The 52,119-nt window shown below is 59.9% G+C and overlaps 4 protein-coding genes, 1 long non-coding RNA gene and 3 other non-coding genes across 11 annotated transcripts; 3 read left to right on the top strand and 5 right to left on the bottom strand.

Annotated features, from left to right (window-relative positions):
* Window positions 1-1,075: 1,075 nt before the first annotated feature.
* On the top strand, window positions 1,076-15,284 carry ST6GALNAC2 (ST6 N-acetylgalactosaminide alpha-2,6-sialyltransferase 2). 2 transcript variants are annotated; one of them, XM_054593051.1, is made up of 10 exons: window positions 1,076-1,245; window positions 2,499-2,582; window positions 4,444-4,504; window positions 7,054-7,228; window positions 7,863-8,028; window positions 8,345-8,483; window positions 10,134-10,237; window positions 11,925-12,008; window positions 13,117-13,216; window positions 14,077-15,284. In XM_054593051.1, the coding sequence occupies exons 1-10, from the start codon at window positions 1,121-1,123 to the stop codon at window positions 14,242-14,244; spliced, it is 1,206 nt and encodes a 401-aa protein (XP_054449026.1). In that variant the 5' UTR covers window positions 1,076-1,120; the 3' UTR covers window positions 14,245-15,284. The 2 variants fall into 2 exon arrangements, with proteins under 2 accessions (XP_054449026.1, XP_054449027.1); XM_054593052.1 differs by lacking the exon at window positions 2,499-2,582.
* LOC129086507 (uncharacterized) lies at window positions 11,061-11,867 on the top strand (the record flags this gene model as incomplete). The annotated part of the gene is made up of 1 exon (XM_054593070.1): window positions 11,061-11,867. A coding segment is annotated over exon 1 (807 nt), but the record flags the coding sequence as incomplete, so codon positions are not given.
* A 346-nt stretch (window positions 15,285-15,630) lies between the features above and the next one.
* On the bottom strand, window positions 15,631-20,136 carry LOC129086689 (uncharacterized). Of its 2 annotated transcripts, XR_008530829.1 has the most exons (6): window positions 20,057-20,136; window positions 19,461-19,539; window positions 18,891-18,987; window positions 17,487-17,550; window positions 17,245-17,317; window positions 15,631-16,004 (listed from the first exon to the last, which is right to left on the bottom strand). It is a non-coding gene; the product is annotated as an uncharacterized LOC129086689 (long non-coding RNA). The 2 variants fall into 2 exon arrangements; XR_008530830.1 differs by lacking the exons at window positions 18,891-18,987; window positions 19,461-19,539; window positions 20,057-20,136 and adding an exon at window positions 17,656-18,703.
* On the bottom strand, window positions 17,130-17,202 carry LOC129086715 (small nucleolar RNA R38). The gene has a single exon (XR_008530837.1). It is a non-coding gene; the product is annotated as a small nucleolar RNA R38 (small nucleolar RNA).
* On the bottom strand, window positions 17,664-17,747 carry LOC129086714 (small nucleolar RNA R38). Its single transcript, XR_008530836.1, has one exon. It is a non-coding gene; the product is annotated as a small nucleolar RNA R38 (small nucleolar RNA).
* Window positions 19,073-19,150, bottom strand: LOC129086713 (small nucleolar RNA R38). Its single transcript, XR_008530835.1, has one exon. It is a non-coding gene; the product is annotated as a small nucleolar RNA R38 (small nucleolar RNA).
* A 10,456-nt stretch (window positions 20,137-30,592) lies between the features above and the next one.
* PRCD (photoreceptor disc component) lies at window positions 30,593-33,997 on the bottom strand. Of its 2 annotated transcripts, none has more exons than XR_008530814.1 (3): window positions 33,869-33,997; window positions 33,312-33,380; window positions 30,593-32,685 (listed from the first exon to the last, which is right to left on the bottom strand). XR_008530814.1 is itself a non-coding variant. In XM_054592924.1 (3 exons), exons 1-3 carry the CDS (start codon window positions 33,714-33,716, stop codon window positions 32,676-32,678), a joined length of 153 nt encoding a protein of 50 aa, XP_054448899.1. In that variant the 5' UTR covers window positions 33,717-33,720; the 3' UTR covers window positions 30,593-32,675. The 2 variants fall into 2 exon arrangements, 1 of the variants encoding a protein (XP_054448899.1); XM_054592924.1 differs by lacking the exon at window positions 33,869-33,997 and adding an exon at window positions 33,643-33,720.
* A 2,204-nt stretch (window positions 33,998-36,201) lies between these two features.
* On the top strand, window positions 36,202-45,404 carry CYGB (cytoglobin). The gene is made up of 4 exons (XM_054593067.1): window positions 36,202-36,560; window positions 41,205-41,436; window positions 41,729-41,892; window positions 44,142-45,404. The coding sequence occupies exons 1-4, from the start codon at window positions 36,418-36,420 to the stop codon at window positions 44,173-44,175; spliced, it is 573 nt and encodes a 190-aa protein (XP_054449042.1). The 5' UTR covers window positions 36,202-36,417; the 3' UTR covers window positions 44,176-45,404.
* Window positions 45,405-52,119: the final 6,715 nt, after the last annotated feature.

Genomic DNA, 52,119 nt, shown 5'->3' on the forward strand with positions numbered 1-52,119 from the left:
GTGAGGTGTTTTTTTTTTATTACAAGAACTGAGACTGAGCAATGCGTTCATAACCATGCGCAGACTGCAGGAAGCCTTTGGGGAAGTCTGGCAATTGGACAGACAGCAGACTTCGTCCCACATGGGGCAGAGCAGAACTGGGGTCCTTCAGAGGCATTTGAGGTCTGAGTCCAGGAGCACTGCCCAGCAGAGAAGATACCACCATCTCACCTGCGCGTCACTACCTGGGGGGGCTCTGCTTGAAGGGCATTGGTGCCGCGGCTTCCTTGCCCTTCCCAGAGACACCAGAGCCCCTGCTAGGCCTCTCCGTGGTCTCTCTGCTGCGGAGATCTGCAGGCTGGCCTTGTTTCACAAAGGAACGCAATGCGTTGCGGGCCTTGGCCTCCCTGGACCGTGGGCAGCAGTTTCTGCTCCCCCACCCACCCCACCCCATCCCATCCCATCCCGCAGGCGCCCTGCCACAGCCCCCGTCTGCCCAACCGGGCCTCGGGGCTCCTCGGTCCTCCCGCCTGCCCCGCTGTCCTGGTGAGCCAGCCTCTCATTACACCCGAATTCTGGAAGGGCCCGAGCTGCCACACCGACAAGTCTTGAGCCGCCCCACCGGCGTCTGGGAGCCTTGGGTGGGACCTCGGACGACACATGCTCAGCGTTCAAGGCAGGTGGCGGCGGCGCCCCGGATCCCCCAGGGTTCCCGGGACGGTCGGCAGGCGCCGTTCCTGGACCACAGAGGGGAAGAGCCCAGCCCAGCCCCAGGCTCACGGCGTCCCGGGACCGCGCGCCGGCAGGAGCTCTGCGGACGGTGCCAGCCGTGCAAGTGCCCCCGGACAGATGGCAGCGCCCGAGGGGCGCAGGCGGCTCGGGGGCTGCGGGAGACACTCCCGCGCCCGGCGCACCCGATGGCGCGGCGGCTTCCGCTGCCCGGCTGCAGCCAGGAGGGGAAGCGCCAGCGGAGCGGGGGAGGTGGGGGGGCGGGGGGTAGGGGAGGGCAGGGCTGGGCTGGGCAGGGCCGGGCTGGCCGGACTGGGCAGAGCAGCCGCTTCCAGGAGGCCGTCCAGTTCCCCAGGGCCGGCCCCCTCCGCACCGGGACCGCGGGAGACGGAGCGCCCGCCGGCGGGGCTGCATGGGGCTCCCGCGCGACCCGCTCTTCTGGCTGCTGCTCCTGCTCGTGGCCTCCTGCTCGGGGATCCTCCTCGCCCTGTTCTCCTCGGTGGGGAAGCCGCACCCGGGGCCCCGGTCCGGAGCCAGGTAGGGGCTGCCTCGCGGGACCTAATGGGGAGGGCCCAGGGACCGGGCAGAGCGCCCAGCCCAGGGTACGGACCGCCTTCCGTGCCAGCCTCTAAAGGGGGACCCCCGGCGGCGACGCCGGGTGCGGCCCTCCGCCCTGAGAACCGCCGCTCGGGCGCTCCACTCGCGCTGCCCCGGACGCTGCTGCAGCCTCGTCCGGCCAGAGCGGAGCCTCGCCCCTGACGCACGGGCCAGCCGCCCGGCACAGCCTTCTGGGTGCATTCCCTCCGGCCCTGATTAGAAGCGCTCTCTCTAGTCCAGGCTTGGCTGGCTCCTGTGAGTCCGCTGAAAGCGGGCGTGTTTTTGTCGGGAACTCGCTCTCGGAACGTCACCTTTTTCAGACTCTACTGTCGGGGCAGGGAGCCAATCTCTCAGTTCCAACTTTGCGGGGATCCCCAGCTGGGCTGTGACAGGTGGCCGTTCCCATGGGCCCCTGTCCCTCTCCCCCGGAGCTCTGTGCTCTGTGTATTTGATAAGCACCGTCTGGGCGCGATCTGACAGAGAGGCAGCCTCCCGGGGAACAGGGCCGATTCTGGGCTCCAAACAAGTTTTCCTCGCCCAGCCTGCCCTGCTGCTCCGCTCCCTCGTGCTGGCTCTGGGACCTTCCTCCTCTCCCGCGTGCCCCAGGAGGAGACGCCTGAGAGCCTGCCTTTGGTGGCTGGCGGCTCCCGTTCCTGAAGAAGCCGCCCAGGATTTAGCTTCGCTTTGGGAAGGCGGTCGGAGCTGGGCCCACTGTCTGCATGTGGGAGGCTGCAAGGGCACCCAGGGCCTGCGGAGAGGCCTCTGGGCCCAGGCTCCCTCAGCGGTTCCCTTCCTCGTTGAGCCTCGCTCTAGGTACCAGGAAACAGAAAGCAAAATGAGTGTCTGCTCTCAGGGAATGAGGTGAGAGGGCACCCCAAACTGCAAAACAGTATCAGCTTGCAACCCATCAAGTCCCATCCCTTTAGAACGAAGCGTCCTCTATCTAGCGGGTGACGGGTGAGCTGATGTTATGGCGGAGCCTCCGCGTGCTCAGGAATTGCACAGGGAGAAGGGCGGGGAAGGGAGGAGGGTATAAGAAAGGGGATCCCTGTCAATTTTATGTAAAGATGTTTTAAAATACAGTTACGTGTCCTTCGAAAGTATCGAATGCAACTTTAAATATGAGGTTTGTTGGACATCCATGATACCTCAACAAAGCTTTTTTAGGTCTTTTATTTTTTTAAAAAATCTAGTACAGCCCAAGAACCTGTCTGTTTCCCTGACGTCTGCGCTGTAGCCAAATCCCAGGAAGCAGGTCAGGACTTGGCCTGTTGGAGGTAGGGAGCAAGGGGGAGGTGGCGCTTTGGGAAGGGAGAGCAGGTTGTGGGAACTTCCCAGCCGGGGACAGGAAGTGGGCCTGCCTGGCTGCCTGGAGAGGCCAGGGGACACGGGCCAGGTCTCCGGCAGAGACATGGGGTCTCTAACTGCAGGTTCTTATTCACAGAAGAATCCGGGTCAGCAGTTCCCAGGCATGGGGATTTCTAAACTTGTAAAAAAAAGAAGTGCTGTATTTTGCTGTTGTTTTTTTTAATAGAGGAAGGGTGAAAATAGATACAGGGTGCCAGTTACTATCTACTGTCAACATTATTTTGTAAAAGAAAGGACATTTTAGAGCCAAGAATTCCTAAGAATTTGATCTAAGTGGAGTAAATTTCATTTTATGAAAACTGCACTGCATCGTCCTTCCTTATTTCCCCTGGATGGGGGGACTTCCCCGAGGGGCTGGGGCAGACTGGCTCTCCCTCACTCCGTCTGCCTCTGCGGACAGGTGTCTGGAAGCCCTGGGAGGTGTCCCTGAGGACTGAGGGTACCTTGGAGGTGAGCTGGCCTCCCGGAAACCGGGGGAGGTCAGGGCGGCAAAACTGAATGGAGCCGGGGGGTCCCTGCCACCTCCCCTGCAACACCCCCCCCCCCCCCCCCAACTCTGTCCCTCCTGTCTCTGCGGGGCCCTGCAGAGCGGTCCTTCCTCCGGCTCCTGTCTGGCCCCAGGTTGGAATCACCTGGGGAGAGGCCAAACCAATCAGATCTGAATCCCGGGGTGGAGCCTGGGCCAGGGTGTTCTTCAGAAGCCCTTGGGCGTTTCTAGGCTGAGTGATTTGTCCAGGTTGCTCCTCAAAGGGGGCTTTGTGTGCTCAAGGGCAGGATCTACAGGATTCGGTGGGTGGACATGTGGCTAGAGGGGAAGGGATCATTGCCCCTCTCCCCGCCCCGCTCCTCCAGGGCCTCACAGAAACCTGAAGGGACTCGTGACTCAGCGCAGGGAAGCAGCTAACAAGAGGCCTTTGTTTCCATTGCAAACTGCTCTTCCCTAACCTCCCCACCTTCTCCCCATGGCTGCTGGGGAGGGCGCAGGAGTCTGCCAGAAACCTGACACCCCTCCGCCTTCCTGCCTTTCAGGTTGCCCTGCACCGGAAGCAGGGGCCACCTGGGAGGTAGGGGTGGCGCAGCAACCTTAGCCCCTTACCTCCCAGCAGAAGGGACACTGTCCTAGAGACTGTCACCAAGAAGTCCTTTCCCTTCTTTAGGTAGCCAGAGCTCACAGTCAGTCAGAGGACACGTTTTATAGGAGATACCATAGGTCCTCCGAATCTCGCAACAACTCGATGACATGTAACGTGATTGTCCCTGCTCCCCGGATGCAGGGACTCCGCTGGGTTCTGAGAAGTTTAGTAACTTTCCACGATCATGGGATCCAAACCCAGGGAGCCAGGCGTCAGGCCCAGGCCCTTCCCCAGGCCCCTCGGGGCAGGAGCCAGCCCGGCTGACCCCAGGGGGAAGGGGCCCGCGTCACCAGGGCGGGCCACAATGCCTGCCCTGCGGCGTCGGCCGGGAAACCCCTATATGGCCACGAGGAGCTGGCAAGCTCTCATATTTCATATTTTGACCTTTTAACCACTGTTCCTCCACATTTTTGTCGCTGGCCCCGGGGTCTCTTGATTTCTAGGTTTATACAGCTTGTTAGAACATAATTACGTGGCAGTACTTTGTGCGCCTGGGAGAGACACGGGCAAGAATCAGAGCCTAGAAACTGGGAGGGATCAAAGGAGCGGGCACTCTGTCGGCCCGGGAGCGGACGGGGCCAGGCGGAAGGCTGCGCAGACGGCCCGAGCCCTGCTTGACCTGCGCCTTCTCCCCCAGGAGCACCACGGCACCCCAGGCGTTCTCTGGACCCAAGGCCACGAATGCGAGGACAAGCAAGGTACAGTGGTCAGCTACTCGGTATTTTGGAGCATCCTCGAGTTAGCAGGGAGCGGGAAAGAGAAGAGCAAACACAGGAGAACACTCTCATGACACTGCTGGGCTCTTTGGAAGCCTCCCCCGGCCCCCAGCAGGAAGCAAACAGCGGAGCAGCCGCCAGGGCTCCTCAGCCCTGGCCTCTGGGGCCCGCTGCACCCCCATAAAGAAGGGTGAATCAGGAGGTACCCTGGGGTATAGCCGGCTGAACATTTCTTGGAAGTCCTGCAATTTATCTTTAAAAGGCCTGTGAATTTGACATTCTACTCCTCCAAATGTCTTTTTACTATGAAAGTCACATTTAAGCTGCTTGCCATAGGGGAAACGCTAAAGCCTGGGAAGACGACCCAGGTTTGCCCTGAGGGCTTAGGAACCTTCCGGGCCCTGCCCCGGACCGAGTAGTGGTGACGGTGGGCTGCCGTGCTAGCTGCACCCCTTCCCTGCGCCTGCCCCGCTGGGTGGCTTTCGTAGGCGAGCAAAACGAAGCGCAGAGGGGCCAGGTGCCTCGCTCAGGGCCCCTCAAGGAGCAGAGGTCGTCCTGATATTTGAGCCTCTGGCCTGCCCGCAGCGCGCGGCTCTGAACCACTGGGCAACCCAGGCGAGGAGGACACTGGGCGGCGGGTGGAAGAGAGCCCGCCGGCGTCTCACACATGTGCAGCCGGGTCATCTTCACACGCCTCGAGTCCTCCCCCCCCCCACCGGCGCCGCGTGGTGCTTGGTGACCCCACTGGCTTAAAAGAAGGATTCGCAGTAGCTTTTACATACATATCACAAGGCAAAAACATAAAATAGAAACAGGTGAAGAAAAATAAGATGACGTCAGACAAGCACGTGAAAAATGTGCCGCAAAGTGTCAGACAGGCCATAAATCTGTCTCCGAGCTTCCTGGTGGCCACGGTGGAGGAGGAACTGTGCCACCAGGTCCATGAGATAAAAGCATCGGCCCAAGGGAAGCACGGCCTTTCCTGATAGACAGACCTGGAGACTCTCCTCCCAGCACCTCAGAAAGAAGGCCCCGGGAAACACGATGCTGACAAACGGAGCAGTAGTGACACCACTACCTTCTGTCCTGCTCTAGCCCCTGCTTTGAAAGCACGCATTTTCCAAGTTCCAACGACTTTCAGAGTTGCAACATCAGTTCCAACAAGACTGGTATCTTAGGAAACAGTCTGAGCATCATACAAATTTTGTGTTTGCATCTGAGCGAGTTGTCAGCGAGAACACTGGGTTACATGCAGGGCACCACACCCAGCCAAAGGGAGCCGTTTAAGAAAACGCAACATGCGTGCGTGCGCATGCGCACACCCCACCTGCTTCGCGTCATCTGTCATAACCCCCTTTCCACCGCTTCCCCGTAACTCACAAGCTGCTGCCCACTTCCACAGTGCACGGCAAGTCTTTTCTACGGTCACCTGTCACACTCAGTAGCACTTGTGCATTGAACCACTGAATGTGTGACAACTGCGCTTCCGCCCTCCCTGGGTCCCCCTGTGTTTGCTGCGTCGCTGACCAAGTTTTTGGGTGTCGTGTCCTGTGGCTTTGATTGCAGTTTTGCTTCTGTGTCACATGATAGCAGAAAAGGCTACCCACAGCTCCTTCTCGCATTTCCTTTGATCACACCAGCCCCTTAACAAAGAGCCCCTCCAGCGGTCAGCGTGGCCCTGCCCGGCCGTGGCTGTGTGGGTGTCTGCTGCGGGGGCTGCAGGCAGCGGGCCGGGGCCTGTGCAGCACACGCCCTCCTTCAAGGTCCCGGTGCGTGGAGGTGCCGTATCGTTTCCTAGGGCTGCTGGAACCAATCACCAAAAGCGGGGGGCTTAGAACAAAAGACATCTGTTCTCTCGCGGTTCCGGAGGCCAGAAGTCTGAGATCGAGGCGCTGGCAGGGCTGTCTGGGGACCCCTCGCAGCCTCCTCCGCCTTCTGGTGGCTGCAGGCTCTCCTTGGCCCATAGCTGCGCACTCAAGCTCTGCCTCCATCACCACGCGGCCTCCTCAGGACGCTGAAATTAGGGCCCGCCTGAACGCAGTCTGACCTCATCTTAACCACCTGCATCTGCAAAGACCCTGTTTCCAAATGAGGTCACCTTCCGAGGTGCTGGGAAGGCATGAATTTGGGGAAGATGCTATTGAATCCAGTCTAGGCACTGCCTGGAAGAAAGACGGTCACTCTCTCCTGGCAGCCCTGTCCCCACGGGCCCCACAGGGAGCACCTCGGGAGCAGGCCGTCAGAGGCAGGCCGACGGATTCCAGGGTCCGGGCTGGACCACCTCCACCAAAGGGCAGGCCGGTCTCACCCATTGGTGGGAAAATGCCCCCAAGTTTCCCCAAGAGTGAGATGCAGGAGGAGGGGGCCAGGGCCCTCCGGCTGCAGAGGCGTGGCATCCATGAGCAGGCCCGGGCAGCGTAAATCCAGAAAGCCCTCCCCAGTCCAGAGGGAGAAGGGCCGCTCTGCCTTCCCAGCCCTCCCGCGGGCGCCGGAGCTCACGGGGCCTCAGCCCCCTCCCCTCTCACCCACAGGGCCAGCCCTGCAGACGCCCTCTGGCTCTGGCCGCCCGGCGGCACCCGCACTTCCGGGACCTGTTTGACTTCTCCCAGCCAGTGCTGCTCTCCGGGGGCCTCTTCACCCAGGAGCTGTGGGACAGCCTGAGCCAGCGCAAAGCCCCCTACGGCTGGCAGGGTCTCTCCCGCCAAGGTAAGCCGCGGTCGCGGCTGCTTGGCCAGCCCTCTGGCTGCCGCCCGACCCGTCGTCCTGCTTCCGGCCCTCCCAGCGCCGCGATGCAGGACCCCGGCGTCCCATTCCTTCCTTCCAGGAAGACCCCCAAGCTGTGCGACTCCTGCCTTAGTTACTGTCCTGCCCCCACAGCGCCACGGCGTCAGCGAGAGGGGCTTGGCTGCCCCCCGCCTCCAGAGCTCTCACCCTCCTGGGGCTTCCCTGGCATCGAAGACTAAGATGCTGGTGTCCAAAGGTGGCCGCAGACAGGGGCTGCAGCTCCCCAAGCCGCCCACTGACTTTTGCTGCTATGGGAACCACACTGACCCCCCCCCATTAATTCTGCCCCTCCCTCCATGGCTCTGGTTGGTTCCTTCTGGAACAACCTCCAGAGGGCCAGCTTTTGAGTTCTTGAGGCCCTGCTGGCACAGCAAAGCCCTGTCCCCTTTTCTGTTCTCATGGCCCCATGGACATTTCATTTCCCTCCCTGCCTCTGTGCCTCTTGGGAGGGGCTGGGGTCAAGCCTCAGGCGAGGTGGGCACCGGCACGTCTTGGGAAGGTCCCTGGTGAGCCCAGGCGGCCTCTGCATAACGCTCCACCCGCCCCGCACCCACAGACATCGCCTCCACCCTGAGCCTCCTGAATGGCTCCGAGAGCACCCAGCTGTTCGGCCCCGCGAGGCCGCGCCAGGGCTGCGTCCGGTGTGCCGTGGTGGGCAACGGGGGCATTTTGAACGGCTCCCGCCAGGGTCTGAACATCGATGCCCACGACTACGTGTTCAGGTACACGGGGCAGGGGCAGGGCGGAGTGGGCAGGGCGTGTTCACTGGCCCGGGCGGCAGCCCTGCCGTTGTAATGGGCTGACAGGCATGGGCGAAGGCACACGCAAACACGCGTGCCACCGGGCCCGGGGAGGAAGGGACTGCAGGGCCAGATGTGCCCGTTTCACGGGGACCCCTTGAGGTCTGGAGGAGCGGGTGCTGTGCTGTGTGGGCAGAGGGGGTGTCCGTAGAGGCCTGGGGGCCGGCACCCCAGGGCTCAGGCGCACACACAGCACGGTATACCCGCCCGGAGGCTGATGGGCCTCTGCTCGGGCCAGACTCAATGGTGCTGTGATCAAAGGCTTCGAGGAGGATGTGGGCACCAAGACCTCCTTCTACGGTTTCACCGTGAACACAATGAAGAACTCGCTCATCTCCTACAAGAAGCTGGGCTTCACCTCCGTGCCACAAGGACAGGTGAGGCCTCTGGTGGGCGCCCGCTCCCCGGAGCACCTCCATCGGGGGAGCTGCAGGGTTCCTAAGCCGCGGTCCGGTGTGTGCGGAGCTGCACTGGGACCTTGGGTGTGGGGGTAAAGCCCTTGAGGAGGAGTGTCTGGGCAGGGGTGCCCCACTGTTTCAGGCAGCGCCACACCACACGGCACCAGAGTGTGAACGGCTCGTATTTACGAAGAGCTCATGGGGTGCCAGGCCACCTCCATGCACCTGTCAGCGCCACTGTACTGGCGAGGAGGCTGGGCTCAGTGCCTTGTGCCCAGCAAAGCGGCGGTGGGGCTGGCGTTCGCATTCACACTCCTGCGCCAGAGCTGCACACAAGGGAAGGGCACTCACCAAGTGCTCCCCGTCCCCGGCATTGCCCCAACGGCAGGGCTGCCTGTTTCCAGAGGGCAGCATGTCCCAGGCCACCACCCAGCTGGAATCAACGAAAGCTCGGCCACATCCACGTCGGGCGGCAGGTGTGGGGTTGTTTCCCGTGTCCCACACTGCCCACCAGAATAGTGGTGTGTGCGTCCTGAGCTCTCCCAGCAGCCTGTGCAGGGAGCCGAGGCTGGGAGGCCGAGGAACATGCCGGCGCCAGGGCTGCCTCCAGCTTCCTTCAGCCGCACCCAGTTGCTCTCACGAGCTTCCCCTTAAGGAGGTCTGGGTGCCACGTGCAGGGTCAGGGAAATACCAAGATAAGGGATTCCATGATGCTCAATAGGGTTGGGTTTCTAGAAGCTTCCTCCTCTGAAAAGGGAATTAAGGAGAGTCCTAGCCAGAGTGTCTGTGCACCCAGGCCTCAGAGCAGGGCCCCTCCTGGCTCAGGAGAGAACAAAGCAGGGCAGCTTTATTTCTGATGCGGCCACAGAACCTGAATAAGCTGTGTGGCAAAATGCCCCCAAACTTAGTCGCTTTATGATCTTACAGTTTCAATGCGCCAGGAATTTGGAAGCAGCTTAGCAGAGCGGTCCTGGCCCAGGGTGTCTCAGGGGGCTGCACTTAGAAGGCCCTGGTCACAGGGACCCCTCTAGGGGCTACTAGAGTGTCCACGGGACATGGCAGCTGACTTCAGCCAGAGCGAGTGATCCCAGAGAGCAAAGAGATGAAGTGCTGTTTATGACCCTGTCACTTCCATTGTTTTCTTGTTCCTTAGAAAAACTTTATTTTTTAAAAAGATTTTATTTATTTTTACAGAGGGGAAGGGAGGGAAAGAGAAACATCAACGTGGGGTTGCCTCTCAAGCGCCACGTACTGGGGACCTGGCCTGCAACCCAGGCCTGTGCCCTGCCTGGGAATCAAACCGATGACCCTTTGGTTCACAGGCCGGCGCTCCATCTGTTGAGCCACACCAGCCAGGGCAGAAAAACTCTTCTTAGTCGCCCACCCGGTCCGTACTCAAGGAGGGGGGGTGGGGTGGGTAAGCTTCACCTCTGGAAGGGGAGAGCACCACGGAACTCGTGAGCAGGTCCTGAAGCCACCGCAGTACCTGCGAACGGCAGTTACAGGCTTGGAAGGGAACTCCTCCTGTGGGGACAATGGCGGGACTGGGTGGAGGGCGGCCCCTTCGGAGCAGGAGCTAGACGCGGTCTTGTCCCTGCCGGGGCTCAGTGTTGCTCTTGCCCCGGGCAGGGCCTGCGCTATATCTTCATCCCCTCCGACCTCCGCGACTACGTGATGCTGAGGTCAGCCATTCTGGGGGAACCTGTTCGCAAGGGCCCTGACGAAGGGGACAGGTGAGCAGCCAAGCGGGGGCAGGGCACTCCCCCTTGACCCACTGTCTGGTAGGAAGGTGGGTGAGGGCAGCAAGAACCCACGGAGCACTCGGGAGCTTTGGGAGATGGTGCTCCCTTCTGCTGCCTCCGGGAACCCCAGGGAACCCTCCTGATCAGCTGGGCTGTAGGCCGTTCTGAATGGAGCGGGCAGGCCTGGCTCCTCAGCTTCAGGCTGCTGTCCCCAACACCAACCCAGCCTCCCGGCCGCAGCATTTCCACGGCCTGTCCCCAGCTGGGTCTGCTGTCCTGCTGGGCGTGCAGGGCCAGTGCCCATGCCCCGCCCCTGGCGGGCATCCTCCCAAGCCTGTGCCCATAAAAGGGGAGAGTGGGCCACGTGGGCCCGGTGCCCTGTGCCGTGGGAACAAAGGGCACTCTGTCTTGGCTGCCACCTTCCTGGGCAGCAGGCCTGTGCTCAGCCCTCTTGAACTGCGACCTGGCCCTCAGCCGACCCTTCTCCCGGTGGCACTGAGACAATTTCTCATCCCTGAGTCAGGTCCTTAGAAATCTCCACCACCCTTGGGCACACAATGACCAGTGCTCCCTGCCAGCCCCTGGAAAAGAGCTTCTAAGGGAGTCCTTAGGCGTTAACCCCTCCAAGGCCAGGCCAGCACCCGCAACCCAGCCTACGCCACGCCCCCGCGCCCGCCCCCACCCTGTAATTACCCAACAATTGCTTACACTGTTGCAGCTGGTTAGGAGGGTGGGCTTTGTGACATGGGCCAGGTCTGGGTTCTAGAGGGGGCTGGCTCAGAGTCATCCGGAGCCCATAAGCCTGCCAACACCAATGAGCTCCCCTTCCCAAACCCCTAATCCGTCCCCTACCCAGTCCCCCTCCCAGTCCCGAACCAACCATACCAGCAACCCTGCCAACCAGCAGCCCTACTCCAGCTCGGGTGGCCCCGCCCCTTCCCCACCCCCCATCCGGGGGTCTACCTCCCGCTCCCCCTCTCACCCTCCCACCCCGCCCACCTCCCAGCCCTCCTCCCGGGCTCCCTCCCTGACCCCCAGCCCTCACGCCCAGCACGTGCCTCGATCCTCTGTCCAAAACCCCACTCCACCGGCCTCCAAATCTCCTTCCCAGTCCGGCTTGAAATCCGTCTCTCGAAACCCCTCCCAGACGCCCACCTTGCCCCTCGCCCCGTCGCCCTCCCGGAGCCCCGTCACCTCGGCCTCCTACATCGGGTGCATCCCGAGCATCCCGGCCTACATCGCCCCCTACGTGTCCCGCTTCCTGAAGGAACCCCCCTTCTTCCAGCCCCCAACAGCTCCGCTGCCCCTGGGCTCCAGCGACCAGCGCCCCCGCTCGCGGGAGCGGGCGCTGCCCCCCGACTCCCTCTACTTCCCCCTCCTGCCGCCCCCGCCGGCCTACCCGCCTGCCGGCGTCTCCTACCGGACCCCGCCCGCCCTGCTCATGCCCCCCTGCTCGCTCACCTACACGCCGCCCCCCGAGGTGCTGGTGAGCGGGAAGCCGCCCGTGGTGCCCTCCGTGCTGCCGGCCACCTTCTACACGCCCTTCTCCCGCTACTACTCGCAGCCGCGCCCCCACCGCCCTGCGCCCCGCCGCCGGCCCAGCGGCTTCCCCTTCTCCTCGCCGCCCCACGGGCACTACGACAGCCTGGGCCGCTCTGTCCACTTCTTCTCCAAATAGGCCTCAGACCTACTTTGGACCGGAAGCCTCTGCCAGTAAATTCAAGCTCCTCCACCCAGGCTTCATCAGCTACCTGACAGAGAGGTAGGTGGTCGGCGTGGCAGGGTCCCGGGAAACACAGTGCTGCGTCCCGCGCACCGCAGGCCTTCCCTGTGCGCCCACCACGTCTGCACCCCAGAGCCAGAGCCACGCGCTGGGCAGGGCGCCTGACCTCGAGTATTGGCCCATTTACTACATGAGAATCTCCGTGGAGGTGGCGGTGTGTCAGTCACCAGCAACAGGAGTCAGGAACTCAGGAGAACTGGAGGTTTATTCACCAGGGACGTTTGCAAAGGCCCAGGCAGGACACGGGGGCAGCGCTTGGTGCAGGGAGGTCATGGGGCTGAAGCGGACTTGCCCTCATGTTTAGGCCCAAACCCAGCGGCCCAGGCAAGCGCCGGAGGGGCTCGGAGGACAAGGGCCCGATCTCACTTCCCGGTCCCTCCGGCCAATGGTTCTCCGTGGCAGGGAGGGGCGTCATGAGCGGCCTGGCCCTCTCGAATGTCCATAGCGTAGGGGTTGGTAGAGAAACCCTGTTGTAGCCCTGAGGCCAGCACCCCAAAAGCAGGTGAGAGGTGCAAGCGGACCGGGCAAAGGGGCGCCCAGCAGTCACCACCCCAGGCAACAGAACAAGAGGTGGGCTGAGGCCCGCGGTCACCCCGCCGTGGCCTCACTCCCGGACCCCGCGGCCGTGTGCACTCAGGCACCGCCTCAGCAGTGGCTCTAGTCCCCGGACCCGTGCACCTGGTCCCCCGTATGGGCTTCCTATTTGACCAAGTCTGCGGACAGAGAGAAACTTGGGTCTCAGTGCCCTTGGCATTGTGGTCACTCACTAGCTGAAGGCAGGTGGCTGCGGAAGAATCAGGCTGGACCCGGGCTTCTAGGAAGGGAGAGAACGCAGGCTGCTACCTGTGGATCTCCGGGACAGCCTCTTCCTCATCCGCGCTCCGTTATCCGAGGTGTTATTGCAACTGACGACTGTTGCGTGGAGGAGCTCATTTGGTTTTTTCCCCAACCAGAGATTTGAATTGCGGTAGAAAGGCCAGAAATTTTCAGGCCTTTTTGAACTGGTCACTGTAAAGCGCAGCGGCCCAACCATCAAATGAGTGGGCAAGCCCTGAATGTCTGGCTTCTGATGTCTTTTTGCTTCCAGGTTTTTGAAATCTAAGCTGATGAACACAAATTTTGGAGACCTATATATGCCTAGTACTGGGGCCCTCATGCTGTTGACAGCTTTACATACCTGTGACCAGGTAAGAGGCCGACAGCGGAGGACAGGCGGGAATGGGACCCGATTTGATTCACTAGATTCCTACAGACCTGTCACCCCTCCAGACCTGCCTGGGCCTCCGTCCTGTGGGGAGGGGACCCCTCAGCTGCAGGAAAGGCCACTTGCGCCAACAGTTCCTTCTTTTGCTCCCTTGTCCCCGAGGAGGCCTCTATATGATGTTTAAGGTTCACACTATCAAATGGCGCTTCCGAAAGCAAAGGACTTCTCAACAGACCTGGGCAGGGACACCCTTTTATGAGGACATTCCAGAAGCGGGGTGGGACAGCAGGGTTAGTCTCCCGCACACAATCTCCGGTCACTGCCAGAGACGTTCCTGGTGGGAAGTTGCCCGCATGTGCCACAGGGGAAGGCTGAGAAGCCTTTCAAAGAAAGGCGGTGGCCCACACGACCACCAGCCACTCCACCGCTTCCCTGTTTTAAAGCAGGAGGCTCCGTTTGAGCCACCAGTGGGATGGGGTACTGGTTATAAGGGGGTTCTGCCGCCCCCTTAAGCTTCATGATGATCATGTCTTTAGTCACAGATTTGGGTTCGAAACTCAGCCTGCCACTCACTAGCTTGTGACGAGGGACACATTTGGTGACCTGAGCCCATGCCTCTATCTATAAAATTGAGATTATAGTTGTAAAGCTGGGTGAGAAAGTATGTACAAAGAGTACATGGTGCTGGATGTTCATAAGCTACCACCGTTGTTCACCTGCACCTTCACACAGGTGGAAAGGTGGGGGTCGGGGGGAGTGCTTTCCTGGGTTCATGTCACTGTACGTAGACACATAGCACAGAGTGGCTCAGTAAATGCTGACTCAAGGTTGATCTCTGTCCAGGTTAGTGCCTATGGATTCATCACGAGTAACTACTGGAAATTCTCTGACCACTACTTCGAACGAATAAAGAAGCCACTGATCTTCTACGCAAACCACGACCTGTCCCTGGAAGCAGCCCTGTGGAGGGACCTGCATGCGGCCGGCATCCTTCGGCTGTACCAGCGCTGACCCTGGACCACTGAGCCCTCCGCTCTCGCAGAGCTGGGGGCAGAGTCCCCCCAATCCTAGATCCACTCCTTCCCCGCCGATGACAGGGGTGGCTTTGTGACTGTCACAAATGTTGTGGAATACCCCATCTTGTCCTTGGCTCATCCAAGAAAACTCCCCTGTGGCTCTGAGACAGACACTCCAACGTTGGTCAAGGGCAAATGGCCGCTCCACTGGATTTGTTTAAAACTGAAGACGTCACTCCTGAGATGTGAATGTCAGCGGGCGGGGCTGAGTGCCTCGAGGAAGCGGAGGACCCTGAAGTCAAATGTTACAGGCAAATGCACACTTCCCCGGCCCAGAGCCTCCATCACACCGGGCCCCACGCAAACACCAGGACACGCCTTCACCTTCCTGAGAACCTGGCCAACCTACACCTGCCCCACGATGAAGTGGGAGTTCCACAGGCAGGATATTAATTGGAAACTAGGCAATGGCATAAACGATGGACGACCATTCCGTTTTTCCGTGTGTTGGGGGAGGTGGTACGCCACGCAGGGGCACAGCAGGGAGAGCACTCAGAGAATTCGAGAACACGGGGATGTTCTGGAATCCGGGTGGGGCCAACCACACAGAAGGCTGCCTGCCTCTGAGGGAATTCCCCTCAGACGTGGTGCCACCTCGTTACCAGGTGAAGAACCATTATCAGGTACGAAGCATCGTGGCTTCGCTGATTTGAACTGGACAGGCAGTTTCGTGTCAGACACTACACAGGACTTTCCTGGAGGCCAGCCCTGGGGTTTACCGTCGTGATGCCTAGTAGCTTTTGCACAGGGCAGAGTGGGGGACGGGGTTGTCTCCACAGGGCCCGCCAGTGGGAGCCTCCCCCGGGGGCAGCCCCCGCCCTGCTCACTTCTCCGGGCCCAGCTCCTGGCCTCTGGGATGGGAGGCTGATCCCATCAGCCAGGGTAACAAGAGGGAGGGGCTCTGTCACTGGCATCAAAATGCTGCCACCTTAGAAACTCAGACACTACGAGAACGGGCACTTTGGGCTGGAAGGACCGCAGCAGCGTCCCGCTTCCCACGCCTCTTGTCCACGGTCCTTCACCCATCACGCCTGCAGGTGTCAGAATCTTTGTCACTCCAGCAGATTTGGGAAGTGCTAGTGATATTTGACGGTTTATAACCCTTTGAAGGGGTAGATAATCAATTTAGTGGGAAACTTAAAACCAAAACCCCCCAAACATCTGATTATGTCTTGTGTACATGTTAACCCCAGTTCTTATGGTGTGAAACTTTCATTTATCCAAAGCTGTTTACTGAGTCCCAGTATAAAATGGTGTGTTTATGTGGGCCTCAATCTGAAATCCACAACAGTCGTCATTTAAAAAATGGTTTATTTGTGCTCCAAGATTTTAGCCCAAGACACACTGACTTAAACAGGAACCCACGGAGAGGCGTCCCTAGGCCGCGCACCTGTTCCCCAGAGGGGCGCGTCCACACGAATCGTCTTCAATGTGCCGTGACTGCAGGCCCCCGGTGCCCCAGTGCGGCCCGGTCGCCCGGGCTGTGGTGTCCCGCTGGTTCTCGGTTAGGCCTCAACTTCAGTAGCTGCCCAAGATTTTCCAGGATAAACTCCCTGTCGCCCAAATTATTTGGCTACTTTCGAAGACGAGGTCCAGAGAACTCTGAAATGATTCTCCTTTGGGGGGGATCGCCGTCGAGGCACGAGCGCTTGGCCCGTGGGCTGTGCTGACCCTGTGCGGCGCCGCGGGACGCGCCTGTAAAACCAGAAGAGAAACCACCTGACGTAACAGCCAACGAAATGCTTCAACACCAAAGGCTAAACGTAGTGTCAGTTAATTTAGAGAAAAGGCAACCAGAGAGGTACTCGTGACACCCAGCACGCCTGTGCGTGCTGAGGGCCTAAAGGGTGCAACTTGGGGAGTTCCACGTGGGCTGGTGAGGCTCCCAGATGACCCGGAAGCTTGTTTTCAGGACGGTACTGAGGGGGGGGGGCGCAGTGCTTCATAAGTGGCCAGTAAAGACCAACCATGAAGCACTGGGGCCACCTGCACCCACCCGCCTCTGGTGGTAAACTTTGTAGATTTCCCTACCTGCTAACACGCCCTTCAGTCTGTCGGGCTGCAAGCTGCTGGGGCCGGTTTTCAGGCTCCTTAAATCCGGCCCCACATACAGCTGCCCCAGGTACGCAACACACCTGCGACCTTACACATACAGAGCACACACACCACCCAGTTTCACCTGGCAATCTGTGCCCACTTGAAGCCTGGCATTTAAACAGGAACAAAGCCAGGTGCCCTGAACCTTCCACCGTCCAGAGCCACTTCGCTGCTTTCTTGCCCACGTGGCCAGGCAACCCAGCCCTCTGCTGCCCAAGAAGCCCCACGCCGGCCACGCCGTTCAGACAAGCTCTCAGCCTTTGCCTCAGGGGAGCTCGCTGGTGGTAACAAAGCCCCTGGAAGCCAAAGAGCTCTGCTAGTGCCACAGGCCGCCCTTCTTCCTGAAGGTCAGCATATGGGCAAGAGCAATAACCCAGAAGCCCCGAGTGCCCTCACGCTGCCGTGGCTGGCGTCCAGCCTACATTCCCGTCTGTGTGAAAGAGCACATTCATCTTCTGAAATATGTGACAAACACGCTTTCATTCCACACTAAGAGCCTAAACCAAATCCAGGCCACTTGCCCATTTCTGCCACCTCGAGGCCTGGACCCTCAGAGATATCAATCACGGGGCTGAAGGTGCGACAGGGGCAGTCGCACCATTGGTTTTCAAGTTGCAGAGGGACGTGCTAGCCTGGGTCTCAGCGGGGTATCCACTTCCCTCTGAAGTCTGTCCAACTGGACCCCAAGGAAGCCCCAACTTTTAGGGGCACAGGGCCAAACCCCTAAGCCTCAGAAAAGATCATTCTCCCTCAGCCACGATTTTCAGACAGGGATAACTGACCATCACAGGCTTGTGGGGCTCCTCAGGGGCGTGCGAGGGGGAGACAGAAAACTTACAAACAACAGGAGAGGGGCTGCTTCCCTTGCTTCCGGCAAAGCAGCTCCGCTCTGGGTCTCCCACGGCAGACATCTAAAAGAGAAAATGAAAGTCTATTAAAGTCTCCTCGCCACTTAGCATAACCCTCAGTCCAGGGCAGGGAAGCAGAGCGCACACCCCGCCCAAGCCTGCTGGGAAGGTCGTCACGCACAGGAGAAAAGCCCCACTTCGGGGCCAGGGCAGCTGACACGGCACTACTTACTGCTGGTTCGTGTCTTCTTCTGGAGGGTCCGTTTCAGCCTCAGAAACCAAGGCTGTGACTGTCCCTGGCAAGGAGAAATTACAAAAGAAAAACCTGTTCAAGAAGATCCATGCAGGTATCTCTCAAGTTACTCACTTTCAAATCGAGTCTAACTTTTCTATGAGCAAACCTGGGAAACCGAGTCTCAGACATCCAAGTTCCACACCGAAAGGCCTTTCTCTGCCTTCAGACAGGGATAACTTTCCATCATCACGGACTCAGCTCCCGCCAGTCCCACAGTTCACGGAAATGACGGGATTTTTTTGTTTTTCCCAAATTCTGCTTTACTTCCCTGGCGAGAACGCTCATTCAATCTTGTCTACTTTATTACAATGTACTTTCCCTCAAGGGCAAAAACAGACCGTACCTAGGGCTCGATGTACACAGCGTCCCAGACCCGACACAGGCAACCCTACCCTTATTAAGGCAGGGCCTCCTCAGCACCACGTGTCTCACAGCAGACCGTGGGGTATATACTCTGGTGTCTTTCTAGTATCGGTCAAGTGTGGATTACCCCTTTCAGCAAGCCTACTGGGGGCCAACACACAAGATCGTTTCTCTTTCTCTTATCTCTGTGTGCAAAATGATCCTGCAGCGCAAGAGTGTGGCTTTCAGTTTTTTAAGATAGAGGATTATGGATCTGCCCTGAGAGCTACTTAAAATAGCCAGGACTATAATCTTGCTGCAATAAAAATCCTAGCTAAAAATAGATCCGATCACCCTGGCCTTCTGGCTCAGTGGGTTGGAATGTGGTCCCATAAACCGAAAAGTTGCAGGTTTTATTCTTGGTCAGGGTACATGCCTAGGTTGTGGGTTTGGTCCCTGCTCGGGGTGGGTACAATAAGCAACTAATCAATGTCTCTCTCCCTCTCTCTTTCCTTCCCTTCCTTTCTCTCTAAAGATTAATGAGCATGCCCTCAGGTGAGTATTAAATAAATAAATACGTAAAATGGCTTAAAAAAGAAATAAGGCTCTGTTGAGGGTCTCTGGAGGCAGACAGTCCAGATCACTCAAGTTAGTCTAACATGGGGTTTCAACCTCAGCTCTACTGGCATTTTGGATGTACAGTTCTTTTTGTCAGAGAAGCTGTCTTGTGCACGGCTGGACACTTAGCAGCCTCCACTAGATCCCAGTAACACCCTCTGCCCCCGCTGAGAACCGCTGGTCTAATCTAATCCAGCAATTGTTGTAAGAAACACTGTGAGACTGCTTGTCAAGGAGCCTAGTGAATGAGTTCCTTAAGCACCTCCCTTGCCTGCGCAGTAGTGATCCTGAAGGACCCGCACATCTCCCAAAGCTGGCAGACCAGTACTTAAAGAGGTCATGCCCAACGCAAGTGTGTGGAAGAGCCAAAATTCTTCTTACCGTTTACAGAAACCTCATCACGAAGACCTTTATACTCAACATCTTACATGAGGTTTTCATGTGACTTTTTTCAAAGTCCTCAGGTAGCATCTTTAACCTAAAAGAGGAATATGCATAACACACTTTTCATTCTTACAGAAACAACCTTAAGGTAGTTAGTCTCAAGACTGGTATTGAAAATGCTGAGCCTCAGCAAGTCAGGACTCTTCACAAAAGATGTCCTTTCAGACAGGGATAACTTTAAATCATCCTCAGCTCAGCCTGTAAACAAGCATTTCTAAATCCCAGCCAACCAAAGCTCACTTTCCAAGGCTCCCTTTCACCACCGCCCGCCCCGGCCAGGCAGGGGTGTCCATTTTGGTTTCAAACAGTGACACCTAGCGGCCCCCAAATGGCACTGGCACAAACCCTCTTTCACGGAGTCTCGATTTCTGCCAACATTTGTTCTCAGGATTGAACCTAACTTGAGAATGAAGTATCAGGCCGCTGCATGTGACAGGCCCTCACACCATGACGGCTTTCTCAGTTTTGGTGCCCACCCAGATCCTGCTTCCACCCACTCATTCTTACTCATTTCGTAGCCCCATTCATTGCTTTGAAGCTTCAACCTGCAGGTCTGCTCCCATCTCTGTACATGCCAAAGGCTGGCCTGTGGGGAAGGAAAAAATGAGCATGTAAGGTTCGTTGTAATACTGCGGCTTTCCGAAGTCTACAGTCCCACTGATTACTGTCTGTGGAATTAAATGAAATCTGATCGGGGCCGTTCTCAAGGTGCTCCAGGAGGAAGTCAAGTACCCAGACGCTAACACTCTCGAGATGTGAATTCAGAACTGCCACTATCTGCCCGCCTCGGGGGCGGCCCCAGGAGACCCTCAGGGCCGCTGGGCTGCAAGGTCAGCCCACACGTGGCTGTGCGGCGCACGGGGTTGTGTAGGTGGGGAGGATCTCTGTCAACAGGACTGGCCCTTTGAGGCCAAAGGTGGTCTTGAGCTCTCTCCCTTCAATCCTAAAAACTTGCGCCGTTTGGAAACGTTCACTCCTCCAGCATCTTAACTAATCCTCCCAACCACCCTATAAATCGGTTTACCGGTTCATCGTCACCATTTCGCCTCTGAAAAAGAAGAGGCCAAGTGTGCTAGCGCCGAAAGGAGACCCCATTTTCCCACCTGCTAAAGGCCTGAGGATGCTCGTGGCGCTGGACCGAGATAGAAAACCCCATGGCCCTCAGCCACGCGGCCAGCCTCGGAAAGAGGAAGGCATCGCGCCTGCGCGCAAGTCCGCCCGGCAGTCTCGCTGGAACTCTCGCGATGTTAAGAAAAGGCTGATGGGAAATGTAGTCTACATAACAGTCGCGGGAGGTAGCCGCGTTTTCGGCGCGACTCTGGAACCGAGTAATGTGGTGGCCACCACCAGGGGCAGCAGAGGGCCCTGGCTGGGAGGCCTGCTTGGTCAAGAGCCACAGCCGTTAGAAAACAAACGTGGACTTCAGCTACCGAGTGCACAGATTGTCCCTGGCCGAGACCGGGGGAAAGAGGGGGGCGCAGAAAGTTCTAGAGGGCCTCCCGAGGGGGACCCATGAGGAAACTGAGGCACGGCTGGATTTCTTCTTAATTGCTCTGTGGGTTTCCTGTGGGGTGGGGCGGGGTCCTCTGGGGTGGTTGGTTGCTTTAAAGAAGGGGAGGGAGGTTCCCGGGGAAGCGTTGGACGTCCCGCTCGGCCGCCGTTGAGGTTGGGGCGAGTGGCGAGGACCGGGCGGCAGGGGGCGCCCGAGAGCGGGGGGCCGGGCTGCTCCGAGTTCCCCTGAACCCGGGGGCGAGCCCGCGGCCGGTGTGTGGCTCTGATGCTGGGAAGGAAGAATAATTACGTTATGAAAAAGAACAGAGAATAATGGAACACCCACGGGTACTTCTGAGGGCCCTTTATCAGGCAACCGCACTGGCTTCATTTTTGAAGCAACAATAGGACAAAACAACTAGAACCAGGGCCAAAATTTGCGCCTTTCTGGAAATTAGTTTACGGAAATTAGTTTAAATCTGCGCGACCGCAAAACCTTTCCGCATTACTCGCTCCCCGGGCCACACTTGAGCGATGCTCTCGGCGGTATTTAGTCTGGATTGGTCTGCACACGGTAATGCGCAGCAGGTGCTTATTTTCAAGTTACCACATTTGTTTACGTTTGACTCCCTTAATTTGATTGTGAACACTTCAAGGCAGGAGAAGCCTCTTTTAATTATTATTATTTTTCTTTTTAATTTCCTCACAGTGCCTCCTTGCTATTCCGCTGCCTCCGCTCTTGGTAAGTACTTGACAAATAATCATTAACTCACTTAGCAATGACTTCTGTCATGTGAAATTGGTCATTAGGTTTCTCTGTCTTGCCCTTGAAGGCGTTATTTTTGCATCATACTGAGAGAAACAACGGGTTCTCTCCCTGCAGACTGAGCCCCTTTCATTTCAGACGCAGGGAGGAAATTCCAAGTGTGGAATTCGCCCAAAGCCCTGGAGAAACCGCAGTAGTAGGCAAGGAGCCTGCGCAGGCAAAACAATCGTGGTAGCTGATTTCGTAGCGCTTACTAGGCGCGGTTCACTACTTGAGTGCTTGATTTTGGTTTTTATTTTTAAATTTATTTATTTTAATTTTATTTACTTATTTTTAGGGAGAGGAAGGGAGGGAGAGAAACCTCAATGTGTCGTTGGTTGCCTCTTGCGCGCCCCCTGCTGGGGACCTGGCCTGCAACCCGGGCCTGTGCCCTGACTGGGAACTGAACCAATGACCCTTTGTTTGCAGGCCGGTGCTCAGTCCACTGGGCCACTTGAATACTTCGTACGGTCGCTTAACCCTCCCCGTGGCACTGTGGCCCATGCTGTCACCTCCCCCACTTTACAGTTGAGGGACTGGAGTCAGGGTATGAGCGCAGCCTGCAAAGTCTGTGCTTTTACCACGAAGTTGTGCTGCACCAAGAATACATGGCATCCAGCAGAAGTGACGCCATTGCGTGTGGAGCGTGGTTGGTAGGGTATGTGAACATCTTGCACAAGAGGGACAGCCATTTGAACGTTTCACCTAAAATGTCCTAGGATGTGCTTGACTGGGATATTGTTATGTTACCGAATGACATGCTTAGGATTTTGTAATAAAATATTTTTTATGTAATGAAAAAGGGGCATTATTTGTGCTGGACCCTGTATATAAATCAAGCTTCTGTATAAGGGATTTTGGTTTGGGGGAAGTGGGAAGGGAGGGAAGCAGGTTTTTGAGTGTTTGCCACTGTGGTTAGGGGTGAAATTTGAGAGAGGATTGAAAGTGGGGGTGAAGGGCACTTTCTTCTGTGTTTGAGCCACTTTCTGGCGGGAGGAGTGAGGGTGGGGGCCACGGAGCTGATGCCGAACGCCCGCACGGCTCTGGGCTCTGGCCCGGCTGTCTTGGGCCCCAGGTCAGTCGCCAGCGTGCGGTGAGGGCCATTCTTCACAGCCCAAGAAGGGCCGCCGTGTAGCTCGTCCACCTGACCGGGCACTTAGTGGGGGAGCAGCAGGCTCATGGCCAACGCAGTGTCACAGGCTGCTGGGCAGTGGCCAAGGGGCGGGAGCAGAATGCAGTGGGAGGCCTTGTGCCTGAGCACCTGTATGGATGACCCAGGAATACTGGGGGACACCCCGAGGAACGCACAGGATTCCCAGCCGGGCACGCGAGGGCTGTGAGCTGTCGGGAGCGCGTGCGAAGGCTGCTGTGCTTCGTCTGCACTCAGTTGCTGCTGAGGCCTAGGACACTGGAGTTTTACATCTGGTGGAATTACGACGTAGCTCTTACTCAACTCAGTATAGACCTGGGGTGGCATGGGAGGGGCTGCAAAGTTTAGCAGTCAGTGGCAGAAGCAGGTCCCGGGGCAGGAGTCCGAGCGCCAAGGAGAATCCTAGTCGGCAGGCCTGCCGTGCTCGGGCGCTCAGCTCCTGGAGTTCCCTTCGCCGACAGGGTTTAAGACACGGCATCCCAGACCCACAGTAAGAGAAAGCAGAGTCTTTGGCATATCATGGTTACTTTCTCAACCTGGAAAGGAGTCTTTAATTTTATCAGTAAGAACATGAAGGGGGCCAGGTATATCCCAAGCAGATGGCTGCTCACACTGGGACAGTCACACCAGTGTCAACTGCGTGGCAGGCACTGTGAGTTGACAGTCCCGCAGCTGCTCTTCCTCAGCGTCACGAACTGAACAGACCGAGTGCTTCAGAGGAATCAAGTTCCTCCCCAGCCGGAAGGGGTGAATCTTCGTTGGCCTGCCCCAGACCCGGAGGATAAATCTGTTCCCTTGGCCAGTAATTGTGTTAGGAAAAGGTCTGCAGCGCAGTCTGCCAAGTTTGGGGAAGTTTTCTTTAAAAAAAAAAAAAAAAATCCCCTCCTCTGGCTTTAGGACGTGGTGAGGACGCGACGCTGAGACCGTGGCAGCCATAGTGCGTCGCGAGGCTGGCTTCAAAGCGGGAGCCCAGGGCCTGGGGTGGCGGCGTGGAAGGAGAGAACCTGCGTCCTGGACGACGCTTTGGAACTGCTGGAATAGCCAGTCCTGACGCCCCTGCCTCGGACCTTTGGTTCCAATTCAGAGACACACATTTTCACATTTTAGCAGCAAATGTATATTAAGTGTTCACTCCCAGCCAGGCACCACCCAGCCCCGGCCCTGAAGCACCTTTTTTTGAAACAGGTTTGCGGCAATCTGGTTGGCATACAAAAAGCTGTGTGTGTTCAATGTATAAACTCGGTGACTCTAAGCACCTTTTATGTGGGATCTCATTCGACTCTCACAACCACCCTTTTATTTCCCCCCCATTTTGCATCCAAGAAACCCAAAGTGAACGAGGGGAAAGTAATTAGTAACTCGAAGCAAGGAGAGCCAAACTCTGACAATCTAGCCTCAAAACCTGCGGTTTTAACCACGAAGCTGGGTTTCCTGAAAAAATGCTCTGTGACAGTGGAATGTGTTTGGCTAATGGATTTTTTTTTAAATACGTGGATTTGAAGACTGTCGTATTCTATTGACTTCTGCTATTCTCTGGACTGCCTTCTCACAGCTTCACCCACGTGGTCAGTTCTCATGGCCTTGAAATTTCCTTCCCCTCATCCTCTTCTCTGCTCAGCAAATCCCAACTCACATGTCCGCACCTCCTCTGCAAAGCCTTCCCAGGGACGCTGTGACAGTCCCCGGGCTCTTCCCTTCGGGGTCTGTGGCCCGGCGGCCTAGCACACGCTCTGCAGCCAGGCCGGCCTGGAGCCTGGCCCTGCCCCCGCCCCGCGCCTCTGGCTGAGCGAGCTCGGACTGATGACAGCCCTCCCTTAAGCCCCCTTTCCTACCTGCAACTTGAGGAGGATGCCTGTCGGGGCCTCTCAGGACTCCTTCAGGAGGGTGCACATGGTGCACCCCGCACGGGCCTGGCACAAGGGAGGCACGCGAGAAACAGGGCTCTTGTTATTTGAACATACTTCTTTTACTACTCACTCTTTTATGATTGTTTTCATGTCTGGCTTTTCCACCAGACCGTGAGCAAGATAAGGATCAGCCCTTCATTCTTGTGTTGTTTCTTTCTAACTTTTTTTTTCCTGATTATAAATGACTTTTTAAAAATTTTTTATTTTTAGAGAGAGGGGAAGGGAAGAAGAAAGGGAGAGAAACACAGATATGTGAGAGAGACAGTTGCCTCTTGCACGCCCCCAATTGGGGACCTGGCCCGCAACCCAGGTACGTGCCCTGACTAGGAATCGAACCTGTGACCATTCGGTTCACAGGCTCAATCTGCTGAGCTACACCATCCAGGGTTCTTTTTAACTCTTTAAGTCATCTTTATTGAGGTATAATTTACACACAGTAAAGTGCATCCATTTAAAATGTGCAGTCCAGTAGTCCAGAAAATGTGTTCACCCATGCAACCGCACTGCAGCCACAATTTAGGACACGTCATCGCCCCAGGGAGCGCCTCCGCGCGGCATTACAGCCGGTCTCCACCTCCAGCCCCGGCCCCAGGCAACCGCTGGTCTGCTTTCTGTCACTACAGATTAGTTTGGCCTGTGCTAGAATTTCATGTAAGCGGGTTCATACAGCGGGTATTCTTTCACATCTGGCTTTTCTCAATTATCCGCGTTATGGCTTACATTAGTAGCCCATTTCCTTTTTATTTCTGACTGTTATTCCATTACATGAACATACCACAGCCTGTTTATCCATTCACATGTTGATGCATATTTGGGTTGTTTCCACTTCAGAGCTATTATTAATAAAGCTGCTATGAACATTTTTGTACAGATCTTTTTGTGACCATGAATTTTCATTCCTCATGGATAAATTCATAGAAAACTGCCAAACGGGTTTGCTTCCCAAGCAGATGCAACACTGTGCGTTCCCCCAGCAACGCCTCGCGGGCCTGCGGCTGCCCCACCCCCTTGCCAGCACCTACCGCGGCCAGTCCGCAGTGTCAGCCCTCCTGGTGGGCTGGGCGGTAGTGCCCCGCGGCTTTGGATTTGCAGCTCCCGCACGACTTACCATGTCAAGCGTCTCGCTGTGTGTCTGTTGTATGCTTTTCAGTGAGCTGTCTATTAAAACCCTTCCCCTTTTGATGGGCTGTCTTTTTGATGCTAAGTTGTAAAAGTTATTTATTCTGGATGCAGATCCTTCCTCAGATATTTGCTTGACAAGTAATTTCTCCCAGTCTTTCCAAGAATTATGATAAAGTCCAATTAATCGGTTTTTCTTGTATGGTTATTGCTTTTTGTAGCCTGTGGAGAGGATGTCCGTTCCTCCATCGCATCACCTTTGCGGCATCCGTGTGCGGACCCCACTGACCTGCGTGCATCCTCAGGGACACCGCGCCGCCCGAGCTCTGGTGTCTTCCCCCGCCTTGGCGAGACCGGCGGGCTGCCTGGGCGCCCGCCGGCCCCCAAGCCACGGCAGGAGCCGTCCGAGGCCGGCGCTGAGGCGGTCGTGGGCCACCGTCCTGTGCGCTGCCTGCTGCCCAGTGCTTGTTTCTTGTACTTTGCCCGGGATCCTGGTTGTCTGTGGAAGGGAGTCGTAATTCATCGTGCATCCACAGCCACTGGCACACAGACACACCAAGGGCGGGCTGCGCGGGCAGGTCCTGGCGCCCCAGACAGCCCCCCAAAGTCAGTTTTGGTCGCAAGGATCTGTGGGGCTCCCGGAGGCCCATCCCCTTCCTTTTACCGGGCGGCTCCTTCCCTGAAGGCGGCCATCAGTCCTTTCCGCCCTCAGCACGGGCCCACCTGGGATCCACATGTGCTTCTTAAACGGGGAAACTGAGGCCCAGAGAGGGAGCGGTCACGTGCGCGGGCAGCGGCGGAGCGGGCGGAGCTGGGCTTCCTGCCTGGGGATCTTTCTGTCGGACTGACTGGAGGGCAGCCCTGTCCCTTCCATCGCTGTCACCCCAGCACCCCCCACACTCCCTGCGACGTACACTCTCGGCTCCTAACACACGCTTGTTGACTACATGACCGGTGGAATAAATGAAATGATTTTTCAATGCTTAGGTCACCTGGCTCCTACACACGGCGTTAGGTGTGTGCGTGTGTCCACGCGGAGCCAGAACGGACCATTCCTCCCCGCGCTCGCAGGTCATGGACCCTCACTAAACCTTCAGAATGTTCTCAGCCAAGCCCTCGGCTTAACCCCCCCAGGGGGCGTCCCACAGGGAGGCTCTCCCGTCACTGGGGGCAAGGACTTGTTTCCAGCTTATGGCAGCGGGTCCCTCTGAGGCCGCCTTCACGACTCCCATGCCCTGCTTCGTCCGCTGCAAAAACAAAGCCTTTCTCCTCAGAACCGCCCCCCCCCCGCCTCCCCCTCCCTGGAGCTGCAGGCGCCACAGAGCGGCCGAGGGGTGGCCTCATTGTCATCCCTGCTTGGCCACTGCTTCTTCCGCGGGGGGCATGGCGGCCCGGAGCGGCAGCCCCCTCTCCGCGCCCACCAGCAGGCACAGACGAGTCGGAGTCGGCGGCCCTTGAAGGCCGAGCTCCTGGAGCGAGAGGCATGGGCATGACCCTGCACGCCCGGCCTGGCCCCCTGCGGCGGTGTCGCCCGAGAGGGGACCGCCGCTCTTGCTCCCTGGCCCTGGCGGACGGGTCACACCCAACTCTAGACTCAGGTCCTTCGCGTCCTAACAGCTTCTCCAGCTTTGGCCTCCCGTTGCCCAGATGCAGGTCTGGCTTCGCCACTAGCTGTGCGTGACCTTGAGTGAACCCTGTGAGCTTCACTTTCCTTATTGGGTACATGAGAAGGACAATGGCTCCTGCCTCGTAAACAGGACAGTGCTTATAAGTAAGGCCCTGGCACTGGGCCTGGCACCTAATGACTATGTGAGATGCGCTGGCCATTATTACTAATATTAGTAGTAATCATTATCGCTATATTCATGTAAACCGCAGGGTAAACCACTTGGCCCTTCTCCTGAGGCTCCCAGAGAAGCATCACGCCCCTCTAGCTCAAGGCCTTGGGCTCCTTCCCAACAGCAAGGACGCTGCCGAGGGGCCGTGGAGCCTGCGGGCCCAGCGGGAGACCCTGCGCCCCCGGCCTCGTGCCCACCCCAGGCCGGCAGCGGGCCCCGCCCGTCGCAGTCCAGGCCTCAGCTACCTGCGCCGCTCCAGGACCATCCTGCCACTTCCACACGCCTGGGAAGGGCAGGGACTCCCCGAGGTGGTATCTGCACCCTAGGGTGACGCAGGACAGCAGCAGCCGCTACGGCTGCTTCCCTTGTCCCCTCCCCTCCCCCCACCTCATCTGCTCTCTGGTCGTGTCCCAGTCTCCAGGGGAGATTGGCAGCAGCCCCGAGCCTCAGGCACAGAAGTAGCCGATGGCAGCACCTCCCTGTCGGCAGCTGCCCTGGGCCCCCGCAGCGCTGCCCTGGGCCCCCGCAGCCCCGAGCAGCCCTCTCCCTGGCACTCAGGCCCCACCCGCAGAGAGACTCGCAATCAGACCGAGGGTGGAAGCGCCAGGGCCGCGCCTCCTGGCTTCTCTGGGTGCTCAGGTTCATGCCCTGAAGCAGAGCCGTTGCTGGGGAGGTGGCCCGGCAGAGACCCCTGCTGGAGGTCGGGACAGGGCTCGGGGCCCACAGAGGCGACGCAGTGCTCTCTCATCCTGGGCGCTGTGTCTTCTGAGGTGCCCCCGCCCAGCAGTTGCGCCCTCTGCGGTGCTCTACTTTGCTCCAGAATCTACCCCCCTGCCGCCTGCCCCACCACCAGCTGTTGTGTGTGCAGAAACACAGGGCGGAAGGGCCGTGGGGTGAGGGGGAGCAGCTCTAGCTGTTCGAGCCTGCGAATCGTTCTAGGTTACTGCATGTTCGGAACTGACAGGGCACAGACAATCACACCAGCTCACGTGCAAAGCGCGCTTAGCGTGCTGTGCGCTTTACATGTGTTGTCTAAAGTAGGACACGCAGCACCTCTACAAGATGCCCCGGTGACCCTGCTCTGGCCTCGGCTGTCTCCCCACCTGCCCTCAGTCCCTCCTTCCTGTCTGCCCAGCGCCTGGGCTTTCCTGCTCCCATTTCCAAGCGGTGGCTCTTTCCAAGGAAATGGCAGGAGAGAGGGACTCAGCCCCTTGAGGACATTGCATCCAGCATCCACCCCCACCATGGGCTTAACACCGACCCCTGAGACAGGAGACAGGGGGCTGGGGAGGGGGCGCTCGGCCCTGGAGGCCGCCTTCTATGGAGGAGTCCTAGGCTGAGGGAGGCCGCTTGTTGTGCAGGCTGTGCAGACAGGCCAGGGCTGGCAGGGCCAGAGAGAGGCAAGCGGGCGGGGGCTGGGCGAGGGGGAAAGGTGTAAACAACCCGCTCCCACCCCAGCAGCCTGCACAGGGAGGGGGAGCCACACGCAGCTGCCAGGGCCGCAGCCTCCCAGCCTGGGCAGGCGCGGCGTCGCCCCATTGCCCCCAGTCCCCGCCTCTCCTTCCCTCCCTTAATCCCCAATGGATCCCTGGAGGAGCCACCATCTCCTGAGCAGGATCTTAGAACAGCGCTGCAAAGGGGTGTCACTCTGTGGCTGTGTGTCTGGGCTGTGAGCCAGCCCCGGTGCAGCGGGCTGACCTTGGCCTGGCAGCTCCTCTGACCAGTGGAAGGAGACAGGCAACTTGGCGATGGCAGAGAGCAGAGGCCAGGACGAAGTGACAGGAACGTGGCCCACAGATCAGAGACTGAATGCAAAGATCGGATTAGGGAACACAGACCGTCTGGGAACGGTGCCCTCTGGCCCCCCGCCTGACAGCCCGCCGCCAGGAAGGCCGACGCCTCCCAGGAGGAAGACAGGCTGGCGGGAGCTGAGACAGGTGGCTCAGACTCCCGGCCCCTGTCAGGTGGGCGCGGGGGCTCTGACGTGGTCCCGGCCCAGAGCTCCTTCCCCTGGCGTGGCTCCTCCCTGCCTCCACCTGCCCTACTTTGGAGGCTCCCAGGAACCGTCAGGCTCCCTGCAGGATCAGCAGCCCTCCCCCCGGGCTCCAGCCTGGTCCCCACGGTCTCTCCCCCTTTCCTGCCTCCCCTTCAGCTGTGAGGTGCCGCTGCCTAGAGAACTCTGCCGCCTCCTGCTTCCTGGAAGTCAGGGGCCGGGGCCAGCGAGGCAGAAGCCTGGCAGCTGGGTGGGCAGTGGGGGCTGGGCAGGGAGGGAGATGCGCGCACGTCGGGGTGGGGGACTTTGGAAGATGAAGGGCCATGGGAGACAGAGGGGAGCAGCTGCCTGCAGGGCCTGTGCCTGGATCCCGGGGAGCAGAAGCAGAAATCTGCTTTTATCTCCGCATGGATCAGCAGGACGGTGGAGAGAGAAATGGCAGAGCCGTGGGGGACAGGGGCCCCCCCAGTTACTGAGCAGTCGGCAGACTGACAAAAGCAAGTGTCGCGCCTTTCCCTTCCCACATTCTGCTGCCCGTTTGGAACATGCACACACACGCGTGCACACAGCTCAGAAAACTCTCGGAGGACAGCTGGGGGTGGCTTCCGTCTAGCTGCAGGCACACAAGCCCTGGGGACCAGGGAGAGGCAAATGCCATAGCAAGTGAGTGCCACGAGAGCAAAGGGACACCGCAGCGCCTGGACCACGGCTGAGATCTAAAAGAGTGGCCCCTGAGCTGTCAGAGAGGCGGCCAGGCCGGGGAACCCGCCCACGCGGAGCCGCTGCAAACTTCCAGATGCCCGTGGGGAGCCTCTGCGGGGGCCCAGTACCCGCTCACCAGCGAGCCGTCGCTGGGCACACCAGTTGGCCTCTCCGCGCGTTTCCACGGTGCTAAACTGCGGCGGGCAGTGTGAGCAGTGCCGGTGGGTACCGGGAGTGTTCCGTTAGAGCAGGCGCAGGAAACCCTTCCTTGGCAGGCGTGAGTCTCCCCCTCGCCCTGCCCCAGCCTGGGCCATGCGGCTGCGGAGTTCACCAGGGGGACCCTGCTGAGTCCTGTTCTGTGCGCCTGCCCCAGAGCTGCCCCAGGAACTCCAGGGAGTCCATTGGAGAGCAGGGAGCATCTCTTCTGCCCTCCCAGCCCGGGCCTGCCCCAGCCTGGACCAGCCTCAGGAGCCCCACAGCTGGGCCTGGGGAGAAGTGAGGACTGGGGGGCCCAGGGGCAGATAAGGGAGGAATCTACCTCCTCATTTGCATCTTTTTCTCATTCTCTCTCCGCTGCCCCAAACCCTACCCCCGCCCCCCTCCGGCCTCTGCACCACCCTGAGGGAAGGGACAAACCAGAACCGAGCTGACACAGAAAACCAAACCAGAAGGGCACTTTCTCCCACACCGAGACGGGGCCTTGCATTGCCGAGTGGACACTCCAGAGCACCTCCCTCCCTTAGAAGGCCCCCAGTGCTGCCCCGTCCCCGAGCCTAGGATGGGCTGTCCAGATCGCACGTGGCGCCCTCAGCACTAACCCTTGCCCCCTGGCAGTGAACAGACAGGCTCAGGGAGGAGCTGGTGGAGGGAGTCCACCCTCCTGCCCTCAGTCCATGGGCGGCCACACAGCAAACGTGGCCGCTCCGCTCCCGTGTGGCCAGGCCTGGCACACTCTCCCTTCCCCAGCCCCTGCCCTGCCCTCCGGGGCTCGCGGCCCAGCCCACCTGCCTCAGCCGGCCGACCCCGGTTCCTGGGGCCAGTTCCTGGGGCCGAGCCGCGCCTGTCGAGGTGAGGGCTTCCTCCAGAGGCGCTGTCTCCCTGGACGGAGAGACACACGGGATTCAGGGCTGGAGGGAGGGACTGCCCTCTGAGAAAATGCTGGGCGAAGCTCCCAAGCAAGCTCTGCTGTGTGTCTCTGCTCCTCGGTCAGTTTTCAGGTGAGATACAAGCCTCACGACATCGACACGTCCACCAGCATTACAGCCGACAGCAAAGCCCTTGCTGCCCTGCCCGCCGCACGGCGCCGCGGTCACCCCTGAGCACGGGGCATCAGCCAGCTCCAGAGAAGCGGGGCGCCTGCTCTCGCCCTGGGCCCCGGCGGACGGAGGGCCGGCCGGACTAGAATCGTGAGGGGAGAGTCTGGGGTTTGTCCCACCCTACTGTTGAGGGGCAGGAGCACCCCAAAAACCGGTTGAAACTGACAACTGTGGAACTGGAGAGCAGAACATGAACCGTTCCCGCCAGCCGGGCCAGCCCTCCGTGGCAGCCACCGTCAGCAGGAGCAGGCGGGGTTAGATGTTAGGCCAGTTTTTCCCGTTATCTGGGTCCCAAAGACTTCACAAGCAACCGCTGCCTTCTGGCTCGGTCACACGAGGCCAGGCCTGGCCAGTGGCTCCGGGTGTGGCGTTGCCTCTCCTGACCGGAAGTCCAGGCCCATTCCACAGAGAGGAGAGGGACTGCCCGAAGCGAGGGACTTGTCCGTCCCACATCAGCCACAAACTGGGCGGATGACCTCGAGCAAGTGACTTAGGTGTCCGTGCCTCTCAGTTCCCTCCACCATTCATCGGATAGGGACTCTCGTCCTGCCTGCCCTCTGCCGCTGCTGTGGAGAGAGAGACGCCAAGGGAGGCGCGAGACGAGCAGCCCCTGGGGACGGGGAAAGTCCTGAGGCACCACGACGAGGACGAGGGGCCGGCCAGCATCAGGGAGCAGCACCGCGGGCCGAGCGCCTTCCCACAGCCTCTCCTCCAGCCGCGCAGAAGCCGCTCCTGGTGCCCGTTTACAGAGAAACGAGAAGGCTCCGTCCTCCACCCAGGCTCCCAGTTAGCGAGGAGCAGCTCGCACTGAAGCTCTGCCTGACTCCAGGCCCAAACTCCACAGCGAGGTCCGCGCTGAGGGCCTCCACGCATGAGGCCCCGTGACAGCCATTTTACACACAGCAGCCCGTGCCCGTGGTCGCACGAACCAGGCACTGCTGCGGCCGCCCCAGCCGGCCTGCGTGTCCAGGCGGCGTCACAGGAATGCCTCTTTGGCCCACACGTGCCTGGGCCTTCGCAGCGGGCCCTCTGAGGCTGGAACTGGGGGACCCGGGCCGAGACCTGAAGACCCAAGGCTTCCCGGCTTGCCAGCCCCCACGGCCTCCGAGGGGCACTTTCAGGCAGGCCCGGCGGCCTGATAGCGCTGTGCCTGCCGGCCGCCGGGCCATCCGAGCCCTGTGGGGAGGCACCCTTCTTTCAGGGCCCCGGGGTCCACGAGCACGTGCCGCTTGCTTCCCGGGAGGGGGAGAAGCAATGCTGGGGCCAGGAGGTGCTTCTGTGGGAGAGGGCGTCACCCTGCAGAGAGGTCTCCCACACGCGGCGCGTCCACAGGCGCAGAAGGGCGTTTCAAACAGCATGTCCCAAATGAGCATTTGCTGCTTTTTCTGTGTTTTGTTGGACCTAGGAGCCCCTGTCATCAAAAGACACTGGTTACCCAGGGAAGGAGAAGCCCGGAAGTTCCCCAAACTTCACACCTCGGAAGGGTCGCATGGCTCCTGCCTAGGGAAGAGTTAACTTTCTGGCCACTGGAGACAGCGGCCTGCCCGCAGGGCTGCCCAGCCAATGGCACTCAGTGCTGATGATGTCATGCTCCTCCTGCGCCTTCTATTGGGGACTGGACAGCAAATCCTGCTGGAGGTTCAGGCTGAGGAGCCGAGGAGCCGGCTGAAGCTGGGAGGGGGTAGCGGGGGAGGGAGGGGAAGGAAGGCAGGCAGGCGAAGCCAGCAGAGCGGCTCCTGCCTCATCCCTCTCTCCAAGCCCCCTGAGCCTGCAGGGAAGGGACCGTGGGACCAGCCGGCCCTCTTGGGCAGGCAAAGCTGAGGGGCTTTGGTGCAGAGGAAAGGCTGGGGGCTCCCGGTCCCAGCTGGACAACAGACACGGAGCCTGCCCAACAGGCACACAGAGGGGCGAGGGGCCATCAGACAGGGCAAGCGCGCGCGCACACACCCATATACGTCCCGGGCATGGAGAGGGACAGGCACAGCGGCAGCCGCCCAGACAGCGCCTCCCTCCTTCACCCAGACTCTTCTGCCTTACCTGCCGGAGGACTGGGAGTCTGCTTCCAAGTGGCTGCCCGCAACTGCCCCATCAACTTCGTTGGGCTCTCTGGGGAGGGGGGGAGAACAGGCAGGAAGAGCTGTGGGCCGGACCCCAGACCACCCCCTCCTCCTCTGCAGGGCCTGGCCCCATCGGGCTGTGGGACTGGAGGTGGCAGCCAGTGCCTTGGGGGAGCTCTGAGTCCCCTGCTCTGATGGGGAGTCTTTGCAAACCCTTCTCGCCTCCCTGGGCCCAGGCAGCCCCTGCCCGCCTCCAGCTCAGCCAAGCAGTTTCTCCCCCACCCCAGCCCGCGGCCCAGTCGGTTTCTCACGGTTGGACCCGGTTGGCGAATCGCCGGCGCCAGAGCACAGCCAAGGTGCCCAGCAGGAAGAGGGTGGTGCACATGGCTCGGCTGCCCCATCCCCCCAGACGGAGTCTGCAGGAGAAGGCCAAGACCACCCCTGCCAGCTCTCCCGGGCCACTGCTGTGCGTCCCAAGGTTCCTGCCGGTGACGGATTAGACGCCTCAAGCCGATTACTGACACCAGCAGTCCTGACCTTGTGGAGGGCGATTAACCTCCCTGGGTCCGGGCTGTCCTCCAGTGTGGAATTGGTCAGCCTCGGTCCGTTCTGGATGTGGACAGGCCAGGACGCGGGCCTGGCCCTCAAGAGGAGGAAAGTCCAGACGAAGGCACTGGCGGGTTAAACAGTGACCACATGCGAGTGACCTAGGCGATTAAAGACACCTACAGGGCACTTTGGGAGTTGTAAGCACCAGGGGACGCTTCAAAGAGGGGCTGGGGACATCGGAATTTGCGGGTGCTCAAGGAAGGATGAGCCCTCAGAAGACCCAGCCAGGGCAGCAGACCGTGACACGTGCCAGCGACTGGAAGCCGAGGGGCAGCAGGGTGCTGATGTCACAGGGGAGGTGGCAGGAGGGGAGGGGCGGCGGGGAGGGGAGGAACAGTAGACTCCGAAGCCACCAGGACAGGGGAGTGAGGGGCTGGCTGAGCCGTTCAGTTCCTCACCCTGGACTGTCCTCTCCCAACACCTCTGATTCTGTCCCCACTGCAGTAAAAGGCGGAGCTGAAGGACGCGCTCGCGAAGCAGACGTATGCATCTACTTATAAACTCTGTACTGTGCTACTAATACTCAACACAGTCCTGCCCCCCAGACACATGGAAAACTGGTAAAGGAGGAGATGAAAATAAACACACACAAGGTTTCTCCTCCTTTCTTTCCACATCCCAGTGAAATGGCTTGGGCGGCTGCTGGGAAGGCCGCCGCGCTGGCTTTGGGGGACCCTCAGAGGGGTTCAGTGAGGTGGCCCAGGGCAGAGGGCTCAGTCTTGGCTGAGGCTGCTGCAGGGCGTGGGGCAGCGGCAGCAGGGACCGAAATGAGGCCGTGGGCCTGAGACGAATGTAAGGAGCTGACCCGGCCCTCTCCCCCACACCCCTCCTAGACCCCTCTGCGAAGGCTGGGGTCCCCTTCCCTCGCGGCCGAAGGCCACTGGGGCAGGACTCCGGGAACGCACCTGAACCTTGAAGTCCAGGGAGGGCCAGAGCTGGGGCTGCGCTTGGGCCCCCTACTTTGAAATGTGAATTTTAAAATAAACACATAAGCCAAAGCTGAGGAGGAGAGCCAACCCCTTGCAATACTTGACCAGTGGGACACAGAGTCTTGAGAAGGGCAGGGTCACCAGGGAGCCTTAGGGAAAACTGGACACACCCGGAATGTGCAGTCACATGGCTCAGAGGAGACGCTGCGCCGGGCAGGCATCGGCTTCCGCTGGGAGTCAGAGGTGGGACCTGGCCGTCCCAGGCCAGAGCGGCTGCTTGCGGGTGGGAACCCTGTGGCTCCAGAGGCACAGTCCCCGCCGCTGGTCCAGCAGCACCCACCACTCCCTGAGCAAGGCCCCCAGGACAAGAATTCGTTTCCTCCACCCCCAGGACCCCTCCCTAATAGGAGCCTTGGTGCCTGAGACTCTCCAGCAGCCCGGGCCTCTCCAAGAGTTCCTCATCCTCCCGGTCAGCTTTGTCCAGCCCGGCTGCTTCTCCTTCGGACTTTGCCCCGCTAGGGCCAGATTTCGGGGCAGTGCCCGGTTGTCGCCTGCCTGCGTCACTAATAAGCCACCAGGGACTTCTTTCCGATGACATGGGTATTTGCAGCCGCGCAGGGGGTGCTGGACGGAAGGAAACGGGGCACGGGCCTCTGGCGCTCAAGTTTAACAGCGGGCGCCTGTCCCTGCAGCGGGGGATCCCACAAGGCACTGGCGCAGGGAAACGACCCAGTCGACCCAGTCCCAACTGTCCGTTGCCCCGGGTCCAGAACTCGGGGAGCGGAGCCACGGCCCCCAGCGGCCCGCGCGGGAGAGGCCAGGAGCCGGCGGGAGCTCAGAGCGGACGCGGCGCCGCCGGAGAGGCTCGGGTCCTCCCCTCCGGCGGGCGACCACACCGCAAATGCCTGGAAGTCTATGACTTTTGAGTCACTTCCCCGCAGCGTGGAGGGGGCACACACGCACGCGTCCGGACTCCGGCCGCAGCGTGAGCGGGGCCGCGAGGTCCCCGACCGGCACCCGCGGGGGCGCACTTCTGGGCAGCCCGCACTGTCCCGCGCCGCGTGACCGCCCCTCCTCCCAGGACCCCCGGCACCCCCGCCACACCCACGTCTCAGCCCCGCCCCGCGGTCAAACTCCGTGGGGTCCCTGCGGGAGGGCGGGCAAGCGCCGACCCCGGCGCCCCCACCCTGCCCAGCCTTCACCTTGCAAACATTGGCTCAGGCACACGGGGTTGGGGTTTGGGAGCGAATTTTTTTTTTTTTTTTTTTTTACGTTTTTCCATCAGACCACATCCCCGCCCCCCGCTCGCGGTCCCCCGCCCCCCGCACATATACCCTGTGCGCAGACACACACACACACACACACACACACACACACACACACACACACACACACGCGGCGCGCACAGACACGCTCCCTCCCTCCGGCGCGCTCTACCCCTCGCCCGCCCGCCCGCCAGCCGCGCACGCAGCCGGCCCCGGCTCCCCGCGCCCCGCGCCCCGCGCCCCGCCGCCGCCGAGCGAAGCCGGGCTGGGCTTGGTGCTGCCCATGGAGAAAGTGCCGGGCGAGATGGAGATTGAGCGCAGGGAGCGGAGCGAGGAGCTGTCCGAGGCGGAGAGGAAGGCGGTGCAGGCTACGTGGGCCCGGCTCTATGCCAACTGCGAGGACGTGGGGGTGGCCATCCTGGTGAGGTAGGTGTCGCCCCAGCTCTGCCGGGCCCGGGGGAGGGAAACCGGCGGCGGCTCCGGGCAGGGGCGGGCTCGGCCCGGGTCCGAGCTCGGCGCCACCTCCCCAGATGCGATTGGGGCCGGGCAGGCGGGCGCGGGCAGCGTGGGGCGTCTTGGGTGGGCAAAGCTCTGACTGAGCCCTCCCTGGCCCTGGGCTCGGGGCTCACCAGGAACTAGGAAGCAGAAGCAGAAGGAGGGCACCCCCGTCCCCCTCCTCTCCCTGGCCTCAGGACTCCAAGCTCAGCCGGTCATGCCTTCCTCGCCAGTGACCCCAGCCTCCCACGTTTCACCAGCTCTTCAAAAGGGGGTTTTAGTAGGGGCTCCCCGTTTTAGAGTAGGGAAACTGAGGCTCAGCCCATGAGGAGGACAGAGAGGAGCAGAGCCCTCGATCCACTCAACCCCTGGAAAGAACTCAGAGCCTCATGGAAGAACAGAGCAAAGGGCAAGAAAATAGAGGTCAGAAGGAACAGAGGCTGTGTCCGGTTTCCCAGCAGCCCCTTCCTCCCCCCCGGGAGCGGGTCAGCAGGGAGCTCCCAGGTGAGGCACAGGTGAATGGAGAAACAGAGCGTCCCCTAGGATACTGTTCCTGCTGAGTTTCTGTGCCGGGAAAGGGAGAAGCTACAGGACACAGGCCCCCGCCCTGAACCCTCGACCTGGGGAGGAAGGGCCATGTGTCGGGGCTCAGGGGCCATTCGGGCACCTCATGCTGGGGAGGGACCCCCATACACAGTCATACTGTTATTCACCCGCATACACACTAGTGCTCACACCATTCCTATAGAGAAAGTGTCCCTGAGCCCCACAAACTGGTAACTGGCTATAGCGACGGATCTACGCTCACTTCCCACACGTGCCAGTCCCTGGGGGTGCCAGCGGCAGAGACGCCCCAGACCACACATTCACCCTCAAACCTGTCCTTGGCAGGGGGAAGCTCTCAAATCTAGGACAGAGCAGGTCAGTTGTATTAGTTGAAGACGGGGCAAACGCTCGCCAGGGAAAGGCCAGACGAAGCGCGCGCCCAGCTCCTGTCCTGGCCACAGCTCTGCCTCCTCTTTCTCCTCCACGCTCCCTCCCTTCTGCCTCCCCCAAACCTGGGACCTACCCAGCTCCGTAGCGCTATGCCCTGATTCCAGCGAAGAAACAGGTTTTGGAGGAAAAAGAGCAAGAAGCACTCTTGCGGAGTTGGAGGAGGGTTCCTGAGGAAGGGGCGGCTATTCTGGCAGCTCCCGGCGGTGGTGGGGAAATTAAGGGGATTGCAGACCCCGAAGCCGTCAGACATTCAGAGACGCAGCGCGCACGCGGGAGCACCCACATGAGCAACGGCGGGCAGAGGCGTCCCGGGTGCACCAGATTGCCTCCTGGGAGGGCCGCCCTCAGCCTTGTGCACAGCAGGGCCCGCCAGCCTCGGACGCACCAGCGCACCCAGGGGTCACCCACAGGAAATGAGACAGAGTCCCCAGGACAGACATCAGAGATTGTTTGTGCTGCCTCCTGCCATTGCCAGTGAGAACATGTAGGGGATGGGTCCCAGGTCCGGCTCCTAGGGTACCACCCAACCTCCCCAGACAGGAGGGCGTGCGGAGGAGGGAACCGAACCCTGAGAGCTGAGCCTTTCTGAACAGCCTGCGCCCTTGGAGAGGCTTCTTTCTCCCCCTGAACCCTTCTAGTGCTGCACGCCTGAGGCTGAGGCTGAGGCTGCCGGAGCCGGGCTGGGGGAGGCGTCCCCAGAGTGCGGGGCCGCATTTCGTCTGAGCTGGCTGGGGCAGCAGTTGTGACTGCTCGGCCAGAGCCCGCCTCTGTGTTGACCAGCGCCCAGCCCAGTCCAGCCCATCCCGGCCCGTCCCTGCCAGCCCCAAGTCCTGCCAGCCTTCCTCTCTGTTTCCTCCTTCTGTTCTCTGCCCCAGCATCTGGCCTTTCTGGGGGCTAAACGGGGATGAGGGCAAGGCTGATAGGCTTCTCAGGTGTCCCAAAGCACTCCCCCCAGGTCCTGTGCCCTTCAGTTTCGTCACACCCTCTCCTATCTTCCCACAAAACCCCACACGGGCAGGCCCCAGTGAGGGCCTGAGACACTAGCCCTCCGACCATCGCTCTCAGCCTCTCCCTCCCCACCGGGCTGGGGCCCGAGGCGCCCCTGAACGCCCCAGCCTCGCCCTGGGAGTTAGCAGCCGCAGTGCTGGAGGCGCTGGAGGACCCGCCTGGCGGTCTGAGCCTGACCCCAGACCTCCCCTGCCTGCCGGGGAGGAGACAGGGAGGGGGGACACCCGTGCCCCAGGGAGGCTGCCCGCCCGATGGGTGCCCTGCAGCCCCCACGCTCAGGCCAGCTGCCTCTGAGAGCTGAGGGAGTCCCCAGGGCTGGCCACCGAGGCTTCTCCGGGCAGCGCAGGCATGGGTGCGGAGGCGGGGCGGGGGGTCAAGCCAGGACGAAGGGGCAGAGCATGTGGCCCTGAGGCTCCCCTGACACAGAAGAGGGGCTCCCTGGACTGCCATTCGCAGAGCTGTGATCTGGCGCTGGGTGTTGAGGCAGGAGACACACCTGGGTCCCAGGCCGCCCGCCCCCCGCCGCCACTGCCGCACTGCGGTAGGCGAACTGTCACAGCACGGCTGCCAGGCCCCTTCCTGGCCCTGCCACCAGCTCCACCGGGCAGCCGTAGACACCAGTGGCTAGTCCAGACGGCGGGGACAAAACAGTGCCGAAGCCCAGGAGGGTATTGCAAGGACTAATGAGATCACTTAGTAAATGCTCAATAAACATTCCCTGATAGCTCCTCATCAGTAAAATGGATGTAGTAACTGCGCAGTTGTGGTAATTGAATGAAATAACAGGTGGAGATGCTTTGCACATTGTAACGCACCAGGCAAATAGAAACCATTACTTGTTCGGAACGTAAAACCCCAGAGTCTGAGATCCTCACTTGAGGATTGGGTTTTCCACATTTGTCCTTCGTTACGATGCTTCTCCAGAAAAAACCCAATGTGCTCTCAGACTCACTGCCTCCTTGTCCTCACCGCAAGTCTGTGAAGCGGGGAGCAAGGAGGGACTCCCCTCCCACTTTTGCAGACAGGTCCCGGTCACTCCCCGCCGTCGGCAGCTCCCCAGCCGGGATGACCCGGGCCAGCTGCCCTTCCTGCATCTGGTCGAAATCTCAGGTCCGAGACTTTACCTCTGGCCTCAGGGCTGGTTTGGCAAATTATCAGCTCTGATCACAAAGCGGGACACTCCAAACTATGAAACAACTTGAAAAAACAGGCCCAAGACATTCCATACATTTTCTGAGGCTTCAGTTCTGTTATGTAAGTTCTGACTGAGTTTGTGACCACAGCATCCGTGACGTCCAGCCCCAGTCACCAGCGTCTTCCTGCAGACGCCCTGGGCCGGGGCGAGGGACCGCGGGGTGCGGAAGACCTCGGCCCTGCCCTTGGGCTGAGGGACCAATAACAGCTGCCAGGGGACCCACGCATGGCCATGAGGGGAAAGCAGGAGCCCCGGGCCAGCCTGGGCGCCCGGGAGAGGAAAGGCTGACGCAGGAAGGCGCCCCCGTGAGAAGGGAGGGAGGCTGGCACGTCCGAGGGCTTGTGCCCACGGGGAGGGGGGCTTCTGGGCTGGACGGAGCAGGCTCGGCGGAGGGCAGTGTGCACGGGGTGCTGCAGAAGTCGGTGCGGACGTGTCCCTGGGCGGGCAGTTTGCCAGAAGGCCAGGGTAGCAGGCTGAGGACTTTTGACTTCGTCCCGTAAACATGGGAGGCGTCTGCTCATGAGAGCATTGTGATGGAAGTGAGAGAGAATTTCAGATAAACTGGAGAGGTGAGGGGCTATGGCCGGAAAGACCTGGGGTCTGTTCCAAGGAGTGTGCAGGCTTGCCGGAATGGTAGGATGTCCGGGCGTGAAGTAATTACAGAACCGTGCCAGGCAGGTAAAATCAATCGCTATCTTTAATTAAATCAACTGATTGAGAGTCACTGCGGGCTGAGGAGGGAGGGAAGAGATGGAGCTGGGAGGAGACGGACTGAGTCTCATTTCTTCCCTTGGTGGCCGGGAGGCCTGAGCCCGGTCAGTCCCGCTTTACTCTGTCTACAAAGAGTGCTCCAGTGTTGCCACCCTTCAGGCAGGCATTTGCTGAGTCCCCAGCAGTTGCGTGGGTCCACACACAGTTTCTCACTTCATCCTCACAACAACTCACAACATAGGAATGATGATGCCTGCGTCACGGGTGAGGAAACTGAGGCTCAGAAAATCACTTGCCCGAGGTCACGCTGGCCCGTGATTCCGGAACGAAGCCTGTCACCCTGTCCGCTCTGACCGGAGCGGCCCCGAGGGTGGGTAGGCTTTGCAAAGGGGGCGAGGAGCAAGGAGGTTAGAGGCCCGGGAGACGCAGCTGCCGGCCCGAGCGAGTCTGGCTGGCAGAAATGGCAGGGACGGAAATAGGGGTGCATGCAGCCAGCTGGGCCAGAGGAGGGTCTGTGTTGGAGGGACGGCTCCCAGGGGGTGAACACAATTATTGGGGTGAGTCCTGCCTCTCCCATCCCGCACCCCCCACATCCTGGCCACTTGCCTGGGGGCAGGGGGCACCGGGGCAGCCCTGCTTCAGCGCCCACCCCTCCCTCCTGCCAGGTTCTTTGTGAACTTCCCGTCGGCCAAGCAGTACTTCAGCCAGTTCAGGCACATGGAGGAGCCTCTGGAGATGGAGCGCAGCCCCCAGCTGCGGAAGCACGCCTGCCGCGTCATGGGGGCCCTCAACACCGTCGTGGAGAACCTGCACGACCCCGAGAAGGTGTCCTCTGTGCTCGCCCTGGTGGGCAAAGCCCACGCCCTCAAGCACAAGGTGGAGCCGGTGTACTTCAAGGTGTGCCCTCGCCCCTGCCTGCCCCAGAGCCCCCGAGGGCCTATGACCACCAGCAGGCACTGGGAGGGCTCGCTGGAGCCAGGAGGTGACCGCAGGCCACCCAGGCTCGTCCGCTGGCTGGGTCGTGACAGGGAGGGGCAGCAGGATGGGCGGCTGCGTCTTGGGGGTGTCTGGTCCCTGCAAGGGCCGCTGCTGTGTCATGAACAACCGCCTCCACGGGGAGGAGAGGGCGCGGGGGGCTGGGGGGCAAGAGCGCCCACGCGTTTACTTCCCTTCTTCTCTTTGCCCCCAGATCCTCTCTGGGGTCATCCTGGAGGTGATCGCCGAGGAATTTGCCAATGACTTCCCGCCCGAGACGCAGAGAGCCTGGGCCAAGCTGCGTGGCCTCATCTACAGCCACGTGACCGCTGCCTACAAGGAAGTGGGCTGGGTACAGCAGGTCCCCAACGCCACCACGTGAGGAGGGGCGAGGGTGGGCTGGGCAGCTCCCTGCCACGTCTTCCCCTGTCCCCTGGTCTCCCATCTCTCCCGGGGCCCAGGGCTGACCGCTGGGCAGGAGGCTGGGTCCAGGGCCAGGCACGAGGGGAACAGGCCTCCCACATACAGGCCGGTACTCCTGCCGGCGCAGAGCTGCGAGCCCCCCGTGAGGCCCCCACCCCGCCAGAGCAGGGGCGTTCTCAGAGCACCCACGGCAGCGGCGGAAGGTTCCTGGCAGGAAGGCTGGCTCGCGGAGCCCAGCGGCTGCCAGGTGGTTCCGGCCCCTTCCTCCCCAGGCGCCAGTCACATGGGGCTGTTTTCACGTAAGGCTGACCAGCCCTCTCTCCCACCTCCAACTCTACAAGGTTGAGCCAAGAGAAGTCACGAGGACCCGTGCACAGGCGCCTGCAGGGCCAGGCCCCCGGGCCTGTGTGGGTGTCACTGTCACGCACACCAGCAGGGGTGTTTGCTTCTGGGCTGGCCCCGGAGGCCCGGTTCCCAGTTCTGGGGCGAGGGCCCGGGAGGTGGCCCAAGGAGGGTGGCCGGCCTCCGTGACTCCAGCTGACGTGGAGCACGGGGGAGGGCTGGCCCCAGTCGTGGCGGCTGGGAACACTCCGGCCTCCCTGGGCCCCCAGGGGCGGCGGCGCTGGGAGCTCCACGCAGGGGCGGGCGGGAGCAGAGGCGGGAATGGGAAGCAGGGGTCAGCCAGCAGCTCAGGACGCTCGCTGCAGAGAAACATTCCCAGCAGTTTCCCATGGAAAAGGCAGCGTCTGCCCCCGGGTTCTGTCCGAGCTGGCCCGCGGGGCTCTGGACTTCTTGCTCACAGGCCTCCCGGTGGGCGCAGCTCCGAAGAGAAGGTCGCCCAGGGCAGCTGTGGGAGGCCAGGCCTCCTCTGACAGTCCGTCCCTGCACTGACCACACTGGCCCTGGCCCCCTCCTGCCCCGCCCCGCCCCCATCGCACCACCCAGGAGAGCGGAGTCCTCAGAGCTGTGGCCACAGCCAGGCAGCCGCTCCAGATGTGCGCAGCTGGGCCCGGGCCCGCCCCCGGTCCCGTGGCGGGTGGGAGGCCAGCAGGGCTTTACCTGCCCTGGGAGGTGCCAGAAGAGCCTGGGCCGCTGCAGGGGGCAGCCAGAGGGGCGGCGGTGGGGGACGTCCGGCGGGGGTGGGGGCTTGCCCTCCCCTCGCCTCTCCCCAGGCAGGCTCTGACGCTACAGATGAGTTTGTTTACAGCCAGGAGACAAGACTTCCTGCTTCTAGAGAAAAGGGCTTTTTTCCTGGGGCCTAGAGGGACGGGAGGGAGAGAGCTGGCCAGCACAAGCCCCAGTGAATCAGAAACACATGGACAAGGTTCCCGACACGAAGCCCTGGCCCGTCCCCTCTCTTGCCCCAGCTGGACCCCTGGGACTTAAATCTCACCAAGCCCCAAGAATTAGGAAACCGCCAGAATATCCTCATCCGCCCGGTTCTCCTTGTAGACTGAGGGGCGATGGCTGGAGTAGACAATGGCTGGGCCCTGCTCCCGCCTGGGCCGGGGCCCCTTGCCTTTGGGTTACCCCCCTTCCCCAGCTGTGATGTTGTGGGGATCGTCCCCCCCATCTCTTTGCACACTGTCCCCCCACCTCTGGTCCCCAAGAAGGCAAGCCTCCCTGGCTAGGGCCTGCAGATTCAACCTCTGCCAAGACCCCAGGGTGGGAGGGAGCGACAGGGCAGAGTTCTAGAAGGCTCCATCCAGTTCCTCTTATCAGGGACCAGGGGTGGGCCAGACGCCGCTGTTTACTGAACTGTCTCTGCTTAAGGGCGTGTGTGCGTTTGTGGGTGCAGAGGCGGGCGGGGGACATGGCTGGGAGCGCAAATGGGTGGCCCGGGGGGACGGGGCCAGGCCAAGCAGAGGGCTCACGTGTCTCAGCAGCAGAGAGTGCGCTTTGTGTGGTTCTTTGCTGTGGGCGAAGCACTTTCCCACAGCGAACGGTACTCAATTCTCATGGAGCTGGGCGAGGCGGGCGTCCCGTGGTAGAGAGTGACCTGCGGCTCCGAGAGGCCACCAGCTCACCTGAGGCCACTCAGCCGGCTCCCCGCAGAAGCGGGACCAGAGCTCGGGTCTCGTGGGCTGCTTTCACCTTGTGCTGCCTTGCGCCCCCGGATCCCTCTCCCCTACCTCCCCTGTCCCCTGGTCCTAGACTGTGCTGCTTGTGACCTGTCGCCTCCGTCTCCTCTCTCTTGTCCACAGCCCACCGGCCACGCTGCCCTCCTCGGGGCCGTAGGGTCCCTTCTGTCCTCCCCCCTCCCTGGCAGCACCTTGCGCAGAAGGCCGAGCTCTGAAGACCCTCCTTGACCCTCCATTTCCGGGTGCCAAGGAAGCTGGAAGAATCCCTGACTCGTCTTCCTGGAAAGAGGCCTCTGCCTCAGCCACAGTCCCCCTGGAGCCGCCGGGAGGTGGCACTGGATGCTGACCCACTGGGCGGCGGGTGGCCTGAGGGGTGGGGGTCCCTTCCTCCTTGAAGAGCCAGGCCCACTCTTCTTAGCTTTTCTACTCACTGTCAGAGACCTAGCTGAGCAGCTGGCAGGAAGCGGGGCCAGGCCTGTGAGTCACGGCGGGCAGGCGCCTGCCCCGTTCCCATCTGTCCGGCCAGCATGCAGGTCTCCACTCCGCCTATCTAGACTATCACGCACACGCACCCACCATATACACAGATCTATTCTATATACAATCTATATGCGTATATACAGACATATCTGCGACGTGTACCCACGGGGCCCAGAGGCGCACGGGAAGCCTCGCCTCTGCCCCTCTGCGCGTGGGGCAGGGAGGGGTCCCAGTCATGCTTCTGGGCAGAGGAGAGAGTATGCAGGCCGGGCTGGGGGTGCCACAGCCGCACAGAGAGGACCTGGGCCTGTTGGCAGCATTGGGGTGACCCAGGGGCCTGCATGGGCAGGGTGGGGGTCCCCGCCTTCCCGCCCTCCACTTCTAGGCAAGAAGGGTTTGGTTCTCCCCGCCTTTGCCCCGCACGCGAGGATGTGCGTGGCTCCCTGCCTCGCTCCCCAGCGGGCAAGGGCAGACAGAGGGCAGAAGTTCCGGAGAGGGTGGATGTGCTGGGGGAGGGGCCACGGTAAAAAAAAAAACCCTAATGCCAGCCCCATCTGCTTTTGTCACTAAGACAGCCCCAGAGGGAGGAGGGACGACGGTGACAGGACCAGATGCCTCCGGCTAGTCCTGGAGCTCTGGGGGCCCAGGGCCCCCTCCCCCGCTGCTCCCGGCTGTGGGCTGGCAGTGGGCCCTGCCCGTCCACCTGGGCCCCCGCCGCCGGGGGCTATGCCCGGTGTGTGCCCCTTGGTCACGTGTACCATCCTCAAGGATGTTTCACTGCTGTGACTAGCGCGCCTGTGCCCCTCCCGTCCCATCCTTGCGCAGCCGTCCGTGTAACTGCCTGCCCTCCTTTTGTAGTTTCTGATGTTTGTAACCAGACCCAGCCGTGTCATTAAACAGACTCCTCTTCCTGTGTCTGCGCGCTCGTGCGGTCTCTTCCTGCCATCTGCCCCTCGCTTCTGTCTCCGCTCCTGACTTCAGGGCTCGGGGCTTTCTCTGGGCGGCCCCTCCCCCGGGCTGTGTGCCAGCCTTGGCTGGTCAGGGACCCCTCTGAGTTGGGGGCCCTGACCTGTGTAACCGGGAGCGCCGGGCTGGAGACTGGACGCTGGTCTTGGGGGAGGGGGCGGCGGTGCTGGAGGGTTGTCTGTGCTTGTTCAAAAAAGTCAGGGGGCTTCCATCATTTGTTCTGGAAATCTCCGCCCTGGCAAGGACAGGGTGAGTAAGGGAGGAATCAAAGAAAAGATGTCCAGAGAGAAGGGCCTGCTGTCCTGTCCGTCTGCCTGTGCTGGCGGGGGCCTGTCTTCCTGAGCAGAGTGCATGGGGGGGGTGGTCAGCCCTTGGGTGTTGGAGGAAGGAAGTGTGCTCTTAGCCTTAAATCCCAGCACCTCCCCTGGGCTCTCAGCAACCAGACCCTCTTCCCAAGCCCTCTATCCTGCACCCCGCAGACTCAGGCCAGGCCTGCCCAGCCCCCACACAGGGTGGAGGCAACAGCAGCAACGACTCCCGGAGAAGGGCCCAGGAGGTCGCCACCCCTGGGTGGGCCGCAGGCGGGGCAGGAAGCAGCCTCTGCCCCTCGGGAGGGCGCCGGCTGCCTGGGAAGATGCAGCAGACACACAGGAAAGGGCTTGCCTCCCAGACCGGGAACTCCCTGTGCGCGGTCTGTGCCTTTATCTCCCGACCGGCTCGGCGGAGGGATGCGCTAGAAATCCGAAGAATAAATAAATGCCACTCTTAGAAAGCAAAGCCTGCACGCAGGCCAAGGGCGAGCTGGGCGGACGGAGCAGAAGGGGAGGTGACAGCGTGGGCAGAGCCTCTCCAGGGAGGCCGCCCTGCGAGATGGGGCGCCAGGCTCGCGGTCAGCCTGCCGCCTCCTGCTGCGTGACCTCGGGCGGATCACCGGGTGGGCTTTCTGCACTGCAGTCGCCTGTAATTTAAAGCGGGAGTGAACACGACGTCTGCCCTGCAAGGCAGGTGCCCAAGTGCCGGGGACAGGGGAGTGTTGAGCAGAGTGACCTTCCCGCCATCGGAGGCGCCAGATGGGAAGGGGAGAAAGGGTGGGCTGGGCCAAGATGAGCCACGAGTGTTGACAGAGAGTGGGCAGAGGTGGGAAGAGGAAGGGAGGTGCATGAACAAGGTGATGTCAGAGGGCAGAGGGCAAGGGAAGGGAAGCAGAAGCAGCCCAGGGGCCTGGCCAGGTCCTGGGGGCGGGTGAGCAGGGGCTGAACCAGAGCCAGACGGGGTGGGGGTGGGGCCGGGGGCCGGGGCCAGAGAGGCATCAGCAGTCGTGGTGGGGGTAGTCTCTGGGAAGAAAGATCCCCTCCCCAAGTTCACTTCAGTTGGCTTCAGAGTGGGGAAGGGGCCTCTGAGCCAGCTTAAACTGGGATCGCTCTCACGCTCTAGAGAGAGGACACTCGCCACTAATGATTCACCCCGGACCTGAGCGAGGCATGAAGCTTGCGGGGTGGAGGGCCCAGGGGTGGCGCTGGCCAGGGCCCAGGTGTCCCTGAGTGGGCTGCACACTGGGTGCAGGGGCTCCAGGGTAGACGAGCACTGTCTGTCTGGGCTTCTGTTTTGTGCTCCAGTCTCAGGGACGGCCTTGTCATCCACGAGCTGAGCAACTGGGTCAGCTCCCCCTGGCGTGCTCAGGCTGCGCGCGAGGGGGCGTCGGGAACGGGGGAGCCGTCTGCGGCTCCTTCCTGACCGGCCGCCGCGGCCGCGCGGTCCCACGGCGCCCCCTGCCGGCCGTGGCGGGGCCGCCACCCGGGAAGCCGCAGCCAGTGCAACAGGCGACCTGAGCTCCGCGCTTTCCCACTTGGGGGTGCCCTCCACCTCCCTACTGGGAAGGAGGAAGCACCATACTTGAGCCCAAGGCAGAAAGAAAAAAGTGTGCCCCATTCAGGCTCCTGAACGTTGGCCTCCCATATTGTCAGCCAGGTGGAAAAATTTAATAAATATTCTAATAAAAAGAGAAAAGGCCCATGCGTAAACAACCCCACCAAATCCAGGCTGCTGGCTTGCCTCTGTCAACACTTACAAACGAACTGAGTTGGGGACACAAGAGCCACGGAGGCTCCTTAAAACAAACAACAGCCTTTGTTTAAAATTTTGATGCGTGAGCCCTGCAGTCGCCTCCCTGGGAGGGAGTTGGGAGGTGACCTTTCACCGTCAGAAGCAGGGCTCAGGGGCTGTGGGGGTGGTGGCCGCAGGGGGCAGTATGGCAGCGGGGGAGGGGGACGCTGGGACTCGGGATAGCAGAGGAGGTTTCTGGAGGCGACAGAGTCAGGATTTACTTTTGAAGTTGGTCCAACGGGATTTATCGGTGGATTGGGTGTCAGGGGTGACAGAGAGGCCAGCTGAGGACGCCTGCAAGGTTTTTGTTCTGCCTGCTTTCCTTGGCGAATGGAGCGGCCCTGTTCTGTAGGGAAAGAGCCAGGGGAGGACAGGTTTGGGCAGGAAGACGATCAGGAGTTCTTTGTCCACACAAAACGCATGGTGACGCTGTCAGAGCCGGGGCTGACATCTGGGAGTGGAGGGGGTGGCTGGGCAGAGACTGTGGGAGGAGAGGAGGGGCGGGCGGAGTCCTGGAGCACTTGACCCTGAGGTCAGGGGTAAAGGGAAGAGCCCACCAAGGGGCAGGGGGTCAGGAGCTGGGACAAAGCCCTTAAAGCTGCCAGGGGAGCATTTCCTGGAGGCCCGAGAGGACTCGCGAGGGAGATCCCCGGCCGGCTGCTGCTCGGTGTAGTGCCAGTCCAGGTCCCTGCCTGGGAAGCCTGTGGGGGAGGGGTACCGAGGGGGTGGGACGGGAGGTGGGTGGGGGGGTTACTAAAGAAAGGGAAGGGCCTGTGATTCCTGAGAAGTGTGCCACGAACTGAGAAGTGGGCATGGGTAGAGAGGAGGAGCCTCCCAGGGCAGGTGGGAACGGAGGCTCTTGGCTTTGTCCACGTCCACAGACCGAACATGCAATACTGTTCATTGTTAAAAACAATTCTGTGATGTAAAAAAAAAAAGTTCAACTGCGTTTCATAAAATTTAGGAGAGAAGTCACTCATAATACTTCACCCTCGCCCAATCTTCCAGCTGTCTTTTGTACTCATTAAAAATTATATAATGCTTTACATTTTTATACATAGCTTTAAAAATAGCATAGGGGTTTTGTATGACTGCAAAAGCAATATATGATCATTGCAGGCGTTTGCGGAAAAAAGAAAAACAGGAAGAAAAGATAAAAATTCCCCGCTCCTGTGCCGGACCAGCGCCTGCTGGAGCTGCCCTGTACAAGGGCCAGGACGGGCAGGGGCCGAACGGGCAGGAAATAAAGGGCCCGGCAGCGGTGTCACCAGGGACCTTTGTGAACGGAGGTGTGGGCCCTCGTTTCAAAGCCAGGGAAAGGGGGTTGTTAAAGGTACCAAATACAAACTGAGGACGCTCGGTGACACGGGCTGTGGAAGAATTCACAAAGAGAAGAAAGTGCAGAGTAAAGATTTTCTTTTTCCTTTCCCAAGGGAAGGAAAGGGCTGGGTGGGGAGAGGTGCAGCAGCCCCAGCACCAGCCCTGAGGGCTCACAGCTGTGCGTTTTCTCAGGCTGGCAGGGCGGGGCGGGGGGCGGGGGCGCGATGGGCCAGTGGAGCAGGTGCTTCAGTTCGTTCAGTTGGGCTGCAGCTTGTTTTGATGCTGTCTCTGTGCAAAGGGGGCTTTTGTCCTATTACAAACCTTTTCCTTTCCTCTCTGGTCTCCTTTGAGTTGTCACTGTGTTTTTCTCTTTGCCATTTAATTTCCTCTATTAATGTCAGGGACTTTGAAACGGAACGTTAAATGATTAGCATGAATTTCACTGTTCGTGTTGGGCGGTGCCAGATTTTAAATACTAATACAAGAGCCCTTAGCTCCTCGGCAGAATCCTTAAACGTGCACCATTGGTGTTGCGTGGCTCGGGCGTGCACGTGGTTGTGCAGCACTCTTACCAGATCAGCGAAAGGTCGCTGCAGACTAGCTCAACTGTTTCTTATTTCACTTTTTGATGCTACCAGGACCCTATATGGAAGCCGGTGACTTGCTTCGCACACTTATCTGACACTTGCATCTCGCCAAACTCCCACCTAGTGTGGGTAGCCCAGAGCTCAGCGCTCATGGGGTCCCGGAGGCTCTGTGACAACGAGGCCCCGAGGGATGACGGCAGGCGCGAACGCAGTGAATCTCGGCTCACGCGCACACTCCATTGTCCCATGAGGCTTCACTCACAGAACACAAGTTCTGAGATGAAGGTGTCAGACAGGCAGCGGAGCACGGAACCCAGAACAGTCCTCCTGAGCCCGGCCCCAAGCATCTGTCTGGGTCACACGCCCACGAAGCAGGTCCTGTCTCTGGGCAGACAGTCGGCGAGGATCTGAACCTGCCAATGAACTGGGAAGTGGAGCCTCCCCGAACTGAGCCTTGAGATATCAACCGCAGGCCTGCCAGCACCTCGATTCTAGACGCAGCTGAGCCTGCCTGGATTCCTGACCCACAGAAACTGGGAGATAATAAATAAACCGTTGTTTCAAGCAGCCCAGCTCTGGGGTAATTTGTTAGCCATAAGTACCGTATTTTGCCATGTAAAAAGCACACTTCTTGCCCAAATTTGGGTATAATGATTACATACCATGGGTGTTACAATGGGCTTAATAATCCTGTGTATAATGTGCACAGAGCTTGAGTCTTACCCTTCATTCACCAATTTTCAAAGTAAGATACTGGTTTAATAAACAACCCACAGGAGTCCTACGAGTTCCTCTGGATTTCTCCTGTTTGAGTTTCTCAGGAACAGATGACTTTTCATGATTTCAGTGTTTTTGGATCACTTTACAATCATTTTTCTTATTTTAAAATATTTTTTTAAACATTAAAAAAAAGCTTTTATTTATTATTTTTTAGAGGGGGGGAAGGGAGGGAGAAAGAGAGGGAGAGAAACATCCACGTGTGGTTGTCTCTCGCACGCCCCCTACTGGGGACCTGGCTGGCAACCCAGGCCTGTGCTCTGACTGGGAATCTAACCTGTGACCCTCTGGCTCGAAGGCCAGTGCTCAATCCGCTGAGCCACACCAGCCAGGGCTCATTTTTCTTTCCGATGCTCAGATTGCTCCCTTTGGCCAGCGGAGTCCTTTCCAGATGGTTCCTGGGGCTTTTTGAGATGACCCCATTAATCTTTAAAAGCCTTGCTTCCTGCCACAAACAAGACGTCCCAGGTTCCCTGAGCACTTTTGCTGGCCCGGGCCTGGAGCCAGCCACTCCTCCAGGGAGCCCGGCTCCTGCGTGCGGCCTGGATGCCCGGGTTGTCCAAGCTTTAATTTGCCTTTCCCTAACTACTGTATTTTTTAAATTGAATATATAGTTCTATTCAACTTGATTTTTTCCCTGTATTTTTCTATATTTATCTTCTCCCAGATCCATGGACTATTCTCCTTTATTTTTCTGTGAATTACCTCTCCTTAGCCTTTGTCCAATGTTCTCTTAGGTTATTTTGTCATTTTAAAACAGAATTGTAGGACCTTGTTTGCAGTTTCTAGATCTTGACCCTTTGGTTGCATTGATTGGAAGTTTCCTTAGCTGTTCACTTTGTCTGGGGCGCCCAATACGGTTGGCTCAGACATTTGCTTTGCTTAGTCATCGAATCTGTTGACCTTTTGCTTATGGCTTCTGGGTGGGGCTTCCGGGACGGGGTGTGTTCCTAGCAAGGCTCTGACACCTCAAGGCAGGCAAATTGCCGAATGTCACACTTCAGGCAGCTCATTAGAGCTGAGCTGGGTAGACTTGAGCGTTTGCCTCCAAAGCTGGTGCCCTCTTCCCCAAGCCATGGGCCCTGACAGGGGCAGGGGGGAGGGAGGCAAGATGCTGCAGCCATCTGGGGTCTGCAGGATGCAGGCAGCTGGGAAGCAGAAGGTGACAGGCTCAGGAACGGCATTCCAAGTCTATTCCCAACGGCCAGTCGGAACGACCAAGCCCCGGCTAAGACGAGGGCGGCCCGGAGGAAGGCTGAGGCAGGGCTGGGAACAGCACGAGTGTGGGGAACAGGCTGCAGGGAGGGAGGCAGAGATTCAAGGCCGCCATGGGGGAGGGGACGGCACAGGAGAAGACAGACTCAGAAGTATACAATCGGAGCCCCAGGGGCGCACCAGCCTGGACACTGGCTGCTCCAGGGTTTCCCCTGGGTGGCAGGCAGTTCTCGGGGTGCCTGGGGTCTTGGAGTACAGGAGCACCCAAATGGAGGTTCACTGGCGCCCCTTCCGGGGTGCCTTGTCCTGTAAGGCAGGCAGGATGGCAGGGACGAGTGTTGCATAGGCTTTGGCCTCTCACTTCTCACACTCACAGGCCCTCTGAAGCGTGAGCTCCAGGCCTTGCCCAGGGACCCTTAGGCAGAACGGCTCTGTTTTCTGGTGAGAAAGCGGGCAGAGAGGGAGCAAGAGGGATGTGGCTTCTCCAGGTCCTTGGTGCAGTACCCTTTATAGCCGCGAGGTGACGACGCTGCACCACCCATACCAGCTCTGAACCGCTGAGACAGATACTGGTTCCCTTCTGAAAACCCTTCAGTTTTACCCTACACAAGCAGAATCTTTCCCGCCCTCACCCCCTAGAACCCGTGAGTGAG

This window comes from Pteronotus mesoamericanus, unplaced genomic scaffold, assembly GCF_021234165.1.
Source record: "Pteronotus mesoamericanus isolate MK-2021 breed Mesoamerican mustached bat unplaced genomic scaffold, CSHL_Meso_final scaffold_408, whole genome shotgun sequence".
Lineage (NCBI taxonomy): Eukaryota > Metazoa > Chordata > Mammalia > Chiroptera > Mormoopidae > Pteronotus > Pteronotus mesoamericanus.

Bases quoted from the DNA above. Each gene is read 5' to 3' on its own strand.
- CYGB (XM_054593067.1), top strand. From the start codon at position 36,418: ATGGAGAAAGTGCCGGGCGAGATGGAGATTGAGCGCAGGGAGCGGAGC. The intron at 41,437-41,728 runs GTGTGCCCTCGC...CTTTGCCCCCAG, and splicing joins TGGAGCCGGTGTACTTCAAG to ATCCTCTCTGGGGTCATCCT. The intron at 41,893-44,141 runs GTGAGGAGGGGC...TCTTGTCCACAG, and splicing joins CAGGTCCCCAACGCCACCAC to CCCACCGGCCACGCTGCCCT.
- ST6GALNAC2 (XM_054593051.1), top strand. From the start codon at position 1,121: ATGGGGCTCCCGCGCGACCCGCTCTTCTGGCTGCTGCTCCTGCTCGTG. The intron at 4,505-7,053 runs GTACAGTGGTCA...TCTCACCCACAG, and splicing joins CGAATGCGAGGACAAGCAAG to GGCCAGCCCTGCAGACGCCC. The intron at 8,029-8,344 runs GTACACGGGGCA...TGCTCGGGCCAG, and splicing joins GCCCACGACTACGTGTTCAG to ACTCAATGGTGCTGTGATCA.
- PRCD (XM_054592924.1), bottom strand. From the start codon at position 33,716: ATGTGCACCACCCTCTTCCTGCTGGGCACCTTGGCTGTGCTCTGGCGC. The intron at 33,381-33,642 runs GTGAGAAACCGA...CCCCCTCCCCAG, and splicing joins TTCGCCAACCGGGTCCAACC to AGAGCCCAACGAAGTTGATG.